Consider the following 72,089-nt stretch of genomic DNA (forward strand, 5'->3'; position numbering starts at 1 on the left):
ATGGGTTTGAATGGTCCACGGTAGACTCCAAAGCATTTGAAGAGGTTAAAAAGAAGTTATATGAAGCCCTCATACTTGCTCTACCTGATTTTGATGAGGCATTTGAAGTGGAATGTGATGCAAGTGGAGTTGGCATTGGGGCAGTCCTAACTCAAGCCAAAAGGCCCATTGCTTACTTTAGTGAGAAGCTCAATGAGTCCAAGAGAAGATACTCCACCTATAACAAAGAATTCTATGCAATTGTTGGAGCCCTTGATCATTGGAGTCATTACCTAAGGCCTAAACAATTTGTGCTTCATTCCGATCACCAAGCCTTAAAGTTTCTTAGTAGCCAATATAAGATAAGTTCAAGGCATGTTAAATGGGTAGAATTCCTTCAGTCTTTCTCCTTTGTTTCAGCATATAAACAAGGTTCTTCCAATGTAGTTGTTGATGCTCTTTCAAGAAGGTATTACTTGTTATCCATTCTTAATGCAAGAGTTCTAGGTTTCCAGCTTATGAGACAATATTACACTGAAGATGATAAGCTTTGGGAGATCATGAAGAAGTGTTCTAGAGGGGCATATGAAGACTATTCTGTCCATAATGGTTTTCTTTTCAAAGGAGCTAAATTATGCATCCCTAAGAGCTCTTTTAGGGAACTTCTCATTAGGGAGACACATGGTGGTGGATTAGCAGGTCATTTTGGCATAAATAAGACCTTAGACATGCTTAAAGAGCATTTCTATTGGCCTAAGATGGTGAGTGACATCCAAGCCATTATTGCAAGGTGTGGCACATGTCAAAGGTCCAAGTCTCATTTCAAACCTGGTCTTTACATGCTTTTACCTATTCCGGAGCAGCCATGGGAGGATCTTAGCATGGATTTTATTGTGGCTCTTCCAAGAACTCAAAGGGGAAAGGATGCTATAATGGTGGTAGTATATAGATTCTCTAAAATGGTCCACTTCATCCCTCGTTCCAAGACTGAAGATGCTAGCAAGGTGGTTGAATTGTTCTTCAAGGAAGTGGTGAAGCTACATGGAATTCCAAGAACCATAGTTTCGGATCGAGACACCAAGTTCTTGAGCCATTTTTGGAGGACATTATGGAGCAAAATGGGAACCAAGCTCATGTTTAGCACCTCTCATCACCCTCAAACTGATGGTCAAACCAAAGTAACTAATAGGACTTTGGGAACAATCTTGAGGACTTTGGTTAACAAGCACTTAAGGGATTGGGACTTAAAGATTGCTCAAGCTGAATTTTCCTACAATAAGAGTCTAAGCGCAACAACCGATCACTCTTCGTTTGAGGTAGTCTATGGCCTTAATCCCTTAACTCCTTTGGATCTAACTTCCTTACCTCTTGATGTGCAAGTTCACAAGGATGCCAAGGAGAAAGCTACTGCCATGAAGAAGCTCCATGAAACCATCAAATGTCAAATCATGAAGGCCAATGAAGCTCACAAGAGAAAGATCAACAAGCATAGGAAGCCATCCATTTTCAAACCGAGTGACTTGGTTTGGGTGCATTTGAGAAAAGAGAGATTTCCAAGCAAAAGGAGGAGTAAGCTAGCTCCAAGGGCTGATGGACCATTTGAAGTGCTTGAGAGGGTGAATGACAATGCATACAAGGTGAATCTTTCGGATGAAATGGGAGGAATCTTGGCCACCTTCAACATTAGAGATCTTTAACCATACATGGAGGATAACCACCTTGAGGACTTGAGGGCAAGTCCTTCCCAACCCAGGTATTTTCGGCTACCTCTCCAACCCTAGCTTCCAAGTCTCTATCAAATCTCCATTTGGCTCAAGCCACCATTGAGAATGAAGAATTAGCTCCATGCAAGCCCAAAGATTCATTGCTTTTTCCACCTTGGCTCAACTTTACTTTTGGGTGCAATCTCATTACTTGCATCCAAGGCCTTAATGAAACAGAAACTTAAATGAGTCCAAGAAGGCAACTACAAGCCCACTTGAAGCCCAAGTAGATGAGGCAGCCCTCCATCACTTAAATGGAGCCCAAGATGCCATGAAGCCCATTTAGTTGGATTGCAACTAAAAGGGAAGCAAGTAACTTTAGTTGGTGGACATAGTTCCACCTTTTAGGGAAAAGTTGTTCCCTTTTGTTGTTTTCTTCAATTAATATTGTATGGCCTTAGTATTGAATGAATGGTTAAGCTTAAATGAAGGGAAAAGCTTCCATGTCAAATTAATGCCCAATTTTTGCCACCACTTGCTCTTGTATATGAAAGTGGATTTTCACTTGTAAAGGCCTAGACTTCTTTGATAATGAAATATTCAAGTAAAGCTTTGTAGCTTTTCTTTAGTTGCTTTTTCCTTTATCCAATTCATCTTGGAGGAAGAATTGGTGGTGGAAGACCCCAAGGTTGGTGGAAATTTCCTTTATGCTTTGGTTAACTTTCTTGTTACCCTTGAAATTCAAAGTGTGAATATGTGTTGTATGTCTGGATACTGTTCACAGTGTGTGATTTTGCCATCAAACTTTGAAACAAGTTTTGAATGTCTTGTTGATTGAGTTGTGATTGCTATAATATACCATTAGAAAGCTCTTTGAATACCCTTTCCAATGAACGATAATTTATATGTTTTAGAGGTCATTTGATTGGTTAAATGAGAAGACAAAGTGCTATTGTGCCATATGAACAATAATTTCCAGATTTGAGTTTGTGACTTGCTGCATTGCCTTGATGAATATGCACCATTTGGTATCAGAGCCTAGGTTGTTTGTGTGATTTTTTGAGTGATTTCTATCTCCCGGAGCTATTGTTCACCTCTCAGAAATTACTGTTCACAGAACCTTATTTTGCCCTAAACACAAACCTTCCTTAACCTAAACACTTACCAATACTCACCCCAACCCTTAAACACTTATAACCATTAACCTTTACCTACTAGCCACTACCACAAATGTCCCATAAAAGAACTTCATCCTCATCCTCCTCACCTCCTCATCCTTGGGAATTTGCCCACATGGCATTAAAAGAAGAGGTCAAAAGAGAACTTAAGGCCATTAAGGACCAAACGAATCAAATGATGCAAATGATGAGGGACTTGACCCTCACTCATAGTCGGGCACCCTTATCACAGCCCCAAACTTCAACACAAAGCCCAATACCCCCTCCTCCACCTCACCCAACCCAACTACATCAACCAAGAAGACATATTAGACCTTTCCCTCCTCCTAGACATCATAGGGAGGAATTGATGTTTCATGATTATTCAAGTGAGGAAGAACAAGAGAGGCCACCTAGGAGAGAAAAGGATGATGATAGGGGTTTAAGGATTGAAATTCTGGAATTCGAAGGGAGCATGAGTCCGGATGATTTTGTTGATTGGTTACATGCTATAGAGAGAGTTTTTGAATATAAAGGCTATTCGGATGAGAAAAAATGTAAACTTGCCATCTTGAAATTCAAGGATTATGCATCCTTGTGGTGGGAAAATCTTAAGAAGCAAAGGGAAAGGGATGGTAAAGAAAGAGTGAGATCTTGGGAGAAACTAAAGAAGCAAAAGAAGGCCATGAAGTCTACGGTTGCCAAGCCATTTACCAAGGGGACTTCATTCTACAAAAGTCCTCCTTTCAACAAGGGAACCACCTTTCAAAAAGGTTCCCCATCCAACTATAAGGCTGTCGAAATCACCTTGCTCCAACCTAGTGCTCTGATGCCAAATGATATGGTTTTAGTTCAAGTTCAACTAATAGGTGAGTTATATTAGGATGATCAAGCAAGTTCAATCCCAAGCACAACTTTAAACTACCAAACTCAATAGAAAAAGAATAAGTTCTAGCCAAATAGAATTCAAGAGAGATTTTGGCCAAGGAAGAAAATGATAATAAATGAGATTAAGAACAAACAAACAACAATCTAACCAATAAACCAAGGCCTAAAGGGAAACCCACCAGCCTTGAATCACCACCAACCCCTTGGTCAATAGTTGGATAAAGAGAAATTGCAACAATTGCAAGAAAGACTTTCTTTAATATTCAAGCTAAGTGAAAAAACGTACATCAGCCAAGGATAGTTTAAATAGGTTTCAAACTACAATTAAATGAAACCTAAATGAAGCTACATTACATTCCAAGCTCATTTTAAAGACATTTGGCTCTAATCTTCATGTTAATCCCGAAGAAGAATGTAAGGCAAGGGAAGGCCAAATTGTCATGAATTGTCTTGCCAAAAGAAGTAATTCCTAGAGTCATGTGATATGTCAACTCTTGCCTCTTTCTTTGAGCTTCTTTGACTTGCTTAGCTTCACCCAAGGCAACTAACAAATTGAATTAAACATAATCTAGCACAAACAATAAGTAAAGTGCATAATTAGACAATAAAATATCTAGAGCTAATTAAGCACTCCATTAGGTTTGTTGGACTTTTAATGGATCTAAGTGATAAATGAGTGACCAAAGGAGGGCTTGGGACCCCAAAATGAAGGAAGGGATGAAATGGGCTTGAACATAGGTTGGTTTTGTGCTTGCCTCTCCTCAAGACAAGGTTTTGGGCTCTACACTTCATGTAGGGCCGAATTTAACAAGTGATGAGGTTGGACTTGGTATTCTTCTATTGGTCTTGATTGGATTGCACTTGATGGAGTCTTGGATGGACTATGGACCGAGCATGGACCTTCCATTGGATTCGAGTTTGGATCACTACTATAGATTGAGACATCTCATCAATTGACCTATGTATCCTTAAGACCAAGACATCCTATCAGTTGGCCTGTAACATCACTCATAACTATCTATGTACATAACTATGGCTACATTTTTAAAAATCCAATTCTTTACCAACCCTTGCGGCCACCTAACCCATTCTTTGTGCTTCTAAATAAGGTGAAAGTTATATTTCAAGGTTTTTGACACGTGTGCTAAAGATTCACAGTGCACAAGCATGTAATTAACTTACACCATTGGCACCTTGGGCACACAAGTGTGCTATGGGCTGCATGGGTCCACCACAGATGACCTAGATGTGCACACTACACATCAGGAAGTTAAACAAGTGCCCAATGTGCATGTTGCATGTCTGGTAGTTAGGTGCATGCCCAACATGCAAGTTGCACGCCCGACAACTAAACACCTACTCAACCTACACGTTGTTGTATGCCCGATAACTAAATGCATGCCTATTATGCATACTATAGGTATGTCACCTGTACGCATGCTCGACATTCATGTGTTTCATGTTTGGCCCTTTGTAATACCCAGAAACGACTTAGCCAAGGTACAGTCGTGCATCTCCTATGCATAAGCATGCCTAGAGTCTATAACTATGCATTCCTATTGATTTTCAGTTTTAAACAAACGTAAACACAAATCTAGGGGTTCTTACACATACGACTTGATCCCAAAAATAAAACCAATCATTCTAATCAATTTAACAAGCATAAGATTGAATCTAAAACCACCTAAGAATCATACATCATTCTAACCATAATTTATCCAAATAATACTTAATAATCCAATATGGAAAACAAAGGGAGGGTGGAGGATACCTAACTCTCCTTCTATGAAACGTTGGTCTTCAGGTGGCTATGAACTTCCAACGATTTCCTTCCCTTCATAATGCTTGAAACTTTCTGCTCTCTCCTTAGTTTGCTTTATGTGTGCTATAAATTATGAAAGAGTGTGATACAACCCTTGCTAATCGATCTAACAAGAACTATAACAATCTATTGGAATCTTGCCCAAAGATCTATCTAGCATAAACCAAAAGAATTAGAACCCTCTTGTTATCTAACAACAAGGAACTCTAATTATCAAAGAAAGAATTCATAACTTTCTCAAGAAATGAATTCAAAGAAAACTCTCACAAGAACTTTGGAGAAATTCGGAATTTTTATTAGAATCAAGCTCCTATAATCTTGAGTTTAATACATATATATATGTTGCTTCTAACCCTAAAAAACGAAATAAATCCTTTAAAAAAAAGGAAAATAACAACTCATGACAACTAAGCACTCTCCTAATTAAACTAGGATTCCTAGTTAAACTAGGATAACAATTAGATAATAACTAAACAAGCTTTCCTAATTAAACTAGGATAACAACTAGATAATAACTAATCACAAAAGGGCTAGTTGAATTGATGTGACTTGGGCTTCCATATGCATATTTGACTAAGCCCAACATGTGCTCCTTGTTGCCCTTAGACCAATTCATGTATTTAGGCTCCTTGTGTTAAAGTAAGCTCTTTTAATTCTTCAAATTGAATTAAATGCACAAGCCTTGAACTACACTCCATGCTTGTCATGTCGTTGACCATGAGTTCCCTTTTGACTTCACTTGGACTCTTTCCCATAAGCTCCAAATGGCTTTGAACAAGCCCAATGATTGCCGCTTTCATCTTCTTGGCTCTTGCTCGTGTAATTGGGCCTTCGTTATAGCTCAATGGATCCAACTTCTTCGTGTTTGTTGAAGTAGAATTTGAACCTCCATCGTTATGCTTCCCCATGTGCGAATTTGGTGAAGTTATCCCTTGATCATTCGCATCACTCCCCCATTCCTCAAAAGGATTCGACCTCGAATCTCCACCTGCATAATCAAAAGGAAGAAGGTCAAAAACAATAAAGGTTGCACTAACATTATACTCACCAGGGAGATCTAATTTATATGCATTGTCATTAATCCTTGCAACAACTTGAAAAGGTCCATCTCCTCGTGGGTGAAGTTTAGATCACCTTTGCAAAGGGAACCGTTCTTTGCGCAAATGTAGCCAAACCCAATCGCCAGGCTAAAAAACCAACTTCTTACACCCTTGATTCCTTTGGTTCGCCACTTGTTGGTTCCTTTTATCTATGTTTTGCCTCACTTTCTCATGGAAATTGCGCACAAATTCTGCCTTCTTAGCACCATCAAAATTAACACGCTTTTTCAAAGGTAAAGGAGATAAATCTAATGGTGTTAAAGGATTAAAACCATACACAATTTCAAAAGGTGAATAATGCGCGGATGAATGCACAACCCTATTATATGCAAACTCTACATGGGGTAAACTTTCATCCCAAGACTTCACATTCTTTTTTATGATAGCACGCAATAATTGCCCTAAAGTTCTATTCACAACTTCAGTTTGACCATCAGTTTGTGGATGACAAGTAATACTAAATAACAACTTAGTTCCTAATTTCGCCCACAAGGTCTTCCAAAAGTAGGACAAAAATTTTGCATCCCTATCACTAACAATAGTTCTTGGCATACCATGCAAACGTACTACCTCTTTAAAGAACAAATCAGCAACATGTGAAGCATCATCAGTTTTATGACATGGAATAAAGTGTGCCATCTTAGAAAACCGATCAACTACCACATAGATGCTGTCATTACCACGTCTAGTCCTAGGTAGTCCAAGTACAAAATCCATAGAAACATCTACCCAAGGTGAATGTGGGACAGGCAATGGCGTGTACAAACCATGTGGATGCACTTTAGACTTAGCTTGCAAACATGTGATACAATTAGTGCAATACTTAGAAACATCAGATTTCATGTTAGGCCAAAAAAAATGCTCTTGTAAAATATCTAAAGTTTTAGCTATGCCAAAGTGACCCATCAAACCTCCTTCGTGTGCCTCACGAATTAACATCAAACACAAAGAACACTTAGGCACACAAAGCTTATTCAAACGAAACAAGTAGTCATTATGCTTATAAAATTTTTCAAAGGTAGCTTTCTCACATGCATTATACACATTGCTAAAATCATGATCATGTGCATACAACTCTTTAATATGCTCAAAACCAAGCAATTTAGCATCTAAAGTAGTAAGAAGTGCATACCTTCTAGACAATGCATCAGCCACAACGTTTTCCTTACCTTGCTTATATTTGATGACGTATGGGAAGGATTCAAGAAATTCACTCCACTTTGCATGTCGCTTATTGAGTTTGTTTTGACCTTTCAAATACTTCAAACTTTCATGGTCGGTATGGATGACGAACTCTTTAGGCACAAGGTAGTGTTGCCACATCTCTAATGCCCTCACTAATGCATACATTTCCTTGTCATATGTTGAGTAGTTCAATGCTGCGCCATTCAATTTTTCACTAAAGTATGCAATTGGCTTGCCGTCTTGCAAAAGAACAGCACCAATTCCCACTCCCGAAGCATCACATTCAATCTCAAAAGTTTTATCAAAGTTAGGCAAAGCAAGAATAGGAGCAGAAATTAACTTAGATTTAAGCATATTAAACGCACTATCTTGTTCATCACCCCACTTAAAACCAACATTCCTTTTAATAACTTTTGTCAAAGGGGCGGCTATGCTAGAGAAATCACGCACAAAACGCCTATAGAAACTAGCTAAGCCATGGAAACTTCGAACATCCCCAACATTTTTAGGTGTAGGCCAAGATTCAATAGCCTTAACCTTTTCATTATCAACCTCAATACCATGCTCGCTAACAACATAACCTAAAAATGTAACCTTAGGCACACAAAACATACATTTAGCAAGCTTAGCATGCAACTTTTGCGCACGCAAAACACAAAAAACAGATCTCACATGCAAAATGTGGTCTTTAAGTGATTTGTTATATACAAGTATATCATCAAAATAGACAACAACGAATTTGCCAATAAATTCACGCAAAACATGGTTCATCAAGCTCATGAACGTACTAGGAGCATTAGTTAACCCAAAAGGCATCACTAACCACTCATATAAACCATATTTTGTTTTAAAGGCAGTTTTCCATTCATCTCCTTCTTTCATTCTAATTTAATGATAACCAGCCATTAAATCAATTTTAGAGAATATACGTGCACCATGCAATTCATCTAACATATCATCTAAACGAGGAATAGGATGGTGATACTTTACAATGATTTTGTTGATGGTGCGACAATCAACACACATACGCCATGATCCATCCTTTTTTGGCACCAATAGAACAGGAACGGCACATGGGCTCATGCTTTCTTTAATCAACCATTTTGACAATAACTCATCCACTTGACATTATAACTCCTTTGTTTTTTCGGGATTGCTCCTATAAGCTGGGCGATTTGGAATTTATGCTCCAGGAATGAAGTCAATTTGATGTTCTATCCCCCTCAATGGCGGCAAACCATCAGGCATGGATTCGGGAAACAAATCTTCAAATTCCTGCAACAAAGCTTGAAAAGAACTAGGGAGAGAAGAGAGAATTGAGTTAGATTCAAAAGATAAACACGCATCCTTGAAGACCAATAGTATTAAAGGCTGCCTTGTTAAATAAGCCTTTCGAACCTCACTCCCTCTTGCATAAAAATTGCCTTTTACCTCTTTTTTTGCCACTCTTTGCACACTATTCTCTCCTTTTGCATGCGCACTCTCATGAATTTTTTTCTCACTGTGCATCCTCTCTACTTGCTCTCCTTTTTCCTCTCTATTTGCACACCTCTCTTGGCTTTTCTCACAGCTCTCCTTTTGCTTATGCATCTTTTCTTTTCCATGTGCACTCTCACATTCACTCAAAGTTTTTTGATCTTCGTATACTTCTTTAGGCGTCATAGGTAACAAGTTGACATGTCTACCATTCATGTTGAATGAATATCGGTTAGAATACCCATCATGTATAACACGCCTATCATATTGCCAAGGGCGTCCCAATAATATATGACTAGCATGCATAGGTACTACATCACATAAAACCTCATCATGATAAAGCCCAATAGAGAATGAAATTAATGCTTGCCTCGTGACCTTAATATCCCCATTATTATTCAACCATTGCAACCTATAAGGTCTAGGATGTTTAGTTGTTTTCAACCCTACTTTATCAACTAAACCAGCATTAACAACATTAGTGCAGCTACCACCATCAATAATCATACTACACAATTTATTATCTATCATGCATCTAGTATAAAAGATATTTTCGCGTTGTACCTCATCCTCCTTAGCTTGCATGTTTAGAGCACGCCTTGCAACCAACGTGAAAATTGGTCCTTTAGGGGCTGGTTCATCGCCCTCTTCTTCTGAAACATCCTCCAATGGTGGTATATCACTCAAGTCATCATCATCCTCGCTCCCATCTTCACTCACCACCTCCCCATTGTGTAAGGTCATCACCTTTGCATTTGGACATTGTGCAGCTCTATGTCCATATCCCAAGCACCTAAAGCATTGTATATCACGTGATTTACCCTTGGATTTGTCATCCTTTGGTTGCATTTTTGGTGTAGTGAGCTCTTTATTTTTGCTTTGATCAGATCTGCCCTTATTTGTATTTGCATCGCCTCCCTTGTTCCCTTTCCAATTCGGCTTCCATGATATTGGGGTCGAAATAGCCTTGGTTTTTGATCTTAGTTGTTTTTCAATCTTGGTTGCCATGTGTACCATATCCTCAAAATCTACATAATGATGCAACTCAACAAGGTTAGCAATATCACGGTTCAAACCTGAAAGAAAACGTGCCATAGTAGCTTCCCTATCCTCTTCAATGTTGGCTCGAATCATGGCCATCTCCATCTCTTGGTGATATTCTTCAACACTATTGGATCCTTGATTCAACCTTTGTAATCGATTGTACAGCTCCCTATAGTAGTGTTGTGGTACAAATCTCTTCCTCATGATTGTTTTCATCTCAAACCATGAAGAAACAGGACCTTCTCCGCTTCTGCGCCTAGTCGAGGTAAATTGATCCCACCATACACTAGCATAGTCGGTGAATTCAACGGCTGCCAATTTCACCTTCTTCTCTTCGGTGTAGTTATGGCACTCAAATACACGCTCTACCTTTTTCTCCCACTCTAAATATGCCTCTGGATCACTTTTACCACGGAAAGCTGGAATCTTCATTTTGATTGAACCTAAATTCCCATCTTTTGATTTGCCTTTGTTGGAACGTGTAGATCCTTCTTCTTCAATCTCCCCTTCTAAATCATCAAAGAGGCTATGTTTTATGTCTCTTATCTTGCCACGGCTAGGGGTACCTTGTTCCAACCTTTCCAACCTTTCTTGGACATTGCGGTTTTCACTCCTCATGTCCTCTTGTTGTAACATCATCTTCTATAACATTCCTTGTATTGCTTCTAAGGTAACTTTCTCCTTAGTGTCCATGATGTAAACCTGCAAGAAAAACGTTAGAAAACACCTATTCTAACACTCCCTCACGTGTTTTCGCTCAAATGTGTTTGCAATACTCTAATACGCTCACCAAAACAATCACACACAGAATTTCCCCTTAGAGTTCTTATTTGAGTTGACCTTTACTACTCACTTTCTAAAAAGAATTACAAATTAAAGTCCCTTGACAATTAGAGCTAACAAAAAAAAATTAAATTATGGCCTTTGAATTTTTTTTTTTGCCTTTCTTTTTTTTTTTCGTTTTTTTTTGTTCTTTTTTTTTTTGGATGACTAATTAACACTAAAACTCTTAGCTAAACAGATTTGGAAGCCTTCGAACACCTCTTGAAGCTTGGATCATAATATGTGATTTTGGTGATACTTGATGCAAATCGGCAAGGAATGGAACTTTGGTGCTTTTGCGGCTCCTCTTGATTTGATGTTGCCCAAACCACTTGTATGAAGAATTTTGATGTTGAATTTGCTACTGCCAAATCACTTGATGATGAATAATGCAATTTTTTTTTTTTTTATATTGATGCACGAACACAAGACTAAAGGTTACGTAGCTTATACTAGACCCAATGCTCTGATACCAAACTGATACAACCCTTGCTAATCGATCTAACAAAAACTATAACAATCTATTGGAATCTTGCCCAAAGATCTATCTAGCATAAATCAAAAGAATTAGAACCCTTTTGTTATCTAACAACAAGGAACTCTAATTATCAAATAAAGAATTCATAACTTTCTCAAGAAATGAATTCAAAGAAAACTCTCACAAGAACTTTGGAGAAATTCGGAATTTTTATTAGAATCAAGCTCCTATAATCTTGAGTTTAATACATATATATATATTGCTTCTAACCCAAAAAAACGAAATAAATCCTTTAAAAAAAAGGAAAATAACAACTCATGACAACTAAGCACTCTCCTAATTAAACTAGGATTCCTAGTTAAACTAGGATAACAATTAGATAATAACTAAACAAGTTTTCCTAATTAAACTAGGATAACAACTAGATAATAACTAATCACAAAAGGGCTAGTTGAATTGATGTGACTTGGGCTTCCATATGCATATTTGACTAAGCCTAACATGTGCTCCTTGCTGCCCTTAGACCAATTCATGTATTTAGGCTCCTTGTGTTAAAGCTCTTTTAATTCTTCAAATTGAATTAAATGCACAAGCCTTGAACTACACTCCATGCTTGTCATGTCATTGACCATGAGTTCCCTTTTGACTTCACTTGGACTCTTTCCCATAAGCTCCAAATGGCTTTGAACAAGCCCAATGATTGCCGCTTCCATCTTCTTGGCTCTTGCTCGTGTAATTGGGCCTCCGTCATAGCTCAATGGATCCAACTTCTTCGTGTTTGTTGAAGTAGAATTTGAACCTCCATCGTTATGCTTCCCCATGTGCGAATTTGGTGAAGTTATCCCTTGATCATTCGCATCAGAGTGTTAGTTTTTTTCTTCCAAGCATGACTAGCCTTTTAAATAAAACACACAGATAATTTAATACTAGCCCATGCTTATCCAATAACCAAAAATTGTAGGATCATGATTTCAAATTCGATAACATCACATATAAAGACTATAATGCCCCTATGGGCTCACTCAAGTGCATACAATCTCTATATATACATACACATAATACTAATCGATAAATAAAACAATAATTATAACACTGAGTTGAAGAGAAATTATTGAAATAACCTTCACACTTACCCAAGGTATTACATTTCTCCCCCTATAAAAGAATTTTACCTTGAAATTCACTTAAATAACTAGGGAAATCTTTATCTCATATCATCTTCTATCTCCCAAGTAGTCTCTTTAACTCAATGTTTCTGTAATTGAACCTTGACTAGAAGAATCTACCAATGTTTGAGTATCTTAATCTACAAATCTACAATTCATACCAACTATTCCTTATATACCAAACTATCCTCCAATTGAACATAACCATTTAGGATGGATCCCCAAGATACTTATGTAATAGTGTCATATGAAACACATTATGAATATGCCTCATGCTTACTGGTAATACAAGCCAATAAGCCACCTTACTAATTCTCTCAATGATTTCATACGACCCAATATATTGAGGTGCCAACATTCTCTTCTTACCAAACTCATCACTTATCGATAAGGGGTAATCCTAATAAACATATAGTCACCAACCTTAAAATCTAAGTCACATGTCCTCTAACCGACATAGCTCTTTGGTCGATCTTAGGTTTGTTTCATCCTCTCTTAAATTAACCTCGCTTGATTAATCATTTGGTAAGCTACCTTAAGCTCCAAAGCTCTAGCAAATTCATCTCTCTCCCCAATCTCATCCTAATACAATGGTGATTAACATTTTATCCTATAGAGTGCCTTATACAGGGTTATCTGAATGGTTGCCTAATAACTATTGTTATAGGCAAACTCAATAAAGGTAGAACGTCAATCCAACTTGCCCCATGATCCAAGCAATATTCCTTTAGCATATCCTCTCTCACTTGATTGACCTATTTGTTCTAACTGTTGGACTGAGGGTGGTATGTTATATTGATAAATAATCAAGTATATAATGTCTTCGATAGTTCTTGCCAAAAAGTTGAAACAAATTGTGTATCTTTCTCTGACTCGATCCTCTTCGATACCTTATAGAGCTTGACTATCTCTCTCACATAAATTTGTCCTAACTGATCTATGCCCATATTATCTCTGACTAGAAAGAAGTATATTAACTTGGTCAATTAATTCATAATGACTCATAAAGCATTGAATCCACCTATGACCCATGGCAATCCTACCATAAAGTTTATCAAAATCTTATCCCATTTCCACTCAAGAATGGTTAAAGGCTGCAATAATCCCGATGGTCATTGATGCTTGGTTTTGACTTGTTGACAAATCATGCACCTTGACATGAATTTTGCCATTACCTTTTTCATACTAGATCACTAATAAAATCTTCTCACATCATGGCATATCTTTACACTCTTGGGAAGGACAACATAAAATGCACTGTACCCTACTATCAAAATCTGAGTCCTCAAGTCATCATCTTGGAAAACACAAACTCGGTCATTGAATCTCAAAACCTTATTAACCACTTATAAATCAGTTTGAGTCTATCACTTATTGTATCATCTAGGCGCACCACTTATTAATAACCTACCTAATCCTAATCTCATCCAATAAAGTCAATCTGATGTCCAATCCGGCTAACAACCTGATGACCACCTTAATTTACTCATAAGAGATATCTTGTTTAACTCAGGAAATGCAGTTATTTAAGACAATGTTACCTTCATACTTAAAGCATCGACCACTACATTCACTTTACCTGGATGGTGCCTAATTCTACATCATAATCTTTGACAAATTCTAATCACTAACGCTACCTCATATTTAATTCCCTTTGAATGAAAAACGTTTCAAACTTTTATGATCAATGTATACATTGGTCTTCACCTCATACAAATAATAACGCTAGATCTTAAAAGTAAATACCATTGTAGTCAACTCTAAATCATGGGTTAGATACCTGTTCTCATAATCTTTTAGTTGGTAGAAAACATATGCAATCATCTTACCTCCTTACTTCAAGACTGCACAAAGTCCCTAATGTGATGCATCTATATACAGATCATACTCATCAATAGAGTCAAGACCAAAACTATAGTTAGTCTTTTTTTCAAGGCTTGAAAACTATCTTCACAATCTGAAGAACATTGAAAGGGAATATCCTTACGAGTCAACTCAATCAACAATCAATCCAATTTGGAAAAACATTCAATAAACTATTGATAATAGCCAACCAATCCTAGGAAACTCCAAACCTCTTTAATTGATCTTAGCCTTTTCCATTTCATCACAGTTTCAACCTTACTAGAGTCTATTGAAACCACATGCCTTAAAGACATTACAAAATCTAACTATAACTCACATTTGAAAATTTTGGCATACAATTATCGATCTCTTAATCTCAGAAAATTTTGGCAACACAAATGTAAGATATTATTGATACTTTTGAGTTTTGGAATATAATAAAATGTCATCAATGAAAACTATGTTGAAACTATCCAACCAATCTTGAAACACCCTATTCATAAGATTTATGAAAACTGATGAAGCATTGGTTAAGCTGAAAGGTATCACTACAAACTTATAATATCCATGTCTAGTTTTAAATATAGTATTCGAAATGTCCCTCTTAGCAACCCAAACCTGATGATACCCAAATCTCAAGTCTATCTTTGAAAACATTGTAGTTCTTCTTAATTGATTGAACAAATCATCAATTCTCTATAGTGGGCACTTATTTTTTATTGTCTTCTGGTTGAGTTCCCTGCAATTGATACACATAAGCATTTATCCATCTTTGTTTTTGACAAGACGATCAGTGTACCTCATGGCAAATGACTAGACTGAATAAACCCACTATCAAGTGGTTCTTATAATTGTTTTAATTCTTAGAGCTCTAATAAAGCCATACAGTAAGATACCTTTAATATCAATATTATCCTCAAAGCCAACTCAATGCTAAACTTTATCTCTCTCTCATATGCTAGTCTTGACAAACTATTCGGGAATACATCCTAAAACTCATAAACCATCATAATGTTTCCCATACTCGGAGTTGACTCAAAATTAGATTTGTTTACCACATGTACTAGATACCTGATATACCTCTTACACAACATTTATGGGTTTTGACGCTACTAATCATCATGTTGAGTAGTCAACCCTCACCAAAAAAGAACTCATTACATTCTCTAAGCTAAACTTAACAATTTTCCTTTTACAGTCATTTCAGCCTCATACCTACTAAGGAATTCCATACCCAAGATCATATTAAAATTGGGCACTTCAAACACAATTAAGTCAATTGTCATTTCTTTGTCCTTTAACGCCACTATTTGACTAATAACATGTTGTCACTCAATATATTGTCACCATTAGGCATCTTGATACTAATATGACTTACCACTATGGCCTCTAGCCCTAATCTTTGCACCAATCCTCAAGCTACAAAACATATAAAGGAACAGTATGAAAAAGTAACTAACTTATCACAATAGATGGGTTGGCTTTAGCCTATGCTTGAGTAATTATGTACATCCTAGCCTAACCCTATCTTATGGGCTGTTCTAGTCTCGTTAGAGTCATACTAGCCCTTGAAAGACACTCCCTAACAAAATGCTTAGGCGAACTTCATCTGTGACAAACCCTTTGCCTAGGCTTACACTCACCTTGATGTTTGTTACCATACTTCTAATGTACAAGAGGCTCCTTTTGACATACAAAAGGTTTTTCCTGATAAGACATCTTATCTTTGTTGTCTCTCATGGAACTTTTTGATTCAAAAGTTTTTATTCCTTTTTTGTCTTTGTCCTTGCTAGTCCCCTAACTAGTAGTATCTTTCTTAATAGGACCCTAGCCGACTCTTCTGACGCTAACTATGAATCCATTTCTCTACCCATGTGATCTAATCTAATTTGGGCCTTATGGCCCTGTTTAGAGCCTTAGAATAAGTAGTGAGGGCATGATCCCCTACTATCACCTCTTTATCGAGGTCAGCTTGAGATCCTTAAACAAACATCTCTATCCTACCCTGAACTGTATTGATTACTCCCACAGCATACACAACAAGAGCATTGAATTAGGCGGAATACTCTTGAACTGTCATACTACCCTATTTCAAGCTAAAGAACTCTTAGGACTGGGATCTCATGACATCTACTAATTTATACTCCTTATCAAACATCTATCTAAAATCAACCTATGACATGCCTCTATAGGGTGAGTAAAGCAAATGAGTTTCCACCAAGCTTGGCATCACCTTTGAGAAAGTAAGTAACATACTTGACTTTTTCCTAGTCAGTTATAATGAATATCATTATGGCCCTTTCCATGACCTCCATCCACTTGAAAGGCATAACTAGATTCATGGAAACCCTGAACTCTAGTAGCTAATATATGCTTGCTAGCCCATATATCGGATGCATTTGGCCTCTATGTTGGTTATTTATAGGTCTAAGGGCTAAATAAGTTGTTGTGTCGATAGTGGTTGAACTGAAGTTATTAGTGCCTTCACTGACTGCCCTATAATGGCAAATAGCTTGTGGTGCTCTCTCAACACTTCTTGCATGATATTCTTGATCTTTGTCACTTTAATCATCCTTAGTGTTAGTGTTTGTAGTAGTGTTAGTACTAGCGCCAATGCCAATGCTAATACAAGAGTCTTAGAATGACTCTCCTCTAAGATAGGAGCATTAAATCGGTTAGACCTCCCTATTCTGTAAAACCACATAGAACTCAAAATGAAGTATACCCATTATAACAACAGGTAAATTACTTATAGCAGTCAGGGTGCGGGAATGATTAGCACTTCTTTGACTACTAATTTATGCACATTATGAGTGTTTGTGTGTATGTGTATATATATATGTGTGTGTGTGTATAAACTATTTTCAATATTTAAGGTTCCCAAAATCATGCTTTAATACCAAAATGTAATACCACACCCAAGGTATTTGCTCTAATCGGTCAAATTATTGAAATGATGTGTCACCTAATTTTAATTAATGTAAAAATATTTAAAAAAACATAATGTCAACATAAATTAATGAAAGAACCTCAAGCACTTATCATTAATGAGAAGCATGCCAAAAGGTGTTTTTACAAAAAGAATGAAAAACATTATTCAAATTTCAATATGTATATGAGTGGGTTCCAATTATCAAAAAAAAAAAAACAATGTGCACAAAATTAAAGAAATCCAAATCAAATGCATAATAAAACGTTAAGACAATTATAGATGAGTACGCAACTCAGTATATTGATTTGCTTTTCTCTCTGCTTGCCCCATTGTTTCCTACCTGTAAAACCAAGAATACGCGAGTCATAACTCTCAGTAGGCATTCATAATAAGCTTGGTGTTCTTTATGAATATCCTTGATAGATCTCACTATCATATACGACCCCAATGCATCCGATCATATACCTATCCTAAGTGTCCCCTATACCTTCATGACAGAATAAACATCCATCTCAGATATCTTTTACATCTATGTCTATTGGATTGGACACCTATCTTAGGTGCCTCCTACATTTATAACCAGGATAGACACCTATCTTAAGTGTTGTTTACCTCCCCATGGAAATAGTCTGAAAGGACACCCTTTTCAATCATTGCTTACATCATCAATACCTATCAAGTTAATTCTACTTCTACTACTAAGAACCAAGATATCTCATCAATTGGCTTGTGTATTCTCAAGATTAGGATGTCCTATCAACTGACCTGCAACATGACTTATAACCATCTATGTACACAATTATGACTACATTTTTGAATTTGATTCTTTACGAACCCTTATGGCCAACTAACCCATCTCCCAGCCTTATAAATAAGGTGAAAGTTACTTTCAGAGTTTTTAACATAGGTGTGACACATTCGAGCATAAGTGTGCCAAAGATTCGTAACTCACAGGTGTGCGCTTGATTAGCATTACTAAGCACTTTAGGCACACAAGTGTGTCATAGGTTGACGGGTGCACCAAAGGTCACACAGGTGTATCATAGGCTAAACAGTGCATCACAAACTATGTGGGTATACACGTTACACACTGGGCAACTGAGTGCGTGCATAGTGTGCAAGTTACATGCCCTATAATTAAGCATATGCCCATATGTACACTACACATCTAGTAACCTTGTGCATGCCTAGCCCTTCGCAATGTTGGGCAAAAATCCAACAAGGCACAATCATGTACCTCCTATGCACAAGTGTGCCTAAAGTCTGCAATGTTGCATTTTGTTTAATTTTCGGTTTGTAACATACACAAACACAAATCTAGGATTTCTACGCATACAACTTAATCCCAAAAGTAAAACCAATCATCCGGATCAATTTAGTAGGTGTAAGATTGAATCGAAAACCACCTAAGTATCATACATCATTCTAATTATAATTTATCCAAATAATACTTAATAATACAATATGGGAAACAAAGGGAGGGTGGAGAATGCCTACCTCTCCTCTGATGAAACACAAGTCTTCATGTGGCTATATACTTGTGACGATCTTTTTCCTTTCACAGCGCTTGAAACTCTCTTCTCTCTCTCTCTCTAGTTTACTTTATGTGTGTATTGTGTATTATGAAAGAGCATTAGTTCTTTCTTCCAAGCGCAATTGACCTCTTAAATAAAACGTAAAGATAACACAAGGCTAGCCCATGCTTATCTAATCACCAAAAATTGTGGTATCACGATTTCAAATCCCATAACATCACATATAAAGACCATAACACCCTTCTGGGCTTACTCAGGTGCATACAATCTTTATATACATACACATAATACTAACCAATAAATAAAGCAATAATTATAATGTCGAGTCAAAAGGAAATGATCGAAATGCCCTTCACACTTAACTAGGGTATTACATTATAGACCTCACTTGAGACTTTGATAAGCTCTCAATAAAATCAATCATAATATCCATAAACACTTATGTTCTAATAGGTAAGGGTTATAAGAGACCATCAAATGTAATGTTCTCTAGCTTGAACCTTTGACAAACATCAAAACTTCGAACGAAATTCTTAACATCTTTCCAAATATCTCTTCAATAAACAATTAAATTGATTTTCCTTGCTCTAAGACTTATTCTAGAATGCCCTTATATGGCTAATGAATGGAACAAGGCAATTAAATCATTTCTACGGTTGGAATCATAATTATATTGATCAATTACCTTGATGCCAAAAGTAGTCTTCGTAAGCATTAGTATCTTGTTGTTTTGCAGAGATAATAGTCTGTAGGTTCTCATCAGTTAAACACGAATCCTTAAGTCTTTTCAACAGTTCAAATAGCCATAAACTTGTAGTAAAACAATTAGATTCAACCCCACGTAACCTAGATAAAACGTCTATAGCCAAATATTCTTTGTCCTTTTTGTATATGATGTCATAACTATATTGCATCAACTTTGCCACTATGCTTGCTATAAAGGGGTTATAAAATTTTGCTTCAAAAGATTTTTAAGGCTTTGGTGGTCTATCTTTATAACAAAGTGTTGATTGACTAAGTATGGCTTCTATTTCTTAATTGCATTAAAGATTGCAAGTATTTCCTTTTCATAAATAGAGAGCAACTGGTTCTTGGGGAAAAGAGCTTTGCTTGTATAAGTTATAGGGTATCCTTCTTGCATTAGTACAAACCCAATTCCATCTTTGTAAGCATCTATTTCTATCATGAACCTTTTGGAAAATTTTGATAAAGCCAGAACAAAGGCAATGACCATAGCCTGTTTCAATAGATTAAAAGTTGCCTATGCCTTATTTTCCCACTAAAATGAACTACCCTTGAAAAGGTCCAGTAATGGTCTTGCCAAGTGCCCATAATCCTTAACAAATCTTCTATAATAGCTCATCAATCCTAAGAAGCCCTTAAGTTGTTTAATGGATTCTGCAATTGGTCATTGTTCAACTGCCCTTACCTTGGTTGGATTAGTCATGACATCTTGGCTAGAGATTATATATCCCAAGTATGAAATTTGGTCACCCCCAAAGAAGCACTTTCTTTTCTTGGCAACCAGGCTGTTACTCCTTAACAACTCAACCACTGTTTCCAAGTGGATTAAATGTTCAACTTTGTCCTTGCTATATATAAGGATATCATTGAAAAAAACTAGTACAAATCTCCTTAAGTGAGACTTGAATATGGAGTTCATTAAATCCTAAAATGTTGATGGGGTATTAGTTAGGTCGAATGGCATAACAATGAATTCGTAATAGTCTTTGTGTGTTTTGAAAGTTGTTTTCTTAATAGAGTTGACATATGTGTGAATTTGCCAATAGTTAGGCCTTAAGTCGATTTTTGAAAACACCTTGGCTCCTCCAAGTTCATCCAAGCTTAGCATGATTGATAATTGATAGTCCTTCACCCTTTTGCCCTTATAGAACCTATTGTTAGCCTCTTTGTGTAAAGACCATTTTAAGTGCCATAAAGTTCCATAGGATATCACTAAGAGTGGCTAACCACTATGCACCTAGAATCAAATCATAGTTCTCTAGAGACAATATATTTGCATCAACCTTAAAGACTCGTCCTTAAGTTTTCCATTCAAATCCCTCACATATGCAGTCACATGGCAATTGATGACCATTAGTTAGTAACACTCTAGTCCTTTCCACAGGTTTCAAATAACACCCTAACTTCAAAGTAGTATCATTGTTGAGAAAGTTATAGGTGCTACCAGAGTCAACCAATCTAAAATGGCCTTCTTCCTATGTATACCTTGTAGTCATATAACTTTAGGACCTTCAGCTCCATTAAAGGCGTTTAATGAGAGGTGCATCAAACTAAGACCTTCTCTTTCTATCTTCTTTGCTAGTTGCCCTTTCTCACCAGTATCCACTTGAAGTTGGAGAGTGTACAATTGTTTCTTTTTACATTTATGCCCAAAGGCATATTTTCCATTACACTAAAAGCACAAACCTCTTACCCTTTTTTCATCTAGTTCTTTGCTTGTCAATGGTCTATTTCCCCCTAGGTAAAGGTGAGTTCTATATTTTAGGAACATTTGGAGTTGGTAGGATGTCAAACTGTGAGTGAGATCTTATGCACAATGATGCAATGGTAGTGTTAGATTGACTATTATTTGTTGAATGCTTATAAGTTTATCCTAACTATAGAGTTCAACTAAGGGGTTTGGACTGGCTTTTCGTTGTTACTACAATGATTTCTTGTAACTTGGCTAAGCGTAAGCCTTTGCCAATGACTTTGGTTAGAAAATCCAGGTTAACGTTTGGAGAACATCCATCAATCTAGAGAGGAAAAGGTTGAAAGCTTGGTTTTCATAAATACTAGCTCTTAGATATAGTTCATTGAAAGTGTCAAAGTAATCTTGAAAAGGACCTACCTATTGTAAGTTTCCTAGATCAAATAAAAGATCATTGTAGAGAAGGGATCCAAATCTGATGGTAGGAACTAGACATACTCTTTTTGTATCCCTGATTAGCTTTCTCTAGATTTGATGAATCTCTAGTGCTATTGGATGGTTTTTCCCTCCAGATGAACTGTGGCCACCTTAACCTAATTTTCTAGAGTCATCCCATCTACCTCAAAGAAATACTTAACTCGTAATAGCCAACTATTAAGTCTTTGAACCATCCTTCATTTAAGTTCTTAAGTTTAAGTGTCATCTGTTATGATTAGGAACATTTTCCCTAATACCACTTGATACGCCTTAACGCTAAATACACAAGGACTTGTAGAAAGGATATGAACAAACATGAACAACTAATTTCATTCTTTTTTTTCCAAATTTGTTCACATGGGATATTATAGTGATGTCAATAGATGCCATACACATCAACAATGTATTATAATATTTATTCATTTAAACATCACGGTTTATTTTAGTTCCATAAGTTGTGTTTTATATGGATATTAGTCATTGCCAATGTCAATTCAAATCCACAACATAGGCATAGTTTGTTCATGCATGAAAAAGCTTGTGAATTGTTTAAAATTAAGCAAAACCCTAGAATTCTTACTGATGTTATTGAAGTGTATAAGAAAGAAGAGTGTGATGTTAGTGTTAAGATAATGAAAATGCCTTTAAAATTATGTGAAAACACTAGGCTTACTAATGAGGCTTTGTGTGTATTAAGGAAAATGCCTGAATTCAATTTAAGAGTTGATACAATCATGTATAATACTGCTATTAGGTTATTTTGTGAAAAAGTGCTATGGTTATGTCTGATAATTTAATGAAAGAGATGGGTTTGATTGATCTTTACCTGGATATGATCACAAATATGTTAATGATTAAAGGGTTTTGCAATACAGGTAAGTTAGAGAATGCTTGTAGGGTGCTTAAACTCTTCTTGATGGAATTTGTAAGTTTGGGAGTGCGGAGATGGAATTGGAATTGTTAGGGGAAATGGAGAAAGAAGGTGGGGATTGTAGTCCTAATGTTGTCACGTATACATCCGTTATTCAAAGCTTTTGTAAAAAAGGTATGGTAACAGAAGAATTGGGGGTCTTCGATAGAATGGAAGCTTATAGTTGTGCTCCCAATTGTGTATAAGTACTTTAATTAAGGGTCTTTGCCTTGACAATAATACAAATGAGGCATATAAGTTGATTGATAGAGTTGTTGTTAGGGGTAGTGTTTCATATGACGATTGTTACAGTTCTCTGGTAGTGGCATTGGCTAGGATTAAAAGAATTAAGAAGGCAGGTAAGCTCTTTAGGAAGATGTTAGCTAGTTAGTCCTAGCCACGACTCATAGTTCAAAAAAAATAAGAACCCTGAACCAAAACCATAATAGGACAATTCAGAACTGGTTTGAAACCGACAGTTCTGGTTCATGACCCCGGTTCGAAACTGATATTGAACTGTCAATTCTAATACACGATCTTGATTTATTATTTAAATTATTAATTACAATAATTGAAAATTAAAAGAGAGGCTTGGACTTAATTTTTCAATTAAGCTTCCTACGCATCTTCTTGGGGTCTAGAAGAATCAAAGCCTACATAGTTTTCTTACTTTTGCATATCCAATAGCCGGCAGTACCCCCTTACCTTATCATTCACCTCCGTTATCTTGACTATTATTTTTCATCATCGAACTATCCGTAGTTAAATCAAGCGATTCTTCATTGAAGTCCACTTTTATATCTTGTTGGCGTAATTTGGCCCTTGTCCAATCGTCCATGCATACTTGGGCTTCAATAGATTTGGGAGCCAAACTTGATCGCCTCTCATCCAATATATTACTTCTTTGATTAAAAGTTTATTCTACTGTGACAGTTGATACTGGTGCTGCTAGGACTTATTTACCAATAGCTGCTAATGTTGGAAAGGTTGATGTATGTCGACTCCACCATTCTAGAACTGGAAAGTCTTTACCAATATTGTTGTCACCAAACTCAAAAATAATAGTTAAATAAATATCAAGCTCTGAGGTGGAGCCTAATTTTCCCCTTGGTCTTTTACCCCTTTGCATCATAATACAATTACCATAACTCATATTTTGGATTGATGATGGGGCAATAAGTGGTAAAAAGGAAGAATAACCACCTTGTTACCATAAATTAATGAATATTTAGCATAAATTTCTTTAATTAAATTCATAATGTTAATTATAGTTAATGAAATATTAACTTTATCCTCACAATCTAATTGCAAACATTCATAATATAATGTTAAATAATTTGTCACACAATCTAATTTAAATGTAGGATCAAAAAAACAAGCAACAAGAAAAATTTCTTGAATTGTTTTATAATAAGTTAACTATTTTGTTTTCATTAAAAAAAATAACGTATTGTAGAATAATATCTTGTTCAGCTTTTTGTAAAGCCCCAATAATATTAATGACTTCATTTAAAAACAAATGAGAATTGAGATAATAAACCCCACTTAAAGTATAAATTGCATTATTAAAATTTCTCAATACATTTAAAATTGTTTTACAAATATCCAAATGTTGGGGACATAATATAACTTATGACATATTTTGTGAAATAAATGAGCATAATAAATCTCTATAATCAAAAGACTCATTGAATAATTCATATGTTGAATTCCAACGAGTCGGCACGTCTTTAAAAAATCTTTTTGGTCTTCTATTATATTGTTTACAAAATTTACCCCATTCTTTCCTAGTTTGGAGATGTATCCATAAAAATGAAATTTTTGTTTTTATTGGATTAATATAATTATTAAGACAATATAAACCATCTTGTACACATAAATTTAATACATGACATGCACATCTAATATGAAAAAATCTACCACCTAAATTAGGTTTACAAATCTTAATTAAATAATTTATTGAGACAATATTTGAACGTGCATTATCAAATGAAATTGAAAAAATTTTATAAACTAATTTATATTCTTTTAATATTCCTTTAATTATTCTATAAATATTATCGGTCGTATGTCAATCATCAAACACCCTAAATGCTAAAATTCTTTTTTTAATTGAAAATTGTCATCTATCCAATGACGAGTTATACCCATATAAGAGTGAACTTGCCAATGGTCACTCCAAATATCATTACATATAGATATACGTCTATCAAAATTTGTAAAAAATTGAATTAATTTTTTTTTTTTTATATAAACTAAATAATGTTCTTTTTAATGTGTTTCTTGGAATAGTTTTATATGTAGGATTTAATGTAGTTTTACAATAATTATTAAAACCTAAATTTTCACTAAAACTTGCTATCATTTTTGCAAATTCTTCTTTACTTTTATTATCACTATACATAAATAAAGATTTATGTGTAGAACCATACCTAGTTATTTGTGTTTGACCTCTACTTTGCCCCATTTTTTCTAGATGCTTTGGCTTCAAGTGCTTTTTGAATGTCCTGTATCCACCTTCTTGTTTGAATTTATAAATTTGCTTATAATAATTGCAAACAACTTCGAAATTACCGTTTTTCTTTTGTATTTTCTTGAAATAAATTTTGAAAATATCGGATGTAGAAATCTTTTGGGAATGTTGTTTCATCTCCATCTATTGTTGATGTTGTTGTTGCTGCTCCACTTTACATATTGGCTTTCACTTTCTTGTGTTGAAAAATTATCTATAAATTGATTTTCATTCACATTTGATATATGTGAATATTGACCAAATCTTCTATTACTAGAAGAATTTTCACTACTTGCCATTTTTTATAATAAATAAAATTAATTATATAAATAAATTATATGATTAATTATGAAAGATAATAAAAATAAAAATAAATAATAAATAAAATTAATTATAGAAATAAATTCTATAATTAATTATGAATTGTATAATAGAAATAGAAATTAGAATTAATAAAAAATAAAAAAATTAATTAAATTTGAGAGAATTTGATTGAAAGATTGAAAGAGTATTAAGAATTAAAAGAACGAGAATGAGAGTTTGAAGGATTGAGTGAGAGAGTTGAGAGATTGAAATTTGAATGGATATATATATAGGAAAAATTTTTTAAAAATAAGGGGTGAAAAGGAAATTAAGAACTTTTGCACCTGCAAAAGTTCTACAAAATGTAGGGGACCAACAGTCCCTTGCATAAATTTTGAAATATGCAGGGGACCGTTGTCCCCTGCATATTTGCAGTGTCTGCATTGGTTCCTTTTTTAAATTCAAAAAAAATTTAAAATTTCCAGTTCATAATAGTAAATCGCCGGTTTACATGTCAGATCATAAACCGAATGTGAACCAACGGTTTTACAGTTCAAAATTAGGTAAATCGAAATCGAACCGCTAAAATCCGGTTTTAGTTTCGGTTCAGTCTGGTTCCGGTTTTACCGGTTTCAGTTTCATCCAGACCGGTTTCAGTCCAGTTCACAGGCCAAACTAGCCCGTGGCCAGGTCTATAGCTAGTGGAGTGAAGCCTTATGGTTTGGCATGTAGTGTTATGATTAAAGAACTTTGTTTGGAGGGACAAGTGGTGGATGGTTTTTACTTATATAAGGAAATTGAGAAGATTGAATGCTTATCTTCAATTAACTGACATTCATTCGATCCTTTTAGATGGGCTTTGCAAAAAAGGCCATTCACTGGAAGCTTCAAAGCTTTCAAGATCTATGCTGGAAAGAAGAATTCAATTGCAAGCTCCATATGCTAATAAAATAGTTGAACACATGAAGAAATCTTGAGACAAGGATCTGCTTACACGTCTTACTAAGATTGGAGGGTGTTGTTATGCAAACAAACAAAATCTTGAATTGCTGTGAATGTATTAGCTATAAACTGATTACTTGGTTTGTGTTTTTCTTTGTACCTATGTAAAATTGTTTCGTAGTGAGTAAGAGTTGGTGAAGAAACTTTCTGAAATGCAATACAATGCAAAGCGAGATCCTTGTTCTAGTTAATTCATTGCTGACACTAATCCTAGAGAAGCTTCTGTATAAATGTGCTATTATGGTTTGCATACGTGAAAATTTTGAAAGAATTACGCTGCTTTATACTGTAAATGAAATCTTCCTGTAGCATGCCACGTTTAAAGTTTAAGTTGGAGCTGTAGCTTTTGCCGAGGCTGATGTGAGATCTACTTTAAGCCACATTTATGGGCTGGGATGCAAACGGACCACTTGTAGAAGCTTTTAGGAAGAGCTGGGATGCAGGATGTTAAAGTCAAAGCAGCAGAAAGTGAGGAATTTGCTTTTATCCTTCTACAAACTTCAAAAGCAGCACGATAATACATACTAAAACCATGGACCATTTTTTATGTTAAATGTTGCATGCAAGTATTTATGCAATGGTTCCTTTCCTAGAAGTCAAAAGGTTTCATCTGAAAAAATGACATCTCACATCTACCTTTTAATTATTTTGTCATCCAGATGATGTAATGTGGATTCTTTGCAAGGACTAATGAAGAGACCAGGCAACAAATTTTTTTATAATTCTAATTATTTTCCCACCCTAGGTTTGAGAAAAAAAATTACAAAATAAATAGTTTAGAAAAAGTAAATTACTATATTAGATTAACCAATTCGGTTTTTACCATTTACCAAAATATGATAAATTAATTAATATTATAGATGATATGCAACAAAATTGATAAAAGCTTTTTTCATCCTTCCATGCTTTTCATATTCTATAAAGTTGATTTCTTAAAATTTTCTTTCATCACCACTAGCAATGGTGGTGGGCCGATGTCGACACAATAGCAAGCCTTACGGGTTTGGCCAACCTGAAAAAAGCATGAGGCCCGCATCCCAACCCTATGTATATAAGGCTAGGCCAAACCCTATAGTAACAAGTCAGGCCATGCCCTCCAATAACGAGCCAACCTATTAACTTTAATAAAAAAATAATTTTTTATTAAGTAATTTATATAAAAGAAAACATATTAGAAAATTAAATTGTGATTAAAAAAAACAAATTTATTTATAATAGGTGAATTGAGTTCTCATTATCAATCTCACCAATGTAAAATATAAAACTTGAGTTTAGTTGAATTTTTTACTTTGTTTAGTGTTTATTTATAGTGGGTGAAGAGAGTGAATGGTTGTATTTTTTTAGATGTGAGACTTTTGCACTTACATTTTATAGTGGGTGAAACTTGAGTTTGGACTTTTGCTCTTTACAAAGAGTCCCACATCTAAAAGAGTAAAACAATTTATTCTCTTCGCCCACTATAAATAAAGGTTAAGTAATATGTTTCAACCCAATTTTGATTATCTCATACATTGAGATTGATTGTTGATCTAAAGAACTCAATTTATTTTTTTAAATCTAAAATTTTTATTTTTTATAAATATTTATAATTTTTATATTATAATTATTAATTCATTAATTAATTATATTATAATTTTTTTTAAGGGAGAAGGACTATTTCACCCCCAACTTTTGATGCTTTCTCAAAATGCTACCCACGCCAGATGAAAATCCAGTTTTCCCACCCATGAGCCGTTAATGTGGATGGTTTCTGTTTGCATAAGGGTAAAATGTCCATTTTACCCTTGTTAGATGAAATGACAAAAATACCCCTCTGCAAAATTCATCCCAAAATTGATGTGAGGGTTTTCCTTCACCCCCCTTAGGTTTTAGAAACTAACATTTCACCTTACCTAAAGTTTTTAAACTTTGAAAACTAACATTTTCACCCCCAAACCTAGGGTTTCCAAATTTTTCAAAAAACAGCCGCCCCCCATAACTTTCAAAACTATCAGTTTCACCCCCATTCTTCAACTTCATCTCCCGACGCCGTCTCCGGCATAGTCACCTGCCTCCTCCTTCTCTTGGTGCGACGGCGGTGGTGGCCGAAGAAGGAAGAGACGAAGATCTCCTTCTCCTGGTGCATGGTGCGACGAAGAGACGGAGACAGAGATCTCTACCAAGACGACGAAGGACGACTCTTCGTCATCCTTCGTCGCTCGTCGCGTCGTCCAAACGCTACGACGAAGGATGATGAAGCGTCGTCCTTCGTCTGTTCTTCCAAATCTGGACGATGTTTCGTCGTCCAGATCTGGGCGACGAAGGGTCATCCTTCGTCGTCATTTGTAGTCAGAGATCTCTCATCGATCGATTGCAGCGACCGTCGGTGGTGGCCGAAGAAGGAAGCAAACCCTAAGGGGTGAAATTAAACTTTTCAAACTTTGAGGATAGGTTAATTACTTTTTAAAACCTGGAGGGGGAAACGGTGAAATTTTAAAGTTTTAATGTTTTAAATAGTAAATTACAATTTTGCCCCTATCCCTAACTGAAAAAATGGACGGCAGTTTGGTCATGGGTGGGAAAACTGGATTTTCATCTGGCGTGGGTATCATTTTGAGAACGCATCAAAAGTTGGGTGGGAAATAGTCTTTCTCCCTTTTTTTAAATTGTGAACAGTATTGGGTCAGGTTAGCTTACGAGCTTGTTTTCTAGGCCTATGGCTCAGCCCAAATAGCCCACAGGCCTAGCTTGGCCTACTATAGTAGTGAGTCAAGTCCTTTCATGTTAGGCTTTTTTCTTGAGTTGGGTTTAACCCATTTGACACCTCTTAACCACCAACGCAACACTCTCAATGATATAACATTTGAAAATGTTATATCTTTAATTAAGGGAAATTAATTAAAATAAGCAAAAATATTTCCATTTATACGTTTTTAGACCAATGTAAAAAAGATTAATTTATTTAAGCAAACAACAATTTTTTTACCCATTTTACCCTTATATTGAAAAAACAAGTAAAATCCAAAGTAAAATATAAAGTGAAAAACTTGAAAGTTACTTTTACTGAAAACGGAAAAGAAAAAGCCAAAATTAGAAATCGAGAATACAAAGCAAAAATCATCGGCGAATATTCTACAATCAGCAAAATATATAGAAGCGGCAATATATTGACAATGACTTCACAAGTTAGTTACCATTTGTCATTTTATTTATTTGGTTTCTGTCATTTTTATCGAACGGGTGTAAATAATCTATTGTGGGTATGTGGGTATTGAATGTTGGGTGTTATTGATTAAATGAAATGTAACCTCTCCTAACCAATAGATGTGTTACAGAAAAATGGCAAGAGTTCCCCTATTTTAGAGGGCCTGGGGAATATTTTTTTCTTTTTAATTATGCTTGTAACACTCCCAATTAGCAATTCACATAAACCAGTCCTACCAACCGACTGGATTTTCGTTAACTTAATCACAATTAATAAAATAAGTACATAATAATAACCATCATAAAAATTATCACCCACAGAAACTTTACAACCAATTTTTATAACTAGCTATATATATATATATATATATATATATATATATATATATATATATATATATATATACATATATAGATATAGCTATACACAAACACATATATACATATAAGAAACAAAATATATACATATCCACCAATATCTACATCAAGTGTGTATATATATATATATATATATATATATATATATATATATGCATATATTCACATATACATCAAAACATGTAGTTGTATCGGGGACTAGCACCTCGGTACTCTGGCAATCCTTTGTTATATGCCCTGGCTGTCGGCATCGATAACAAATCACCTGTTTCTGCTAGTACAACATTCCCCACTATGACGTCTCCCATAAATCTAACACTGGGGAATATTTTCTTTTCTAAGCTTCTTGTCACTCTTTCCGCCTTTTCTATTTGCTTTTGACTGGAATTTTCTTTTTCCCTTATTGTTTCTAAAACTGGAGCCAATTGAACTACCCCCTGATATTATAACAGGTGCTAAAATAGTCAATGAAGCAAGTAGAGCTGACCGACTTGGCATCACTATCTGGGGTGCTGTCAATGATAGAGGTGTTGCCATAGAGGGTGAATTTCTGGGTAGCTTATTAACATATACCTCTAACCTCTATGCTCTCTCCAATGCCTCTTTATAAGTTTGAGGAAGTTGTGGTCCAGCTAGCACATGCAAGGCTATCTCCGATCTAAGGCCCTAAAAAAATCTGTCCAATCGGAGACTAGGTGTACTCTCCATACTTGGAGCAAAACTAGATAAGACATCAAAACGGGTAGAATAATCCTTTATTGAACCCTCTCCCTGCTGTAAAGAAATGAACTTCTGAACTTTGACTGCTACCACATCAGCTGTTCTGTATTAGGCCTCAAATACCCTTCTGAAGTCTTGTCAGGTCATCAGATCCACATTTCTAGTTTTTTTAACTAGGTCCCACTATACGCGAGCTTCTCCCCTCATCAAGAAACTGGTATACCGAACTTTTTCTCTATCAGTCATAGGAAATAAATCTATAATACTTTCCACCTACTTGATTCATTCATCAACCACCAAAGGGTCTTTAGTACCTTTAAATTCATGAGCGGTATGCTGAGTAGGTAAGAAATAAATAGGCTCAAGCCGCCTTTGAACTCTAACTTCTCCTCTCCCTTCATTCCTCATTTCATTTCTAATTTCTTCTATGACCTCCTCACGAATCTCACTTCTAATCTCATCTCAGATGGCATATCTGGCTATATTATCAGGTGTGGGTCTATCTTGACTCTCAGTCAACACCTAACAGACTATATCTCTTATTTCTACTAGCCCAAATCTTGAACCACCTAATGGGGCAGGGTTAGATGGTTCTCCCGTCTTTCTCTGAATACCCCTTCCACGACCTCGTCCTCGTCCTCGTCCTCGTCTTGTGGTACTCCTCATTTAATAATTGCATAAGTATAATTACATAATATTCTATTATTTGAATACAGGCAAAGAAAACAACTTACTTCAGTCGATTCTCGGGAGCTAATCTGTGAGACATGAGGGGCACCTGTGTAATACTAGAATGCAAAACTATATATAAATATTATATTATATTACAACACATTATATTATATCCACTTTTAAGCATCCAAAATTGCGCTCTGATACCAAAAATGTAACCTCTCCTAACCAATAGGTGTGTTACAGAAAAACAACAAGAGTTTCCCTATTTTAGAGGCTCGGGGAATTTTTTTTCTTTTTAATTATGCCTTGTAACACTCCCAATTAGCAATTCACATAAACCAGTTCTACCAACCGACTAGATTTTCATCAACTTAATCACAATTAATAAAATAAGTACATAATAATAATCATCATAAAAATTATCACCCACATAAACTTTATAACCAATTTTCATAACTAGCCATATATATATATACATATATAGATATAGCTATACACAAACACATATTTACATATAAGAAACAAAATATATACATATCCACCAATATCTACATCAAGTATATATATATATGCATATATTCACATATACGTCAAAACATATAAATCAACAAAATTATGGTGCCTTTCTCCCTCAGCCTCATGTCTCACTAGTGCTCTCTAGAAACCTTTGCTGTAACTCTTTACCTGTAAAATATTAAATTAAACGGGGTGAGCGATCACGGCTCAATAAGAAAATTATACTCAATACTCAAAGTATTTCATACCAGTACTAATCTCTTCCATACTCAGTGTGTCTGAGCTATTTACAACAAAATAATTGACACAGAACATGCATGAAACATATCATAATTCTTTTCTTTCACCTATTTATTCATTTCCTTACTATACAGATATGATTCACTCGTTATGATTTATGTATGTATGAGTGCCATGACATTTCTATTTTTTGATCGTACATTTTTCTCAACTCTTTATCAGCCACATAGGCTTGCATGTATGATTCTAATGCAATTGACTTTCATAAAATATCTACTAATTCTTTCTCTTTTCTTATTGACTGATCTAGACTACATATGACAGTACTTGCAGTCACCATAAAAGGTATAATTCTCTCTTACACGCATATTTTTTTTCTTTGCTGTTCATACAGTACAACTAATATTTTTCTTTATTGTCCACACAGTACAGCTGGTTGTCTACACAGTACAACTCGCGTGTAAGGATTTTAAATATATTTTCCACTTTCCTGTATCATATGAGTCATTATAAAACCAAAAATACTTGTTTTTTATTTTCCGAAAACATGCATAACTTAGAAAGGTTTTTCCTTTTTTGTTATTTTTTTCTGAAATCATGCATATGTTATGATTCCTTATGTATGCATGTATAACTATAATATGAAATATGCTCATTCATTGTTTTCTGTTATTCTTTTCATTCCTTATCAAATATCATATTATTTTCTCATACATTTATATATATCTCATGCATCCAATTAATTTCAAATATACAATATAGGCTTAATATAAGGGTTATTCCACATATCATGCACATAATTAAGTGGAAATTAACCTATATCACATAAAATGACACTTTTGCCCTTTATGGATAAAATTACATGCTTACCCTTAATGCAAATTCTTTCATCAATTCATTATTTCTCATATATTCAACACACAAAATCCATTGAGCTAACCCTAGGAATATGAAATGTCTAAAATACCCTTATGGCCCAAAATTATATCATGAATTCTAATGAATTTATTTATCTTTTTAAGCATAAATCACCTTAATTCTAATACCTTACACACTTATATAAATAAAGGTTATTTAAATACCCTAACTTAAATTACTTCAAGTATGTAAAGTATGAAATTCTTACCTTTTCTTTACTAATTAGGTGATTTAAGCTTATTCTCCTTATTTTCTGCTTCCTAGCAAGCTTAATCAACCAAAAATATAATCATCTATCAAAACTCTAAATTTCACATCTTTTAAAAATTAAATTTATTAGCTTAGAACTGACCAGAATTGATAGATCTACATTTTTTATAACTGGAGGCTCTGGAAATTAGGTGGTTTAGCTAGGTTTTTAGATGAATTTTGATTGAAGAAAAGCTTTAGTTCAAATGATGGAGGTTCTCGGCAATTGAAGAAGAAAATGAATAGGTTATGGGTTTTATAAACCTTTTGGACCAATTTGCCCTTCACATTTTCCATAAATGTCTATTTTATCCTTAGTCAATTACCAAAAACCCTTAGCACCACCACATAATTTCAAGTATGCCATTCAATTTTCATTCCCACTTTGTCTCTTAATTCCTTCTAAAATGACCATTTTACCCCTTTGAAAATTATTGCTCATTTACTAGTTTTCTATAATTCTTTTGCAATTTCTTTAAACAACAAGTTATAAAATCAATTCTAGGGGTAATTTTGGAAGTGGAGTTTACTGACATACCTGAATCTGGGTGTTACATGAAATAATATTTTTTTTTTGAAAATATGCGTCGATTGGTGTGGTTGTTATGACGATTAGGGTTTTAGAGTGAAACCTTAAATTTGTCGACTTATATATATGGATGTTTTGAATGGTATATAAAGATATAGTTTCGATGTTAATAGATGCCTGAAAGTATAACCGTCGAAGAGATGAAAATCACGCAAATTTATAAGAACCGCGCAAACCACACCAACCGCACTTATCATGCAAATCATGTAAAATGCGCACACATTACGCCAACAACGCCAACTATGCGCAAACCACGCCTACGCCAACCTCGTAGTGTCTCGCCAACTACACAATGTCACGCAATGACATTGTTCACAAAATGTGATATTTGCTTTGTACTTTTCAAATTTAAACTTTATTGAATGAAACTCATAACATTTCATTTTAAATGTGTTTTTGTAGAAAATTTCAATTAATGATCAAGTGAGGGAGAAGCGATTTCATGATACTCATGATTTTAGAGTTACGATCAGTATTCATAGTTAAAAAGATACGATGAAACATATAAGAGCAAAATTAAGTTCAGAGCAGAAAATATTGTTTAGACAAACATGTTTCAGACATTTTTCAAATCTTAAAGTGCATGGATATAGTTCGACCCTATTACACAGTGTATTATTTCGGTAAGTGAATAAGAGTGAGTTAGAAAAGGTGTTTTGGTTTAGATTAAATAGGGTCGATTGTAGATTTAGTCTGATTAAGTTTGTTATAATTACTGGATTGAGGTTTAGTGGAGAAGCGGATATAATTGAATACATAACAACTTATTCATTTAATTTTATAAATAAGTACTTTCCAAATGACAAATCTATAACTCATGGTGATCTTAGTAAAAGTTTAATGTTTATGGCATGGGGAAACAATGATGAAGATGTTGTCAAAATAGTTGTATTATATCTAATACATTATGGATTATTGGGAGTAGATAATCAAAAAGTGGTATCATAACATATAATGCAGTTAGTAGATGATTGGGACAGTTTCAATAGATTTTCATAGGAGACTATAGTTTGAAAGTTGATAGTGGAATCAATAAGCCAAGCAATGGAGAAACGGTATGAAGAAGTTATGAATAAACATTGAGCATATAATCCAGATATTCTAGTGCAAACTTATGCGTTAACGAGATTTACAGTTGCATCTCAGGTAACCTCAGAAATAAATATGAGATTAAATTAGATTTACATTACTTTTACTTTTTTGGTTTGCTTATGTTATTCATTTCACAAATTTTATCTTTCTATGGGATGCAATTATGGATATATGAAACTTTCAGTAACTTAGGGGGTTTCGCAGCTTGTAAGTCCAAAGATAAGATCCTTCACATGTTGAAATGGAAGTCACTTAAGCAACCGAGGTGGGATCTTGTTAACAATATATTTAGGGCTTCTCAAGTATGTAAATTTATTTTTGACATAAAAAAAAACAAGTAACTTTGTTATATCTAAAAAATTGATACATTTATTAGGATGTTGTCACTCTTATGTTGATTTCATCTGTCGAGAAGAAGCAATTAGTGTGGTATAGAGAGATTGTGGATTACATAGGGTACGCAGCAGAACTAATAATGATCGTAGCCTTATTCAATCTAGTGGTGCAATCCAATCTCCTCACCATGCATGTCAAAGCACACTTGTACACAGTCAAGTCATGTTTAGATAGACTGCACCTCTGGTTACCAGGTTAGAGTGTCGATCTATACATCGATCATCAATGTCCTCATGTCAGACTGCTAGAAGATCCCCTGATGCCACACATACTGGACCCATATCTACTATTGAAAATGTTTGTTTTGAGAAAATGCTATGTGGATTCATGGAAACAGTGGAGCAATGTTTTAGACAATTTGAAAAGCAACAAACATCGATTAAAATAAAGGTTACAGAGATGCAACGCATATTTTACGTCACCCTCAAAGATGAGGTTAGTATAAAAAAAAACATATGTTTAATATTTAAAATGTAACGATGATAATGATAATAATTTTTCATAATAACACAAGATGAGTCGACTGAGGTTATTATTGAGGTGGCCCAGGATGATGATGTATGTCCATATGATGATTATGAGGTGGTCACTAAGTGTAGACCTGTGGAGACACTAATACAGCTTCAATCGAGTACTCGAAAGACATTACGGGGCAAAATTATCAAGAAAGGGCAGATACTACTCAGTCCATTTACTGATCCTATGAAACAACATCGGTCATGAGAAGGAAACTAGTGAACGAATATCAATTTTGAGCAATGGTATGGTAATGCTGACAATAATGACATAGCATTAACTTATTTGCATGGCCCTTGCAAGAAGTTTGATTGGTGAGATGAGATTTGTACAAAAAACAAGTGGCTAACGAATAAGGTGACTAAGTTATCAATATATTTTATATTTATACAGTGTCATTATTATAAACAACGTAATTATAATTTATGTTTTTGTTGTATTTCAGCATATGGATAATTACTTAGTTATGTTATGCCATTTGTACCCAACTACTAATTGGACATGTGTTGATACATTTTGGGATGGTTGGCTACCATGTATTTTACAGGATTGAGATACAGTTGCCTATGAAAACTTTCAATGGCCTCAGCTATTACTAGCTCCCATTGAAGGGATAAGTCCACAGTTGTCAGATCAGGTAAGAGATATGAGATGCATTGCATGGGCGAAAGTTGACAAAGTAATAAATATGTTCAAAATTATATAATCGGTAACATATTTTCAATTATGATTATGTTACACTAACTTTTGGTTATTGTTTTTACAGGTGTACATTCTTATTAATTACAATTGTCAACATTGGGCATGCAATGAAATTGATCTCAAAGCGTGGACTCTAACTGTATACGACTCTTCAGTTAACTTCATAACTTCCACGGATAGGTTCATTGAGATGATGACATGATATCAACACCTTCTGTCTATCATTAGTACCATTAGCTACTAAGAAGTTAGGGGTGATGACCCTAACATGGAGTTGTTCATGCTTGTGCGATATACCGATGTTTCACAGTAGGGTAAAGCCTCGGGTCATTATAGAGTCTTCACACTTATAATGATAGAGTACTTAGCCACTAGACACCCATTTGACTATACAACCTCTAACACTATTTGTTTGTATAGGATGATCGCGTCTAAGATTTTTACTCACGGACGCAATGGTTGATATTGTTTTATGGTTGATGTATATTTATTCTTTTTTTTTTACTGCAAATATATATTTATTTTGTTGATTATTATGTTACTATTTTAGTGTTTCATATTATTCATGCTTTGGAACAATGGTTGGGTGGATTGAATATATATATATATATATATATATATATATATATATATATATATATATATATATATATATATATATATATATATTGGAGTGTATTTTTGGATAAAATGTAAATAGAAAGAAGAAAAAGATATAGATAATGGAAATAATATAGAGGAAACTATACTGAAATTTTTTTAAAATGTTAAAATACAGTACAATAACCATTGAATGTTTAAAAAGTTTATAATACAAAAAAAAATGCAATTTGTCACAATTCAACACCCTGCAACAACATTGGAGTGCAAATTCACCCAGCCTCACACACCCTGAACACCTATAACAAGACACATAAAACATGATAATTTAAAAACACCTTAAATGCAAATGTAATATATAACAATTTGATACATGAAAGGTTATGGAAGACCAGCATATGATGTCCCTCGTCGTCTACTTGTCTCAGATAAGGGGTTCATACAAATAATTCAAGTATGTCCATACTCGTGAAATTGACTACAAACAGGTTGATGTACTTCCTCCCCTTAGATGGTCTCCTCTGTGTTCTGATGGTTGACCTGAATGTCAATGTTGTAATAAAGGTAGAAATACTGTGGGAAGATTCTCTGGATGCACCTATTCAGAGGGATCTTCAAATGGTTCAACATTCTCTCTATACACCACTTGCCAATATTCTATTAAATAGTATTTACTCACCCATTGATAACAATTAGAAAGATTCTAGAACCTAGCCATGGCTACAATGTGTGTGCACGAAATATGTAACAATTGAAATTTTTTACAACTGCACTAACTCGCACATAGATCCACTATAGCAATCAACTGGCCCACATCGTGCACTTCATATTTGTGCATAGTAATTGGTTTGACAACCATATTTGCTAATTTAAGGATATGACTTGCTATTTTCTCCTTTGCCCATAGAATGAGTTGATTAATAGAAGCCTCTACATGATCAGAAAAATATTTTAAGTGTACAATTCAACATCATGCACAGAAGTAGGAAAATTATACAAACCTATCATATTGCGTTAGGAGTAAAACCATTTCTACATGGTGGAACTCAAAAACTCAAGTAGCATCATAACCAATAATTTTTACACATGTCGTGCCAAGGTATTAAAGAACTATGTAGTATTTGTTGTCATTATATTATACGAGAGACCCAGAAAGTAAGCACGGGCCCAACGTTTATAGTCTATACCCTGTAAATAAGCACTTGTTGATGGATTTCATCATTAATCATTCGTATTGACTCTTTAAAATCTAGTATCTGATAAGCTTTCATTGTTTTCCAAAACAACCGATCTATATGCTTTGTTTGTTTACACCTGTTGCTTATATTATCTTATATATGATGGTTGCACCAACCGTGGTGTGCATTTGGGAATATTTCTTACACAAAATGAATGATAGCATGGTGTCTATCTAAAATGATGACCAAATCTGAAACATCACCTATACACCCATGTAATGCTTTCAAAAAATTTTCCCCCTATACCAAAGGCCAAACAATAAATTTGGTTGTTTCCATCTTTACGCACAGTAACAAATAGTGTACCTAGTATTATCCTTTTAAAAAGGATCTATCAATATAAATGACAAGGTGACAATATTCTCGAAATGCTCTAATTGAGTAACCTAAAGTTATAAAGACAAAACGAAACCAATTATCCATATCAGTATCAATATGTGTAACCGTGCTAGGGTTTTTTCATTCCAAATTGTAATAATATACAAGTAATTGTCTGAACAACTCCTCTGGAGAATCTCTAATCTTATTCAATGCCCAATTCTTAGCATGTCAAGTTTGAGTATAAGAGATATCTATTTTGTACCTATCTGCAACGTCTGTTATGATGTCTTTCAGCTTGTAGATACAGTAAGAAGTGGTAAACATAGACTGCAATATTTTTCAAGTGTCTATTTACCTGCTTGTCTGTGATGAGGCATTATGACATTCTAAGGGTAAGTGACAGGACCCATCCCGACCCGCTATCCTATAACCTCTGAAAATACCGTTATAGGCTTAGAAGGGCGAAATGTATCCTGTAATTCTGTTTGAAAACTTTTCTGCATCATAACCTAACACAATATCTAATATCATCTATAGGCCTCCGACCTTTATATGAGTACATATCAAAATACATCCTTATTTAAAACCAAGAAAATCAGAAAATAAACCTGAAATCAGGCCTCCGGCCTTATCACATACATAACAAAATAATTTACATCTTTACTCATTTCAAAAGATTATGAGAATATGGTAATTAGGCCTCCGGCCTTTCAACATTTCATAAGTTCATAAAAAAAAAACAACAAAAAGTCTATATAGATGCGTGCAAATGAAAACATCCACGAAAGATGCTACACCGTGGCACAACCCAACAAAACACTATCCCGCACGATCTATAGGATGTCCTGGAGGGAGGGAAACATTTATAAAGGATGAGCTAAAAGCTCAGTGAGTAGGAAATTTAAATCCTTGAGAATATTAATGCATGTCAAAATATAATAGTATGCCAAAATATGAGCCATACACTATGCTAATTATGCTTAAACCACATGTTTCTCATTTAACTTGAAACGTTCATCACACAGTCATCACATAAATTGATTGTCTCAAGAAAGAAATTAACCATACTACCTTTTTCTCATAGGAACATATCAATTATTTATAAATTTCCACTTCCAACTCAATAGCAATACTATCTTTATCTTATAGGTTTCCTTCCATATCAAGATTTTGAAATATAAAGATATCCCACCATTCCAATATAAAGATATACATCAAAATATCATATAAAAGGAAATCTGTCATACCCGGGGTGTCCCCATCTAGGCAGAGCAAAAGAAAAACAACTGTCATACCCGGTATACTAAAATCTCACACGGGCAGAGCATTCGATTCTGTCATACTTGGCAGGAAATAAAGCACAAGCAGAGCACTAAATTCTGTCGTACCTGTATAGATATCGCACAGGCAGAGCATCTAAATCTGTCGTATCTGGCCTAAATAATGCACAGACAGAGCATTTTATTTCATGATGAGTAATAACCAAAACATCCGAATAATATAATTTATTTCACCATATCAATCAATTTTTTTTTTGTTTAGAACAATACTCATTGGCAAGCACCACAATCATCATGAGCAAATCTCAATCACACGTAAAATATCAACTAAACACTTCCAACTCACATGAAGCTCAACTAAAAAATTTCAACTCAACCACAACACAAAACATCAATTTAATAATTTCCAGAATTCACTTGGTCACCACATAACTTAATTAAACATTCTGAATTCACATATAATATAACTTTTACTCTATAGCCTTCCAAATCTTAAATCCATAACATACATAAAGGAAATTACATATATATATTTTGAGAGATTTCCACCAAATTCATGCTATCATTTTCAAGGATTCACAATAAATACCATAAAATTTCACAAAACTATAAATAATATTTATACCCAAAAATCATAAGAAAGAAAAGTTTTATTCCCACTCACTGATTTGGGTAGCCTCTAAGTCAGAGTTGAAATCTCTTGCTAATCTCCCTTCTTCTTCACCTATTCAAACCAATTGGAAACAATATGATCAAAAATTTGGAAAACCCTAATTTGAGTAAATATAACAAACCCTAAAATTTTTTTGAATAAAAATGAAATACTCTATTCCCTTTTCCTATAATCCTTTTTCTCTTCCTTTCCCTTTCTTTCTTTTTCTTTCTTTTCTTCTTCTTTCTTTTCTTTTCTTTCTTCCCTTCTCTTCTTTCCCTTTCTTTCTCTGTTTTCTCCCGTCTGCACTCTGTTTTCTTTTTTTCTTGCTGAAGAAGAAAAGGCTACTGACTTTTATTAGCAAATAAAAGGAAAATTTCCACTTAACCCCCATATGTGTGCAAGATTTCGTATAGCCCCCTTTAGTTTCACCTATAACCAAGATTTGGGTATTTCAGTAAGTGTAAGTTTCCAACTTCCATAAGACAAAAATGTCTGCGTTTTATAATTTTACTCCTCTTGCCTTCTATTTACATTGAGTATGTGCACATTTGATATCCCATCTTTTTTTGTTTGAACTTGCCACCTTGAACTGATAACCTTTTTCCAAAGCATCCCTATACATCATATTTGTCAACACCTGTTTACATGTAACTTAATCATTCACTTTGATTCTCCCATCTTGTGGTGGAATTGATGTAATGCAATACTCTCATTTTCTACATCCTTGTAAGGATCTAAACCACTAGAAAAAGGATTTAGAACTAGTACATTAATAGGAATGGGTCCACCATGCATTGTTAAAGTGTTATGAAATGAACTTCCCCCAGCTAATCCACTTGGACCAACTTCTGTTTCATGACCACCCTCGTTATCACCTTTGTTTTCACCATTATCATCACCAACATCATCACATTCATCATCACCACCATTATCATTACCACTTTCGTCATCAACAATATCATCACCCTTGTCATCACCAACATCATCATCCCAATCATTATAACCACCATATTTTTCCTCATTCGATTAGAAATTTTCTATTGGAACAATACCCATCTCATAACATCTCTCCAATATACCCCACAAAGGGTCTTACTACCTTCCTATTTCATCATGTATCCTAACCTCAACAGTGCTTCTACAAATCCATCATAAATTATTTTGCATATAAATTTTTACTATATTATAACTTCAATTAATGCACAAACGATAACACATTGCTTCTACAAATCCACCATAATTTATTTTTTTACTAATTGATACACATGTTTAAACTCCACTAACATATTTTAAACTATTATCACCTCTATTAACCCAATATCCACCATATCCAAACAAATATATTAGCTTCCCATTTTTCCTGCACACAAACAAAATTTAAAATAATTAAGTAACCATGCAAACGCGAACCACACAATTTACCATAGAAATACAGTGATTTTCGTTTTTACTTAGATTTGGGTAATAAAACTATTGAATGTACAAATAATGTAAGTGTTTATAAAATGATTCAAGCACTCAGATATCATCATTAAAGTTTTTAACTTTTTATCTCTAGAAAAGTTATTAGTTTCACAGTTTTCTTAATACAAGTTGTTATTTATTTAAAGAAAACTTAAAAGAAACTTACTTGTTAAATGATGATAATGAATGATAGAGAAAACAACCAAAATGTGTTGTCATTGGAGTGTTGATGGAAGAAGAGCGTTGAGAAAAGAGATGATAGTGAAAATAAGATGAAAACTATGAAAGTAGATTAGTTAAGTGAAATGAGAAAGGGGTATTATTGGAATAAAAATATTGGTTTGCTTATAAAGGTAAAAAGTATGGTGGTTGGCTGAAAACCTATAAACAGAAATATTTTTGCTTATTTTAATTAATTTCCCCTTTAATTAATGAGTTGAACTTCAAGGTTTAAAAAGCAAGTTTGTGTATGTGACTTGCCACCTAAGTGTATTAAACTGGCCAAACAACTATTTTCTAACCAAATATCAAAAGCACATATGCAACAATTCAAAAACTCAGATACTTATTCATAAGCTAATTTCTATTAGAAATCTTTTGTTAACGACAAGGGTAAAATCATCATTTTATGATTAAACCCTAAAATTTATACTATTTTCACCTCTTACTTTGGAAAATGAACAATTCCCTTTATGATTAAGTTTTAAAAAGTGAACATTTTTTCCTAAGGTGTTCCAGGATTTTTCAACCATTAAACCTTCTCTAGTTGCCTTCTTCAACCCAAGTTCTCTCCCTCCTGATGTTCTCTCCTTCCGAATGCTCTCTCTCCTAAAAGATCAGCATCCCTCTCGACAAAAATAGGAACGAACACCAATCTAAATGAAAGCCCATTTGAACGCATCTCTCTCAACATAGACCAGATGATCTTCTTGGTATAAATATGTAGGTAAGAACATCAATTTGAATGCGTTCAAATGAAGATGAACGTTGCAATTTCGACGCGTTCAAATGAATGTCGATCTGGATGCCTTCATCTTTCCTATCTTCGTCAGGAGAGACGTTGATCTTTCGGAAGAAAAAGCGTATGGTTTGTGCTCAGAAGGAGAGAACATCGAAAGAGAGATAACCTAGGATGCAGAAGGTCGTCAGATACGGTTTGGTGGTTGAAAAATGTGGAAAAACTCTTAGGGGAAATAGTCACTTTTTAAAACTTAATACTAGAGATAAATTATTAATTTTTTAAACCAAATAGGAAAAATAATATAAATTTTTAGGGTTTAGTGTTAAAATGATGATTTTACTTTTATCTCTAATAGAAAATTCTAACATAAGTTAACTCATAAATGGGTGTCTGGAGTTTTGAACTACCATAACTGTATTTTTAAAATTAGACTAAAACTTGAGTGAAAAGTGGTCCTTTGGCCAATTAAACTAAAGTATTTATTGTACATGTTAAAGAAATTGTTTCTCTGTAATAAATAACTCATTTAATTATTCATAAAATATTTTCCAGTAAAAAAGGTTCTTCTTAGTTAACTTCATTAAGGATTTAATTATATTTAAGTGTGTGAAATAAAATAATCGAATTCATGAATTTGCTTTGAAAAAATTTTACTGTTAGGGATTCTTATGGTCAAGTTTGTTACAGTGAGGTTAGGTGATTTATTAATGTGGGTTGGTCTCCTTGAAAAATGGTTACTTTTCTTCACTTTAATTAGGGCAAAGGACTATTTCCCACCCAAAGTATGCTGCATTTTCAAGTTTCCCCCCTTTAACTTTGAAATTACCAAATACCCACCTATGAGCAGTTAAATTTAACAGAACTCTAACCCCTTAAAATTTTATCTCCTTTTCTCCCCCTAACCCCTAAAAACTAACCATTTCCCCTAGGTCAAGTTTTAAAAAATAGCATTCTCCCCCCCTTAGGGTTTAGTTTTCAATCCCTAATGCCAAATCCGACGCCATCGCCGACGACGAAGCCTTCCCAACACACCACCATGCTCCGACGACCTCTCTTCTCTCCTCTAGAATGTTGATCGGCCCAGATCTAGTGTTGTCTTTGCCTGGAAAATCGAAGAGCTTTGTCGGGAGATGAAGCTCTTCGTCTTCCCAAACGGCGACGAGGTCGTCGTCTTCGTTTGAGAAGATGAAGAGCTTTGTCTCCCGATGAAGCTCTTCAACTTTCTAGGCGAAGACGACATCAGATCTGGGCCGATCGACGTTCCAAAGGAGAGAAGAGAGGCTGTCGGAGTATGCTGGTGCATTGGGAAAGCTTCGTCGTCAACGATGGCATCGTGGATTGAAAACTAAACCCTAGGGGGGGCAATGCTATTTTTCAAAACTTGGCCTAGAGAAAAATGGTTAGTTTTTAGAGGTTAAGGGGGAAAAGACGATTAAATTTTAATTTATTTTTAATATTACAGATAAAATAACAATTTTACCCTTGAATTCTTTTTTTTAACAGTCCATGGATAGGTAAACGGGCTTTTCAAAGTTAACGGGTGAAAATGTGCAAAAAAAGTATACATTGGGTGGGAAATAGTCCTTTGGCCGACAAAAAATTCAAATATTTATTTATCCTTAAATTATTACTAAATTTTTTATTAAATATAAAGATAAAATCTTTATTTTATAATAATATTAAAAAATATATAAATTTATTTTATTTTCTTTCTTAGGTTTTAAAAATTAATATTTAACCCTCATACCTAACCCTCCCCCCCCCCTCTCCCAAATCCCTAAGTTTTCTCTTGACTTCTTCCTCCAAGCACTAGCGACCAATGCGGCATATTGTTAGACAATAAGTGTCATTTAGATCTAGATGACAATCGTCATCCAAAGATCTTTCTCTAGACAACTTCGTATTGTTCCTCCATCGTTGGTCTACCGTTCATCGGAAAAAATAGTCGAATTTCAAGTTTGGTATCCTAAGGAGAGAAAGTGAATTTTTTAAAACTTAATTAAAAGAGGAAATATTATTTTTTCAAATCAAGGAGAGAAAAATAAAATATAATTTTAATTATTTTAATATTACTAATAAAATAACAATTTTACCTCTTAACTCTAATAAAAAATTTATAAATGTGTCATAATAAATTAAAATTTGAATAAATATTTAAAATTTTCATTTGTTATAAATCTATATTTATCAGTTTACCAAAACTTAGATAAAAAGTTGCCCTTTTCCCCTGTAATTAATATCGACAATAAATTCTTTAACTAACTTAATTGTAGAAAATGAAGCCATTTCAAAAGAGTAAAACCAGATGGTTGAAATCAAGTATCAAAGTGCGATCCACTTACTAAAATTATTTTGGATTAAGTTATCTTTAGAGCATGTTGATTGGACCATGAATTGATATTTAAGTAATCGTATATCTGTATGTATAAATTTATTATTGTGATTACTACAAGGCTCTTCAATTTGTTACACAATTTTCATTTCCTTTTATTTAATTTATGTTTAATTTAAGTATTCAATTATAAATTTAGATATAATCATATGATTATATAATCTTAAATTAATAATAAAATAATATCCTCTCCCATTACAACACTCAAATCATTTTAATAACCAATTGAGTACTCACAGCGGGAGGTACATAGCAATACTCTACAAATTTTAGCCCCTGCCATTACAACACTCAAATCACTTTAACAACCAATTGAGTACTCACCCGGCGAGGTACATAGCAATACTCTACAAATTTTAGCCCCTGCAACTACGCATGCCTAGGACTCTTCTCCCCATTTTGATCTCAGCATTTTCAGCAACGTATTCGCCATGCTCTTTGTCCTATTACCACACTGGCTCTGTAAAAGCAGCAACAGTTGACTCAAAACCCCACCTCCAATGGCTTCTTCTCTAACCTCTAACGAATCACAACACAAAATCATCAACGAATTCACGGCGCTTTCACTCCCTTCATGGTCCGACACTCTGAAAACCATCTTCACCAGAGCCTGAACACCATTTGGAAGCTTTACAACTGCCTCTTTCGCAATCTCCAGCACTAAAAGTTCTTCGATTCTTGACATTGCGACTGCCGCCAAGCTCTTTTCTCTTCTCTCCGCGTTCAGAATGTATGTTATCAGCCCATTTATGGCTCCTGATCGAACTATGCTTTCGCGGTTCGATTCCAGGGAGCAAAATCCTGATAAGGCCATAATTCCAGGGTCGGATGCTTCAGAATCCTGGAGAATAATCAACACAATAACATCTAGAATCCTGGAATTTTTTCCAAGCTGCGAACAAAGATCTTTTGTTTCCGCAGATGAAGAAATTAAATCAATTAAATGACACAAGCTTTTCTTGATTATGCAATTTCCCTGCTCAAACAAAGAGATGAAATTCTTTAATTTGGACTCTTCAAGCAACATATTTAAACACTCCATTTGTTCTGGAAGCAGCAACCTGGAAACACAAGAAAGTCCATCCTGTATAAAATTTACATATTCCTGAGAGAATTTATCAAATTCTGCAGCTTTTCCGAAAACTTGGTGCAGAAGTAGCGGCAAGAATCTAAGCTGGAGCAAACAAGAAACACTAGAGGGTTCCTGGGAAAGAAGAAGAAGAATGTTTTCCAGAGTTTGAAGCTTGGTTTCCATGGAAGTTTCAGGGGATTCAAGATTGAGTTTTAGCACAGCTAAAGAATCAAATTTTGTCAAGTAATTATCAAGATCAAAGTTATGGTGACTACCACCAGTACCACTATCCATTTGAAGCCACTGATTAATCAAATGGCGAAGAGTGTGATTGGGAACAAAGGAAGGATCATCAAGCTTTTGCATTGTTACAGGACAAGTAAGGTTACCTGCAGCCAGCCATTTTTCAATGCTGGATCTGTCATAAGTTTGGCCTGTGGAAAGTGTAACTGGATCTTGAAACAAGTCTAGACTTATGGGACACCTAAACAAGTGGGGAATCGCCATTTGTTCACCTTCCTTCATTGAAAAAAAAAAAAAGAAAATTACAGAGAATGAGAAGAGAGAACAAGAATAGTGGGGAAGGCTTGGCTTATCCTGGGGAAAAGAGCGAGAGATGGACAAGTAAATAATTATAAGGAACAATGGGGAGAGTGGTGGTCCCTTTTAAGGTTCATTATCTTTTTAATTAATTTTTTATCAATGGAGTCAAAAGTGACCCACCTAAAGGGAAAACAAAGAAATTGAATATTGAATTAAAAGAACTGTTGATGTCTTTGATGTTTGAATTCCACTTACTTACTTGGACTGATTAAATAATGAGAGAGAGAGAGGAGAGAGAGACCTTTAACTCAACGTTGGTTTGGTAGAAGCTAGTTTGTCTTTAATAAAGACAAGGGAAATTGAAATTTTTAGTACTTTTTTATTCCGTGTATACAAAATTGTCACCTATCCTAAAGTTTTCACAAATATACCACAACAGTACTCACCTTTCCTAAAATACCCCTCTTCAATCTTTCATGCATAAATTCTCTCTCCTCTTCTCTGCAACTTTTTTTTCTCTTCTTCCTCTTCTTCCAAAGTTATAAAGAAATTACTCTCTCTTCTCCCTCATCTTCAAAAACAAAAACAGGAAGTAAACAACCAAATTCTTCAAATTAAGAATTCTTCAAAGTAAGGATTTAAAAAAAAAAATGGGAAAAAAAAGAGCAACCTACAAGATAAAAAATGACCATCGAAGAAATGACCATGTAAGATGATCATGTAATAGTATTTAACTAGAAAAAAAAAATTGCTATTTAAGGATTTAAGTGAAACAAAAAAAACTAGGCATTTAACTTAAAAAAAAAAAAGGTTGGTGTAAAAGTTGTTGTGTAACGCCAACCCTTAATATATGTATATAATATTAAATAATATTATTATATTAATATAATATATTATATACTATAATATTATAATTTATATAATTAAATTATAATATTTTATAATATAATATTACATATATAATATAAAATATATTATATATAATATATATAATTATACCAGGGGTTGGCGGCATCGCCAACCCTTGGCGACGCCGCCAACCCTTGGCGTCGCCAAGGGTTGGCGATGCCGCCAACCCCTGGTAATATATATTATATATATAATAATAATATTATATTAAAATATTATAATTATATATTAATATAATATTATTATATTAATATAATATATAAAATATTATAATTTATATAATTAATTTTTAATATTTTATAATATAATATTATATAATATATAAAATATATTATATTATATATAATATTATATATTTTATAATTATATATTATTATAATATATTACATATTTTATATAATAAAATTTATATAATTATAAATATTATATTATAATATAATTTTATATTTTATAAAATATATGTAAAAGCAGTCTGGGTTGGCGATAAGAGAAATTGGCCTGTAACATTAATGTAGGGTGGGCCCACCTTTTATAAAGCAAAACATGATTTATATATATATAATTATTTAATTTTATATATATATATATAATTATATTATATATTAATATATGATATATTATATTATATTTTAATTAGAATATTATAATTATATTATATATGCACAAAAATGTATCAAGGTAAAATATGAAAAAATGGACAGTGGCAATTTCGTAATATATTATCTAACTCCCTATCAATACAAGGAAAACAACACATCATGCAATAGAAGAAAACAGGAAAAAACAAGCATAAAAAATAAAGAAATTGCTTACAATAGAAGAAAACAGGAAAAATTAAATAAATTCAGTGGGGCATATTTGGTGGCAATTTTGTAATATATTTTCTAACTCTCTGTCAATACAAGGAAAACAACACATCATGCAATCAAAGAAGACAGGAAAAAACAAGCATAAAAAGTAAAGAAATTACGTGCAATAGACGAAATCAGGAAAAAATTAAATAAATTAAGTGGGGATGAACAGGTTGGCGGAAACGCCATTCCGCCAACCTGTTCATCATTAAACTGGAATTTTTTTTCAGCTGTATTTTGGTTTTTTATAGCTATCACAACAACATTAAACAATAATAACAACTTTAAACAATAGAAACAACATGAAATAATATCATTAAACAATCTAACAACATGAAATCATAATAAAATTAAATTTTACATGAACATGAAAACACCATAATTATTTAATTTTCAGCTATTTATAAAGAAAACAAATAACATACAGGGTTAAGTCAACACTAACCTGGACGTGGATGACTTTGCTATGAATTTTTTGCAGCAGGTGTTTATTCTCTTAATAAATTTAGCAATGTTCGTCTCTCCCTCCCTTATGTCCATTTTGAATCTTTTATAATGAATTCTCACAGGTTTTATTGTTCAATCACATGTCTTCTTCCTATCATTAATACTAATGTTTTAGTTTCATGCTGCTGGGATTCCTTCCTCATATTACAGAGATTCTCTGTATGGGTCACTTCAGGAGCATCAATCATTTAATTATACTAAAATATAATTTAATATTCTAATTAAAAATATAATAATATATATTATTATATAATAATAAGAATTCTTCAGATTATATATAATATATAATAACTTATTATATATATTATATTATATATAAAATTAAATAATAATATTATTTATTATTATATATTATAATTATAATATTAATATAATAATAATATATACATATAAGGGTTGGCGTTGGCAACTCCAACCCTTATACATATATTAAAGAAAATATATTATATATTAATATATAATATAATTATAATATTTTAATTAAAAATATAATATAAATAAGATAATATAATATATTATATATAATATATTATATTATCTATAATATAATATATAATTATAATTATATATTATAATATATTAAATATAATATATCATATATTAATATATAATATAATTATATATATATATATATATATATATATATATATATATATAAAATTAAATAATTATATATATATATATAAATCATGTTTTGCTTTATAAAGGGTGGGCCCATCCTACATTAATGCTACAGGCTAATTTTCCCTTGTCGTCAACCCAGACTCCTTTTACATATATTTTATAAAATATAAAATTATATTATAATATAATATTATATATTATATATATAATATATATAACCAGGGGTTGGCGTCACCGCCAACCCTTGGCGACGCCAAGGGTTGGCGATGCCGCCAACCCCTGGTAATAATTATATATAATATATTTTATATATATTATATTATATATGTAATATTATATTATAATAATATTATTTAAATTATAATATATTATATATTATATTAATATATTATTATATGATAATATTATAGTATATAATATATTATAATATATAATTATATAATATAATTATAATATTCTAATTAAAATATAATATAATATATCATATATTAATATATAATATAATTATATATATATATATAATTAAATAATTATATATATATATATATATATATATATCATGTTTTGCTTTATAAAAGGTGGGCCCACCCTACATTAATGTTACAGGCCAATTTCTCTTATCGCCAACCCAGACTGCTTTTACATATATTTTATAAAATATAAAATTATATTATAATATAATATTTATAATTATATAAATTTTATTATATAAAATATGTAATATATTATAATAATATATAATTATAAAATACATAATATTATATATAATATAATATATTTTATATATTATATAATATTATATTATAATAATATTAAAAATTAATTATATAAATTATAATATTTTATATATTATATTAATATAATAATATTATTATATATATAATATATATTACCAGGGGTTGGCGGCATCGCCAACCCTTGGCGACGCCAAGGGTTGGCGATGCCGCCAACCCCTAGTATAATTATATATATTATATATAATATATTTTATATTATATATGTAATATTATATTATAAAATATTATAATTTAATTATATAAATTATAATATTATAGTATATAATAATAATATATTATATTAATATAATAATATTATTTAATATTATATACATATATTAAGGGTTGGCGTTACACAGCAACTTTCACGCCAACCTTTTTTTTTTTTTAAGTTAAATGTCCAGTTTTTTTTGTTTCACTTAAATCCTTAAATAGCAATTTTTTTTTTCCAGTTAAATACTGTTACATGATCATCTTACATGGTCATTTCTTCGATGGTCATTTTTTATCTTGTAGGTTGCTCTTTTTTTTCCCCTTTTTTTTTTAAAAATCCTTACTTTGAAGAATTCTTAATTTGAAGAATTTGGTTGTTTACTTCCTGTTTTTGTTTTTGAAGATGAGGGAGAAGAGAGAGTGATTTCTTTATAACTTTGGAAGAAGAGGAAGAAGAGAAAAAAAAGTTGCAGAGAAGAGGAGAGAGAATTTATGCATGAAAGATTGAAGAGGGGTATTTTGGGGAAGGTGAATACTGTTATGGTATATTTGTGAAAGCTTTAGGATAGGTGGCAATTTTGTATACACGGAATAAAAAAGTGCTAAAAATTTCAATTTCCCTTGTCTTTATGATTCTTAGTAGTTTCTGCCATTATGTATCACTTACCCTTTAAAATGATACAGAATCTCTTTAATATATACATATATAAACTCTATTATCTTCTGTTGTAGGTTTTATTTTTACAAAATGAGGATGACCCTCCAAGAGGGTTTTATTATGGTTTATAGTAATAGAAGTGATCAAATTTATTTTATATATCTTTGTAATATCACTCAAAGTAGGAGTATATAATGTTATTGGAAAGTATTATATATTTCTTGAATTATGGAAAATCACTTGATAATAAGATACTAAATTTTAATAAAAACCAGAATGGTTCATCAAGCTATCAAAGTAAAAGCAAATAAAACTAAACAAATTTTAATAACTTTGATTCAAAGGCTACAAAAGCAAGATGACATTATTTTTATCATTGTTCTAAAAATGGAATCAGATTAATTGGTTAGATCAGTTTTATTTAAAATTAAAAATAAACTTGCTTACCTGAAACCAATTTTGACTTTTGAATTAAGGTGAACCACAATCAAAGCGCTTTTATATTTTATTATAATTACTAAAACTTAAATCCAACATATTATAAATTGATATAATGCCTGCCATCAAACCAAGCTTATAAATATATTAATATAATTTAGATTTTATATTTAATAAACAATTATACAAAATTATTTTATATGTTATTTTAAATATTTATTTAAACAATTCACCTATTTATCTAACAATTGAATTGGCTTGATCCTTTTACCTTATTAATGTCAATTGAAATTCGAAACCATTGTGTGATTCAATTAATTTTGTAAATTTGTTTTTTTAATGGGTTGAAGTAATTATTGGTATAATTTTTTAAGTTTTATGAAAAAGGCCAAAAGACTTGTTCCCACTCAAAGTGACTCCCTCAAACTTTTTAAAACCCAAACATCTATCCATAAACAAATTTTTGTTAAAATTTTCTGTTAGGATTAAAGGCAAAATTGTCATTTTAATAATAATATTAAAAATATATATACTTCATTACTATTTCTCCCATACGTTTTTAAAACTAACCATTTTATTTTTGTCTAAAGTTTTTTAATTTTAAAAAATCACATTCCCCCTTCAAACCTAAGGTTTTCATATTTTTTCAAATTTAGCTGCTCTCATAACTTTTAAAAACTATAGTTTCACCCCCTTCTTAAACTTCAGCTTCCAATATTCTCTTTTACCTAAGCCAAGCTGACATTAGTTTTGTCTTACTTGAACTATCTACTAGAGACAAAGAGATCTCCATATCTTTGTTGCACAGTGCAACGAAGAGACGTCGAATCGGTGCGACAAAAAGATATCTCTTTGTCATATCGAAGATGTTTGTGTGATGAAGAGATTTTCATCTCTTCATTACAGAGACATTTCCCATCACCTTTGGATGGAGTGGCAAGGCAAAGTCGACGTCAACTCAGCTCAGGCAAAGGAGGACACTGGAGATAGACAAAGAGGGCGTCAGAAGGATGTTGAAAAATAAAGTTTAAGAAAGGGTAAAATTGTAGTTTTTAAAAGTTATGAGGGCAACTAAATTTGGAAAAATATGTAAACCTAAGTTTGAGGGAGAAATATGATTTTTTAAAGTTAGGAAACTTCAAACATAAGTAAAATAGTTAGTTTTTAAAACATAGAGGAGCAAATATAACGAATTATATATGTTTTAATATTATTATTAAAATAACAATTTTAGTCTTGATCTTAACTAAAAATTTTAACTCATAGATAAGTATTTAAATTTAGGTTTATACATCACATCAAGTAAACTCAAATAATTAAGCATAAAAGTTGTAAATGATCAAGATATATATGTTCCCCAAAATTCTATAAAGGTGGCTTGGTTATGATATGGATTGACCCACTTCTACTAACCTTTAGGTGATTTTTTTTCATATTAATTAATATGAAAACTTAGCTATAATACAAACAAATTGATTGATTATCTCTTTTCGTATGAAAATATTGAACAATTTTTATTCACCATGAGAAATAATTTTAAAAAATTCTTACAAAATTTAAAATGAAAGAACAGTTGATTTCCCATCTTGAACAATTGATTTCTAATAGTGACGTCACTTGAAAATTTTCGGTTGAAAATTCTTAGCTATGACTTTTGACTGACATGATATTGATTAGTCAATTCCACATTTCTCAATTGAGACAGCTTGGAAATTAATCTTAAAAAATATTATTTATTGGAGACACATAATAAACTATTTAAAAGGAATTTTGATATGCCCACATATACTAATTTAAATCAATATTGGTAACACCTTAATGCAAATTTTGACACGTAATTATATATTATTATAGATTGTAGTCTTGAGTATGATATTTTATGTAAGAATGGTAGTCATTTATTAGTCACATATCATTATCAATAATAATTTTATCTACTAATTAAGATATATGCTCTCCCTCCTATATTTAAAATAAGATATGTTTCTAGTTGTTGATAACTAAACCAATTAGTCGATCCGAGTTTTAAAACTATAGTTTATATCTAACATTAGGCTAAATCTGTCAAGGTCTAAAAATTGGTAATGAATTTAGTTATAAAATAATAAAATTATATGTATCTAATTTAAATATATAAATAGATATACATTTATATATATCATTATATGATTAAATAATTTTAAATTAAATAAATGTATAAATATTTATATATTCAAAATAAATACATATAATATTACTCTTATAAAATACATTGATTATGGAATTTTAATTTGTAAAAATGGTATGCTTAATGTTATTGAAAGCAACTTGTTGCTTCTAATGAGATCTTGAAAGATCCCCAAAAACCCTAAATTTGAGGGAAAAGACAAGTTATTGGTTGGATTGTTGTTTCCTTTTGTTGTATGCATTTCTCATTCAATTGAATAAGCGCAAAAAAACAAACTTAAATATTCCCCAAGCCATGGGTAAGATTGGGTTTTAAACAAACTGGAAGATGCCAGTTCTGTTTGACTCCATCTGATCGAGAGAAGAGACGACAAGCATACCAAGACAAAACAAACCGTCATACGCCATACACAGTATTCATTCAAGAGAAATAATTGAGCCTTGAACACTAATTTGTCTGCCTTCAATTTCTCCACTTATAATTTTATATAGATTAAATTAATGATGGTCGCTATATTATATATATTCACACCACCAAACAATTGGGTTACTGAAAACTGATTTTTTAATCCAGAATTTTGGTAACATTCTTGTGCACACTATTAAATAATAAAACTATAATTACATATTTTTAAGTATATAAATTATATATTATCATATAATTAAATAATTTTAAATTAAAAATTTTAATTATATAATAACATATCATTAATATATTCAATTGTATACTAAAAATATATATATATACTTAGTATTATTTACCATTAAATCTGTTAAAAATTTATTTTAAAACATTTGTCAAAAGAGTAAAAATCTCTTCTAAAAAATTTACTACCATCCTAACAATAAAAATAAAAAGAGAAATTCCAATTTTTGGCTATCGCGAGGGCATAAAATTTTGAGAAATTGGAAAAATATAGAAAATTTTACCAGATTGATGGGTTGAGACATGTTGACGCACTATATTTATATATTTATTATCAATTTTATCCATCATTAGTTAGTATTTATGTAAACTTTGTCGCATTAAAGTGGTGAAAAATATTGTTTCAAAAAGTTATGAATTGACAGTGTCATTTCTGGAATCTAAAGGTCGAATCACTGTTTTGAAAAATCTCGAGTCCTAAAAGTAATTAACTTAAGCATTCGTATTCTACATAAGTATTTTCTGAATTAAATTAAGGGTAATTAATTAAATTACCCAATTTGTGGGATTTTTACTATTTAAGCCGACCTACCATAAGTTACCGAATATGACCAAATATCTCAAATAATATCGTAATTTTCTTATGAGCAGAAGCACCATTTTCCTTTGTTTACCAAAATAAGGGGTTATATGATATTTGATAGTATAAAAGGTAAAATGATGTTTAAATCTTAGAGTTTCTAGATATTATGAATAAAGCAGTAAAATGGAAAATCCTTTTAAGATTTTACATATTTTAGTGTATATTCATGAAAATATTTTATATTTTGTTTATTTGTCATTGTAAAATTGATTAAAATAAAATGTAAAATAGTCTTATTCTAAACCATAAACCGTAAATCATAAATCATAAACCTTAAACTATAAGTCTTAAGCTTAAACTATGAACCATAAATTATAAACTGTATACCTAGCGCATAAACCCTTAATTGTAAATCATAAATCCTAAATAAAAATTAGAAACTATAAATCATAAACCACAATCTCAAACCCTTAACTATAAATTGTGAACCATAAACTCTAAATTTATCGAAACAACACCGTGTTTGACATTTTATTTAATGTAAATTTTTCCTTTTTTATTTCTATGTTTTAAATTCTCCTAGATGTGTTCATATATGACAGTTGTTACAAATTTAACATTAACACATTTTGATTGTTAAGCATTTTTAATGGCACATGAATAACAATATTATGAATTGCAATGTCATACATCTGTTGTAATATGAACAAACAACATATATACAATATATCCAAAGAATCAATCAAATAAATGAAATGTAGTATATGAACATGTGTATAAAACATAGAACTACACAAAACAAATCTATGTAATCTATACATAGTCATGGAACAAAATAGATGTCCAACATAGTCCTCATGCTCTCTAAGTCATCCAATCCAGATGGACTTCGTTAGTGGCTGACTACTAATAGTGATTTCAACTTCACCTAGTTATTCGAGTTATCCAAGCTTGCAAACCCAATGTTCATCGACAAAGTTAATTGAAATGTATATATACTTATAAATATGTAGACAATGTTATGTAACCTTATTCAATATACTTTTCAATTGATGAACATAAAACCATATGAGAAAATTGTCAAGTATGGTATCTTACATTTTTCGTATGAAGGGCAATGGACATCTTAGTTGGAATTTAAAGTTTGATCATGTCTAAATAACATCTTTACAAAATTGATCAAGAGTTATTTCCCTACAATTGGAAATTAAGGGGGCAAAACCCCTATGCGAGGGTCTCGCTACTTGATCAACGAGCAGAGGTCAAAAGGGGTCAACCCTTTGTAAGGATATGGATGTAGAGCCATAGAAAGAAAGTTGATGAGGGATAGACCCCATGCGAGGGTCTCACTACCTGATCAATGAGCAGAGGTTAAAAGGGGTCAACCCTTTCCGAGGATATGGATGTAGAGCCATAGAAAGAAAGTTGATAAGGGATTTAAATGTAAAAATAATTAATATAAACCCTACTTTATAACCAAACAAAATTAAATAAACCCTTAATTATAAAGTATCAAATTACGCAAAATGAAAAATATCTATTTATCTCATGGCCAAAGGACTTATTCCCACCTATTTTAGTCTATTTTCAAACATTCATCCGTAGAGTTTCAAAAACTCACATACCCACTCATTATCAAGCTTCCGTTAAATTTTTAAGTTAGTTATAAGGGTAAAACTTTAATTATATCATTAATATTAAAATAAATAAAATTAAATCTAATTTCCCCCTTTGTTTAAAATACTATCAATTTTTTCCCACCCAAAAGTTTAAAAACATACATTTCCCCCCAAAGTTTGATTTTTCTCTGTTCCGATGACTACTCTAGGAAGGTTGTTGGCTAGCCTTCCTACCATCTCTCTCCTTGATGGTTTCATGACATGAAAACCATTGAAAAGTTTATCAAAATGGTTAATGACGTCGCATGGATTTGTGTGACGTTCGATTGTCTATGCATCAGTCAGATGTTTGTGTGTTAGCCAGTCGATGACATTCCTAGAGTAGTCATCAAAACAAAGAAAAATCAAATCCTCATGGAAAATACAAGTTTTCAAAATTTTAGATAAGAGAAAATTATTAGTTTTTTAATCTAAAGGGGTAAAATGAAATATAACTTTATTTATTTTAATATTAATTGTAAAATAATGATTTTACCCTTATAACTAATTGAAAATTTTAAGAAAGTTAGTGTAACACCTACAGGTAAGTCCAAGGGCATTTTAGTCTTTTTACTAGTTTTAAATTTGGTGATTTCTTTAGATTTTAGTAGTACACGCCTGTGTATGGAGATATATACGATCGTGCATGGTCAACAAAAAATCAATAAGTGGATCAGATTGTGATCGCAACAAAACAAGAAGTTACCTTAGTTAGACAACTAAACTCACGATCGTGTATGATCCATACAGGCGCGTGTATCAAGTCTTGGAGATAAAAATAAAAACACAATCAACCCTAACTCACATATTCTTGTACTTCTAGGCTGCTCAAAAAGTGAGAGAATGTGAGAGAGGAGTTTGTGGCCATCGGAGGAGTTGCTACTGATCATTGGAATCACCATAGTCATGCTAGAGAGATGTTTTCACCGAAATCTAAGTAAATGGAATGGTTTTCCTTGTTGGATCATGATCTTTACAAGTCCATTTCTGTTAAATACGTAATCTAGGGTGATCTAGATTGTGAATAAAACAAATTATAAGCATGCTTAGTTTCTAAGTTGTGTGAAAAATATATGTTTTGGCTTGAAAGATCTTTGTTTTTAGATATGATGCCATGAGATTTTGTGTATGTGTGTTATGGTTAAAAAGATAGTGAAAATATAATGTCTAGGATACTTAGAGACTATTGTCGTGTATTTACTTTGTGTGGATCAGCGAGATCATAATAAAAAAGGCATAGAAATCCTAAGGTGTGAATTCTAGATCATGACACATGATCGTGTATAGTCACAAATGCCCTCGTGTGTCATTCAAAAAAATTTGAAAGCCTGAAAATCCTGCACTCAGTTTGAAGGGAGAAATGCTCGGTCATATGGTATGGGACACACGTCTATAAATGGCTTTCCAAAAGTAGACGACATGTGCCAGGAGACACGTGGCTTGTACATGTGGATCTAAGGATATGAGAATGTGTCTAAGGTTAACTCCCTGTGTGCATTTGCTTTATTCATGACTGTGTGTTGAGTGTTACATGCCTATGTATATGGTTCAAGACGCACAAGAGCATAGGTTGAGAAGCACACAACTGTGTACGCTTAGACAAAGTCAAAAGACAATTATGTCCTTAAGCTATGTGCATAAGAGTGGAGAGTTATATAAGAAGAATAATAAGTTAATAAAAGATAGAGAATTCAAGAAAGACATAGATAAAGGGCCTAACTACATGAACGACAACACAAACTTAGATTGAGTTGAAAAGTCAACAACCTTAGGGCTAGTGTCACACAACAAGATAATTACCAACTATGTGTATAGGTGACAATATTTGTAAGAGCAATAGGGATGGATATCCATGAGATGCATCATGCACTCAGTGCCAAGGCACATAGACACCTAGTTTAGTTCAGTTTAGTTTAGGTGTGCATGGTAAGGATATGACTTTTAGATATTCCTTACGTGATTAGGGATAGTTAGTCAACAGTTCTGATTAGCTTATGTGGTAAGAGAAAGAGTTGTTATCAGAGATTTCTCTGTGTGATCAAGGTATCCCAGTCAAATAGACCAATAGGCTATTTGGCATATGTGCGAGGAACCTTAGTAGCTTTCATTAAGGCATCAGATATGTCGATTCTGGTTTAGGTCTCTATAGTTTGTGTAGGTGATCCATGTTAGGGCATTAAGGTGTTGTAGTATGACAATATTTAGCTTACAAACAGGCAACAAGTTTTATTGCTAGGTAATTTAGTATCCAGGGATGTCGAAAGCTCTCCACTTACTAAGTTTTACTCGTGTTTCCTTTTATATGTTTTGCAAGTAGAGGTGAATCATGGGGTAGGTAGGAATCTAGTGGTCCAACAAGCAGTTGCACAAGAAGATGAGCATTTATGTCATTAAAATTTTTTATCAGACATATATTTAGCTTTTTTATTATTATCATTATTACTTTCAAATACATTGGTTTACTCAAGATTTATATGGTTATTTTATGAAAGAGATTTCAAATACATTTATTTTGTTAATTTGATTAATAAAATTGTTATTTTTATTATATCACCTTTTTGTACACTTTATAATTATGATCATGCATTAAAGTTTTCAAATAGTCAAGTTATACATATCTCTTTTGGTATATTTTCATCAAGAATGTGTACCTAGAGATAGGTGTTACAATTAGATGATAAGTTGATATTTAGTTTTTTGAAACCCTGTGAGTGAAACTTTGGAAATGGACTATTACTTGGGTAGAAATAAGTCTTTTAGCCGTATCTCACATATGCAAACAATCATTCACATCCATTAAATACAACTATTAAAATTATAAAATAACTTTCAAAAATGTCTTTTGTCAAATATCAGTGACCCTCACTAGCGTTGTGCTTAGTAAAATATAAAATATTTTATAACCCGCCAAAATAGTTTTTCCAAAAATTACTTTTTATGAAATGACTTTCCACGTGAAAAGATTACCAACACACAAAGAAAGGAAACCTTGGGTTATGGATTGGAAAATGGCTTGATACATTAAATGTGAGAAGAAAATGTGCATGGGAATGCTTTAAATGAGGGGTTGTAGTAATTCAATTCTTGTGGTTGGTGAGTCATTTTTTCATTGGTTATAGGGCGGTGGGAAATGTGTATAAATACACCCTCCCACCCCATAATTATGGGTGTGCATTTGTAACTTGATAACCTTCATTTCGAGAGCATTTTGCTTCTTCACAAGTAAAGAAGTTTCATCTTCTCTTATCTTTCTTTCGTTTATTTTTTCAATAATTTATAATACATTATCAACACGATTCGCTCAAGTATATTATAATATTAGTAATATTTCAATTATGTTGTTATTTTATTTATATGTTACAAATATGTATACCTCAATTATGATATTGTTCTGTTCGCAAAATATGAACTATTGATGTTTTAATTATTGCTATTCTTCTATTTAATTTTGTATTTATAATTGTATCTAATTTACAATTCGAAGTTTGTAAAATCATGAATTTGGACCCTAAGTCCTGAATATCATTTGTAATTTAAAATTTATAAAATCATGAATATGGATATGAAGTTCTGAATATCATTAGAATATTTATTTATATTATAATAATTGTATTTAATTTGTATTTGAAGTTTGTATAAATTATGAAAAATATGGACTAGAAATCTAAAATATAATTATAATTAAAGTTTTACATATTATAATATTTTGAATACTAATTATAAAACCAAAAATTTGGTAAATATGAGATAATATCTAAACTTGAAGTTTTAAAAATTAATCTCAACATTTTCTCTACAAAACTAGCTGTTTTGTAAATATGAGATAATATCTGAACCTAAAGTTTTAAAAATTAATTCTAATAAATTCTTTACAAAACCAAAAGTTTCATAAATATGACAATGTTTGAACATGAAGTTTTTAAAATTGAATGAATAATATTAAATGGGTTTTTACATGATTCTTTACCTAGAATTTATAAGCGTTAAGAAAGTGATTAAATAAAATATCCTACAAAGACAAATCTAAGGCCACTATTTTACTAGCATTACATCCCTAAAGGATTGCAAGGCGAATATTTGGATATAAAAATAGATCTATTAAATTCATGGAAAAATTTGAAAGATAAAATTTGAACATCAAATTCAATAATACTCTAAATGGCTTTGTAATTTAGTATAACTTTATGATATTTAGAATTTTTCCCTAACTGAGATAATGTGGAAAAGAAAATATTCTGCATCTTTATTTTTTTAATAATATGCTCCAATAGTAGTAATTTTGGGAAAAAGAAATTTTGAATTGATATTTTCTTATTAATGAAAAACTATCAAATCTCATCCCACAAGTATTGCATCGTTCTCTGAAGTAATACAACTATTAAAAGTAGTTATCATAGGTGTGAGTAAGATCATAGATGAAATAATTTTCGATCTAAAAATGGTTATAATAGAAAATCTTAGTCATACCATCGGAAGTCGATAAAGACTGAAGCAAAATAAAAAATAATGTAGAGTAAACACAAAAAAATGAATGTGGTCATAAATGTCATTGTTTATATACCTATAGCACACATAGACATTGAGTGGATCTATATTACGCATTCATAAAAATTAAGTTTATTAATGATTTAGATCCTATCGATCTAATGAATCTTGATGTTTTAAAACTTCTTTCAAGAATAAAAAATATGGGTCACTTGACTAGTGACATGAATGTCTAAAATTTTTATAATTAAAATTCATCATAAATAATTAGGCCAAAGGACTATTTTCCACCCAAAGTATACGCATTTCCTAAGTTTCCCCCCATTAACTTTGAAAATCTCATTTACCCACCCATGGACTGTTAAAATTAACTAAGTCCATTAGTTATATCATTCCCCCCCCCCCCCCCCAAATCCTAAAAACTAATAATTCCCCCCTAGGGTTTCCAATTTTCAGATTTAAATTTTTGATGTAGTTTCTTCTTCTCTGAGGACCTCTAGGCGACACCTCTTCCTCTTTGACATGATCTCCTTTTGGCAACTCTCCTAGGCATGGTCGTTAATGAAGACAAGTCGTCTTTATTGAGACAAAGACGGTTTATTGAGACGAAGACGAACTGTCTTCGTCTAGAGACAAAGATGAGTTATCTTTCCCTTTGATGAACACCTCATCTTCGTCTCGATGAAGATGACTTGTCTTTATCTCAACAAAGACAAATCATCTTCGTCCAGAGATGAAGATGAGGTCTTCATCAAAGACGAATATGACTCATCTTCGTCTTTGTCTCAACGAAGACGACTTGTCTTTATCGACAACCACTCCTAGGAGAGCCACCAGAAGGAGGCCACGTCAGAGAGGAAAAGGCATTGCCTGGAGGTCACTGGAGAAGAAGAAATGACAACAAAAAATTGAATCTGAAAAATTGAAAACCCTAGGGGGGGAAAATTCTATTTTTGAAAACTTGGATTTTGGGAAATTGTTAGTTTTTAGAGTTTAGAGGGGAAAATAAAATCAAATTTAAGTTTATTTTTAATAATACAGACAAAATGATGATTTTACCTCTAAAACTGTTAATTTTAACCGCTCATGGGTGGATAAATGAGATTTTCAAAGTTAACGAGGGGAAACTTAGGAAAACAGCATACCTAGGGTGGGAAATAGTCCATTGGCTTGTATAATTATTTTGGAGTTATGAGTATATATTTTGTTTTTTAGAGTTTAGAGGGGAAAATAAAATCAAATTTAAGTTTATTTTTAATAATACAGACAAAATAATGATTTTACCCCTTAAACTATTAATTTTAACAGCTCATGGGTGGGTAAATGAGATTTTCAAAGTTAATGAGGGGAAACTTAGGAAAACAGCATACCTAGGGTGGGAAATAGTCCTATGGCCTATATAATTATTTTGGAGTTATGAAAATATATTTTGTTTTTTATTATCATATTCTCCTTCTTTTTACTATTTTGAGTACGTTAGGACTAATGTAATTTTTAAATGGAAAGATATAAACTTTAAAATTGAACTTACCAAAAAAAAAACTTTAAAATTGAAACATTGACTTCAAAAGGTGATGATAGAGACATGTGTTTGGTAAATAATGCAACAACATACACAATTCTTAAGGAAAAAATTTTTTCTTAACTTTTGTATTAATTAAAGCTAAAGTAAATATTATATTAGAATCAATAAATTTAATTGAAGGCTCTTAAAGAGCCACAATTTTGTTGAAAAATGGGACCAAATTAAACATTAATGATCCATTATATTCAAGTAGATCTAGAAGATATCTACTTAGTTTTAAAGATATAAAAAATAATGGTTATCACATTGAAATTATGAGTGAAAATAGTACAAGATTTATCTATATAATTGGTAATTCCTCTGGAAGAAGGCTTATACTAAAAATATTACCCTCTTTATCATCTAGATTGTATTATACAATTACAAAAGTAATTGAAACCTATGCAGTATCAAAACAGAAGTTCTCTGATTCAAAAGTTATTATGTTTTGGCATGACCATCTAAGTTACCTAAGATCTACAATGATGCGTAGAATTCTTGAAAATTCAGATAGATATGCACTAAATAATCACAAGATTTTATTTTCTAGTGAAAAATTCTGCACCACTTATTCTCAAGGAAAATTAGTAATAAGACTATCTCACTCTAAAGTTCAAGTTAAATCTCCATCATTCCTATAAATGATTCAAGAGGATATCTGTGGACCAATTCATACACTAAGTGGGTCATTTCATTATTTTATGGCTTTAATTGATGCATTTGCACGATGATCCCATGTTTGTTTATTGTCAACTCGAAATATTGTATTTACTAAACTATTAACACAAATTATCAAATTAAATACACATTTCACAGATTATTCGATCAAGTCTATACAGCTAGATAACGTTGGTGAATTTTCATCTAAGACATTTGATAATTATTACATGTCTATAGGGATTGATGTTGAATATCCAGTTCTTCATGCCCATACTTAGAATGAATTAGTTGAGTCTCTTATCAAACAACTCAAGGTAATTGCACATACTTTATTACTAAGAACTCAATTACCAACTTTTATATGGAGACATGTTGTATTACATACTGCAACATTAATTCACTTATGACCTTCCTCTAATCATCAATTTCTCTCTTATAATTGGTTTTTAATCACCAACCTAATATATTTCATTTGAGGATATTTAGTTATGTTATATATGTCTTTATTGCATCTCCTAACATCAGTTGAAAATTTATATTGGATATAATTTACCATCTATTATTAGATATCTAGAACCATTAAAAGGTGATCTTTTTACTGCATAATTTACAGATTGTCACTTCAATAAGACAAGATTTTCATCTTTAGGGAAAAAGAAAATGTCTCATGAAATTAGACATGAACTTACTTAGTAGGTACCTACCTTGTCTCATATAGATTTTCTCACTTCTCAAAGTGAAACTAAAGTGCAGAGGATGATGCATTTACAAATTATTACCAACAAAATGTCTTATGTATTTGTAGATATGACAAAAATGGTAAGAACACATATACTAGTTGCAAATACATTAGTAAGAATTAATGTAACTGTTGAACAGTCTATTCAAGTCGTGATTGATCAGTCTACTACATACTAGAAGCGTGGTAGATTTATTCGATTGAATAACACTATTTCTTGAAAAAGAAAGACAAATAATCAAACAGATATCAATCATGATGATCCTAAAATGAATGAAAAAATAACACTCTTTAATATTTTTCTAGAAGTGGTTATGGTTCTTGAAAAGACTCAAGCCCTTGAAATGGCACAAACCCCTTAAATGATACAAAATCTTGAAGAATAGGAAAATGAGAATGCTGAAATATCTCTAAATTATGCTTATACGTGAGAGATATGGAGCCGTGAAACGGTTAACATTGATGATGTATTCTCATTTGCAATAGTTACTAAAATTATGAATGATTATGATTTTGAACCAACGCATTATAGACAAATATAGACAAAGAGATGATTAGCCTAAATGGGAAGAAGTAATTCAAACAAAATTAGTTTTTCTAACAAAACGTCATGTAACATCCGAATTCAGGTGTGTCAGTAAACTCCACTTTCAAAATTACCCCTAGAGTTGATTTTATAACTTATTGTGTAAAGAAATTGTAAAAGAATTATAGAAAATTACTAAATGAGCAAGATTTTTCAAAGGGGGTAAAATGGTCATTTTATAAAGATTCAAGGGACAAAGTGGGAATTAAAATTGAATGGCATACTTGAAATTATATGGTGGTGCTAAGGGTTTTTGGTAATTGGCTAAGGATAAAATAGTAATTTATGGAAAAGATTAAGGGCAAAATGGTCCAAAAGGCTTATAAATTTAAGCCTATTCATTTCCTTCTTCATTTTAGCCGAGAACTCCATGATTTTTGCTAAAGCTTTTTCCCTTAACCAAAATTCACCAAAAACCTTAGCTAAACCACCTAATTTCTAGAGGCTCCAGTTATAAAAAGTGTAGATCTGTCAATTCTGATCAGTTCTAAGGTAAGAAATTTAATTTTTAAGATATGTCAAGTTTAGGGTTTTGATGGATGATTATATTTTTGGTTGATTAAGGTTGCCAGAAAGAAGAAAAGAAGGTGAATAAGCTTAAATTATCTATTTAGCAAATAAAAGGTAATAATTTCATACTTTACATACTTGAAGTAAATTTGAGTTAGGTTATTTAAATAACCTTTACTTATATAAGTATGTAAGGTATTAGAATTAGAGTGATTTATGCTTAAAAGGATAAAGAAATTCATTAGGATTCATGATGTAATTTTTGGCCATAAGGGTAAAAAGGTAAATTTTGGCCATAAGGGCAAAAATGTCATTTTATGTGATATAGGTTAATTTTGCTTAATTATGTGCATAATATGTGTAATAACCCTTATATTAAGCCTACATTGTATATTTTGAAATTAATTCAATGCATGAGATATATATAAATGCATGAGGAAATAATACGATATTTGATAAAAAGTGAAAAGAATAAGGGAAAATAACAAATGCGCATATTTCATATTATGGTTATATATGTATACATGAGGAATCATAGCATAAGCATGATTTAGAAAAAATAAAGAAAGAGGAAAAATATTTTCTAAGTCATGCATGCTTTCAGAAAATGGAAAATAAGTACTTTTGGTTTTATAATGACTCATATGATACAGGAAAGCAGAAAACATACTTACAATCCTTACACGCGAGCTGTACTTTGTGGACAGCAAAGAAAATAATCGGTTGTATTGTGTGGACAACCAGCTGTACTGCGTGGACAGCAAAGAAAAATATCAGCTGTACTGTGTGGACAGTAAAAGAAAAATATCAGCTGTACTGTGTGGACAGCAAAAGAAAAATATCAGCTATACTGTGTGGACAGCAAAGAAAAATATTAGCTGTACTGTGTGGACAATAAAGAAAAAAAATATGCGTGTAAGAGAGAATTATACTTTGTATGGTGACTGCAAGTACTGTCATATGTAGTCTAGACCAGTCAATGAGAAAAAGAGAGAAACAAATTAGTAAATATTTTATGAAAGTCATTTGCATTAGAATTATGCATACAAGCCTGTGTGGCTGATAAAGAGTTGAGAAAGATGTACGATCAGAAAATAGAAATGTCATGGCACTCATACATGCATAAATCATAATGAGTGAATCATATCTGTATAGTAAGGAAATGAATAAATATGTGAAAGAAAAAAATTATGATATGTGTTAAATGCGTGTTCTGTGTCAATTATTTTGTTGTAAATAGTTCAGACACGCTGAGTATGAAAAAGATTAGAAAAGATTAGTACTGGTATAAAATGCTTTAAGTGTTGAGTATGATTTTCTTACTGAGCTATAGTCGCTCACTCCGTTTAACTTAATATTTTACAGGTAAAGAAATGCAGCAAAGGTTCCCGGGAAGCACTAATGAGACATGAGGTTGAGGGATGAAGGCACCATATTGTTGTTGATTTATATGTTTTGATGTATATGTGAATATATGCATATATATATATATATATATATATATATATATATATATATATATATATATATATATATACATACTTGAAGTAGATATTGATGGATATGTATATATATATGGCTAGTTATGAAAATTGATTATAAAGTTTCTGTGGGTGATAATTTTTATAATTGTTATTATTATGTACTTATTTTATTTATTATGATTATGTAATAAAAATCCAGTCGATTGGTAGGACTGGTTTATATGAATTGTTAATTGGGAGTGTTACAGGGCATAATTAAATAGAGAAAAAAAAATTCCCCGGGCCCTCTAAAATAGGGGAACTCATGCCGTTTTTTCTGTAACACACCCAATAGTTAGGAGAGGTTACACGTCAAGTGTTTAGGTTTGCAGTTCTAACACTTAAAGACGTACAACCCATTAGATATAAATAGGTATTTATGAGAAAAAGAAATGATAACAATACGATTGCTAGATATAAAACCAAATTTGTAGCCCAAGGCTTTTCTCAAACGCCAAGTATAAACTTTGATAAAACACATGCACTTATGATGGATATAATCACATTCAGATATTTAATCAATTTAACACACTTTGAATGACTAGATATGTGTCTAATGGACGTAGCTACTGCTTATTTGTATAAAAACTTAGATATTGAAATTTAGATGAAACTCCTTGAAAGATTTAAATTGCTTGAAACAAAAATGGTCAATTCAATAAACATGTACTTAATTGAATTACAAAGATCATTGTATGGATTAAAACAATCTAGAAAAATGTGGTACAATCCCTTTAGTGAATATTTGAAAAAGGAAGGACATGTGAATGACTCTATATGTCCATGTGTCTTTATCAAAATGTCAAAATCGAGGTTTGTCATTATAATAGTTTATGTTGATCACATGATTTAATTAGGATTCTTGAAAAAAATCTCAAAAACTATTGAATATCTAAAAAAAGAATTTGAGATGAAAAATTTAGGGAAAGCAAAATATTGTCTCGGCCTACAGATCGAGTACAATTCAAATTGAATACTTATTCATTAATCAACACATATTGAAAAATTATTAAAATATTTTAATATGGATAAGGCTTATCATTTGAGTACCCTGATAATTATTTGGTCTCTTGATAAGAAAAAAAGACTCATTTTGTCTTAAAGAAGAAAATAAAAAGATACTTGATCTTAAAGTACCGTATCTTTATGTCATTAGAACATTATTATATTTGACCCAATGTACTAGATTGGATATATCATTCGTAGTCAATTTATTGGCTTGATTTAGCTTTACACCAACCCATTGTCACTGGAACAGAATCAAACATATACTTCATTATCTATGTGAGACTAGAGATTTAGGATTACTCTATTATATCAAATCCCCTAAAAAACCTAGTTTGGTTAGATATGCAGATGTTAGTTATCTTTCTAACTTTTATAGGGTCCGATTGTAGAAGAGATATGTTTTTACTTATAATAATACAATGATATTTTAGCACTCCACCAAACAAACTTTGGTTGCAACGTCTTCAAATCATTTAGAGATTCTAGCTTTCCAAGAAGCCAACGGAGAATACATATGATTATGGTCTGTCATCCATCATATCTACAATACATGTAGTCTTTTTTATACAATAGACACTTATTTCATATTATATGAAGACAATACAACATGTATTGTCCAAATTAGAGGTGAATACATTAAAAGAGACAAAACCAAACATATCTTACAAAAGTTCTTTTATATTTATGAGCTCTAGTAAAATAAAAAGATTGATGTTAAACAAATACGATACAGTGATAATCTTGCAGATTTGTTTACCAAGATATTACCGACATTAATATTTGAAAAGTTAATTTATAACATCGGTATGCAGCGACTTAACAAACAACCAAATTAATCTTATTTCAAAGAGGGGAACATTCATCAGGGGAAGCAAATTTATTTAAGTTTATCACATATTAGATAAAATATATACTATACTCTTTTTTCTTCATTAGATTTTATTCTATTGTGTTTTCTTAGTAAGGTTTTTAATGAAATCGTTTAAACACGTCCAACTTTATTTTATAAAATATTAAATAATTATGTTTTTTTGTTTTAATTTTTATTTTATTAGATTTTTTCTAATAAAATTAATGTAATTATCTATAAATAGTGAAAATTCAAAAGAAAGTATTATGGAAGGGGTTCCCATGTGTAAAGATTACCAGCGTATGATGAGAAAGGAAAACTTAGGATATGGATTGGAAAATGGCTTGATGCGCTAAATGTGAGAAGAAATGTGTGTGGGAAAGCATTAAATGAAGGGCTGTGGTAATTCAATTTTTGTGGGTGATGAATCATTTTTTCATTGGTTATAGGGTGGTGGGAAACATGTATAAATACACCCTCCCACCGCCACAATTATGGGTGTGCCTTTGTAACTTGATAGCGTTCATTTTGAGAGTTTTTTACTTCTTCGCAAGTAAAGAAGTTCCACCTTCTCTTATCTTTCTTTCATCCGTGTTCCCTTTTTTTTTTTTTAAATAATTTATAACAATTCATACATGTGTTATTTAATTATGCCGTGATAAGTTGGTGGGGAGTAAAAGTGGATTAGGCCTGCAGATTAAAATTAAATAATTAAAGTATGTGTTAAATATAAAAATAAATAAATGGGTAGATAGCCAATCAATAAATGGATAGAAAGTGAAGTAAGGCGCGGTTATTGGGGCTGGGCAATAAATAAAAGTAAAGATTAGTGTTATTTTAACTCGTTTTTTCTCTTAATCATTACTCAATTGAGGAAGGTCCATTTCAGAAGTAAAATGTGACTGTTTGTTTCTTTTTTATTAAACAATTACATAAATTAATGTTGAAAAAGTTGTATGTTTTGATTTAAAAAAAAAATTCACGTTGAAGTATTGGTGTATTTATTTTTCTCTCATCCAAACATGTAAAAAAACTGAGTCTATCTATATTTAATTATTGTATCTCTTTTGTGTGATGTATAATTTATTCTTATATGCACATGTATATAGGCTATTGCTTCAATTTTTATTGGTGGGTTATATTCATATATCAAAAGTTGGAAATGCTTGAGAAATTGTGCAACTAAAAATAATAAATTTAATGGACAAATAAGTATAGTGGTGGTTGTTTATTGCACCAAAGAGTGACTGTGCATAAGTCAAGTCAATGTACACAAATCCATCATAAAGATTAGTGCTTGCAGTTGGATAATGTTGGGGCATCATATGGGGTTACGTTTCAGTCGATTGCCTTGATGCCAAATTAGAAGAAAGATTAGTGCTATTAATGTTTACCATTTTTGTGGGTGAAAGCTCAATACATTTTGGTTGTCAAATGGGATTTCAATTTATCAAATAATTCTTGTCATTGGCAGTTGTTCGAGGGATTTTTGCCAGGCCTCTTGCACTAAGTTAACCACAAGAAGAAAATTACCTGTTTCTCTGCAGAGTTGACTATTTTATGGCTAGTCGACTCTTGATATCTAGAGGCTTTTTGAGAACCTGGTGTTAAAGTAATATCTTAGAGCCAATTGTTATAATTAATATTCAATGTAATCTTTAATATTTGGTTAATAAAATAACATTTATATTATCTGTATTTTATTTAAAATAGATAATTGTCCTATAAATAATTGTATTAATGTTTGACATCTAATTGTGAGAATCTTATACGCACATCAGATGATTATTCTTAAAAAGTTTGTAACTCTGATATTACTATAATGAAGGACACATTTAATAGTGAAAGAGCTATCATAGTATTAAACGATTTTATCGTAAGATGATGATAGTTTTTTATTTATCAAAGTTGTTTATTGATAATTTAGTGCAATACATGGATGCACGTTATAAATGTGTCCATCAAACTAACCCACTAAGGGGATTCCAATTAGATGGTTACTCTAGTGTTTATAAAAAATATCCTCTTATTGAATGGAGATACATGTGGTCTTTAAACTTGAGATCATCGGACCGTCTTATACAAGAATCGACATGTTTACCACCAACCCAATATAGTCTAATTAGAGGATTGCTAGAAAGGTAGTGATTGCTCATATCGAGATTTGTACAAAGGCAATGATGGATCAATAATGATTCATCGTTCCTGAGCATAAAAGTTAATATCTTAGTTAAGGCCTATTGACAAATGTCAATAACCAATTAAATTTGTGACTATAATAGGATTGAGTTGATGTTTGATTCAATAGTAGTATCTGGTCATTAACAAAAGTCAATCTATGTAATTTGAGAAGTCCTAAAGGAGAAACTTAATCTATACCTTAGTTTCGAAGAGATATCATATGACGAAAGGATCAAATCATACAAGTAACTGTAGTCATCTGTTGACCTTTACTAATCGGGTGGTCATGATGTCTTATTAGAGTCTAATCTTGGTTTATGCTTGAACGAATATCAAGTGAAGAGCCTGATACGAATTTGGTTACTACCGACTTAGTGGAGATTCTATAGGTCACACACAAAAAGAGTTGATGAACTTCGGAGGCATGAGGATTGTCCAAGTTGAATTTGGTCTAGATTTTGGATAAAGAATTTAAAGCCTTGAA

At 32.3% G+C, this 72,089-nt stretch overlaps 1 protein-coding gene, 1 long non-coding RNA gene and 1 pseudogene across 2 annotated transcripts; 1 reads left to right on the plus strand and 2 right to left on the minus strand.

The window, feature by feature from the left end:
* The first annotated feature begins 21,598 nt into the window (after positions 1-21,598).
* LOC123205588 lies at positions 21,599-26,823 on the plus strand (annotated as a pseudogene).
* Positions 26,824-39,706: 12,883 nt separating this feature from the next.
* Positions 39,707-41,253, minus strand: LOC123205595. The gene is made up of 2 exons (XR_006499869.1): positions 41,048-41,253; positions 39,707-39,948 (listed from the first exon to the last, which is right to left on the minus strand). It is a non-coding gene; the product is annotated as an uncharacterized LOC123205595 (long non-coding RNA).
* A 4,797-nt stretch (positions 41,254-46,050) lies between these two features.
* Positions 46,051-47,510, minus strand: LOC123205598 (U-box domain-containing protein 26-like). The gene has a single exon (XM_044622587.1). It carries the CDS (start codon positions 47,450-47,452, stop codon positions 46,235-46,237), a length of 1,218 nt encoding a protein of 405 aa, XP_044478522.1. The 5' UTR covers positions 47,453-47,510; the 3' UTR covers positions 46,051-46,234.
* Between the last annotated feature and the right edge of the window lie 24,579 nt (positions 47,511-72,089).

The sequence above is a fragment of the Mangifera indica genome, unplaced genomic scaffold (assembly GCF_011075055.1).
Source record: "Mangifera indica cultivar Alphonso unplaced genomic scaffold, CATAS_Mindica_2.1 Un_0009, whole genome shotgun sequence".
In the NCBI taxonomy this organism is placed as follows: Eukaryota; Viridiplantae; Streptophyta; class Magnoliopsida; order Sapindales; family Anacardiaceae; genus Mangifera; species Mangifera indica.

Excerpts from the sequence above, each read along its gene's own strand:
- LOC123205598 (XM_044622587.1), bottom strand. The coding sequence starts at position 47,452 with ATGAAGGAAGGTGAACAAATGGCGATTCCCCACTTGTTTAGGTGTCCC.